Raw genomic sequence first — 72,089 nt, forward strand, 5'->3', positions numbered from 1 at the left:
AGGTGTATATCTTGGACATAATGTAGCATCAACAGATTCTTAAGTGAACTCCTTAGCTTTCATCTTAAATAAAAAAATTTTGTATATATCTTCAGTTTATTAAGGAGAAAATAGTTAAAGAATAATGGGACTATACACACTAAAAATTGTATTCTTATGTGTCATTGTTTCTTTACTGTTAACTTTTTATTTGTGTCGATGCTTGCTGTTTGTTGCCAAGTGTTATTTTCCTTATTTGGATGAGTTTTCTGCTGGTTATCGATATAGTACTCTTCAATCTTTGCATGTACTCTCCAATTTAAAACTAGAGCTAAACAGCTTATTGCTTATTTATCCTAATGTTTCCCCCCTTTTTGATTTCACTTCAAGCAGCACAACGATGGTTGTTCCTTGAATCTGCTAGTGATTCTTGTCTCTTCTTTATTTATCCTAATGTTTCCCCTTTTTTTTTAATGTCTGCAGCGACAAGAGCAACTATCTAAATCCATCCAAAAGCAAGAGGTAGTTTAATGTCTCTAAAAATGCCTTTATTCATTTAGTGTTCATCTTATGGCTTTCATCCATTCATGATGTATTATTCTTATTTTTTATGAAACTATATTATTATATCTAATTATATATTTATGGTTTTATGTCGATTGACATTTAAAATCAAAATAATAATAGATGGTAAAGACACAAAATTTTGTGGAGGGAGATAGTACCTTAGCAACAAAAGCTGTTTGGGATGATGAGCTGACGTTGATATTTTGTGAACTTTGCGTGAATGAAGTCAATGCTGGTAATAGACCGACAACTCATCTAAACTCAAAAGGATGGGAAAATGTCATTACTCTTTTTCAAGCAAAAACACAAAAAAATTATGGAAAACCTCAATTGAAAAATAAATGGGATACATTAAAAAAGGAATGGAGGTTATGGAGGGAGTTGCTTAAGGAATCTACGGGTATTAGATGGTGTCCATCTAAAAAGACGGTCGATGCTACCGAAGAATGGTGGGCTGAAAAATACAGGTCAGTATTAACTTTATCACTATTTTAATGCATAAAGTTTACTGAAATTAATAATTTACAATTATAAAAATCTTAGTATAACATTTAACATTTAACATGTTATATAGAAAAATCCTGATTTTGAAGGATTTAAGAAGAAAGGAATTGAACCACAATTGAATGAGTTAATGTGGCAAATGTTTGGTGGCATTGTAGCCACTGGAGAGAATGCATGGGCACCTTCATCTGGTGTTCTTCCAAGTGGGGTTCCTATGGGAGATGATATACCTAATGAGGGATTTGGTGACTCAGATGAACATAGTAATGAGAATGAAGATATTCCTCCTAATGAGGTACCATCAAACCCTTCTTATGAAACTCCTAATCGAAGAAAACAAACACTTTGGGTTGTACACGGTAAAGGAAAAAAATCAAGTTCAAGTAGAAATTCATCAAGAAATACATTAACTACTCATATTGAGAAATTGTGTGAGAGTATGGCTAGTTCAAGAAAGTCAGTGAATGAAATTATTTTTCCTCACTCTCAATATACTATTTCAAATGCAATGGATGCTTTGCGTGCTTTGGGAGATGAAATTCCAAAAAAAAGATGAACTGTACTATTTTGCCATCAAAATGTTCCAAATACCGGTGAAACAAGAAGTGTTTTTGAACTTAGATCCAGATGATAGGGTTTGGTGGCTTCGACGTGAGTATGCTGAACAAAATCCAATTGCATCATTTTCATCCTTGGTAGCAACATCCTCATTTCCCTTCCAACCATACCATTAACCACCTCCACCATAAGCTCCTTAGAATTATTATTGTAATATAACTATACTACTTTTTTATATGTAAAACTAATGTATGATATTTTTTATGTTTGGTATTTTTATGCTATGCTTTTAATCAAGTTTCTGTGTTGTATAGAATATCACGAAATATTAATTGTATTTATTTTAAAGGATTGTATTGGGGCCATAGATGGAACACACATAAAAGCATACATTTCGCCTTCTTGTCAAATACCTTATATCGGACGAAAAGGTGAACCAACTCAAAATATTATGGCAGTTTGTGACTTCAACATGTGCTTTATTTTTGTATTTCCTGGTTGGGAAGGAACAGCACATGATGGTAGAATTTTTTTGCAAGCACTTAGAAAAAAAGAGTTAAAGTTTCCACACCCTCCACCAGGTTGAACTTTAATTTTTTAATTAATTTTTACATAAAAATATTAAAATTTTTAATTTATTTTTAAACTTGATATTATGTTTTACTTTTTTATAGGAAAATATTATCTTGTGTATTCAGGATATCCACAAATGGCAGGTTTTCTAGGTCCATATAGGGGGAACAATATCATTTACCTGATTTTCGTCGAGGTAATCATCAAGTATCTGAAAAAAAAAGAAATTTTTAATCATGCCCATTCTTCGTTACGCTCTGTGATTGAACGAACATTTGGAGTGTGGAAAAAAATAGCCAATATTAAGAGATATTCCAAGTTATTCATTCAACAAGAAAGTTTTAATAGTTATTGCAACAATGGTTTTGCATAATTACATTCGAAGACATGCTTGGTCAAATGATGATGATTTTCGAGAATTTGAGAATATACCCGACATGTCAGTCTCTTCAAGCCAGTTTGACAGAGGTGAATCGAGTTCTTCTAACAAAGAAAGTGACCTTGAAATCACGATGTTAAGGGAAACCATTGCAACTAGTTTAATGAATCCATATTTGTAAAAATATTTTGTATCATAACCTAATTTCTAGTAATAATGAAACTTGTTATGTCTTATGTTAATATATTTTTTTTATTAAAAATCATCCGTTTAGATACTTCAAAATTTGATCCAAGTATAATGTTACTATTTGTGAAAATAATATTTATCATTGTTATAAAAAATATTTAACTATAAAAATTAAAATAATTATCATTTTATCTAATAAATAATTTAAATTAATTATATAATTCATTAAAATATTGGAAGATATATTTTAATATTTTATTAAATAAATTTATAAATTAACACATTTTAATAATTTTAAAAAAGTAAAATATTTTAAAAAACTTCTATTATATATCAATTCTAATCTGATGTACTTAATAGTCATTTTTTATTCTCGCCTTACCGCTATAGCTGTGTTTGAATCCAAACACAAACTCCACCATTGTTTCTAATCTCACCGTATCCAATCTCACCGCTACAGTATCCAATCTCACCATTACAGTAACTAATTTCACTGCCACCGCTGTTTTTAACCTCACCGGAAGTAAACACACCGTCCATCCAAACTAAGCCTTAGTAACTGTTCGAATACTGTTATTTTTAATGACCCATGGCTGGTTGATGACTTTAACTTCTATGTTAATTCTATGCCAATCCTGAGAATGGAGGAGTTGTGAGTAGCGAAGCTTTTAAATGACGAAGGAAATGCTCGGGATTTGAATTTTCTTGAGGGTGTCTTATCTCCTAGTGATGTTAACCGTGCCATAAATATCCCAATCAACTTGTCTAAACCTGCTGATTGTCGGGTATGACATTTTACCAAGTAAGGTGATTACAATGTCAAGTCCTGTTATGTTACTGACATTAAGATGTATACTAACTTTCACGCTCTTACTTGGGAAGGGATTTGGAATAAATTATGGCACTTGAATTTACCTCCAAAAGTAAAGATTTTGTTTGGAGGTGTTCGAGGAATTTCATTCCTTGTTGCAATCATTTGGTCGAGAAAGGGTGCAATTTAAGTCCCAATTATGCTCGTTGTGGAGATGTTGAGGATTTAAAACACGTTACTATTAATTGCTCGAAAGCAGCCAAAGTATGAATGGCAACGGGTATAAATGGTTCTCATCAATCGATTGTTGAGTGGCTGTGTGAGTTACTAAATTCAACAAACACTTCAGTGATTCTACGGAGATTATAGTATTTTAGGGAATCTCTATTGTTGGCAAGCTAAGGATGCCTCGTCGACTCATGTTGTTTCTTTTGCTAACCATTTCTTACAAGGAAAAGGGACATCCAAAACTGCTTTCACTCGAGTTTAGCAATTTGTCCTTGGGAGAGAAGTTGCTAATGCTGCTTGGTCAAAGCCGAACGAGGGCTATGTAAAGTGTATAACATTGATGTTGCCTTATTTGCAAAGTCTCAGTCTACCAGCTTGGCGGCTATCTTGCAAGATGATCATGGTACTTAAGAACTTTTTCTGGTCATCTCCCATCCTTGCTACTACCTTGGTTGGCTGAAGCCTCTTGTTTAGAGAAGCTCTTTCATGGCTAAAGTTATCACATATTGACAAGGTTGCTGTGGAGAGAGATTGCTTGGTAGGATGTAGTGCTCACAACTCAAGAATTTGTTGTGATTTCTTAGTTTCAAAGTATATAAGATTCGTAAAAGTGTTAATAAGGTTGTTCATCATTTAGTTAGAGTAGTTGTTGGATATTTGAGTGGAGACGATAGAATTGGAGACTTATAACAGTACACTTCAAGACGCGGATGATGTTTTCCAAAGAGAATTATTTGCCCCACACAAAGTTGCTAGAGGGTTAAGACAAAGTCCTCGTACGATACAACGAAGTTTTGAATTTTCCTTGATTTTAATCAAGGAATTTCCTGGCTCTTACTCTAGTTTCTGAAAATAAGATTGACTGTAATTGTATATTTTGTGAGCACCATAATGCCTTTATTTATATGCACTCAATGAATACAATTTTAAAGAGCCACAACCCTTCATATTGGACATAATTCTTGAGAGAAACATGTCCCATGGAAATGTATCTATTAAATGATAAATCATTACTTTTAATTTGAATAGTGCTTATGAATAATTAATTTACAAATTATAATTTCCAACAGTAGCCTTATCTAAACTTGCAATATTTTGATTTTGTTTCATCCTGCTTTACGAATGTTCTTGGTTTTTATGCAAATACCAATGAAAATTATGATACTAAAACGAGTGTATGGAGTAAATTTGTTGGGCTGAGTTTAACTTCATATCTTTTATTTATTTATTTAAATATTTCCATTTTATTTATTAATGAAATAATTTTACCTTCAAAATATTTATATTTAAATTTAAAAAAAAACATAGATTTTGATTATAATATATTTTATAATTATTTAATAATAATATTTAAAGATCTTGGGGTAAAAAAAAAGATTTTATGTAAATATTAAAAGGTTGCAAAAATGGGAAAATGTTGCTAGTATAGAAACGGATTAGAAATACATGTTATAAGTTAATGATTTAGTTTATAGATTAATATTATTACTTTGATTTTTGCTAAAAGAAAGTTAAATAGTGCATTATTTAGCGTTTAGGATAGAGTTACTAGTTTTGTTAACGCAATAAAACGACCATGGCTGCCGCAAGCGTCACCTCACCATGGTTGCTCCGAAAGGCATTTCAAGCTTTGGCTTTCTCTCAACCTCTTCACACCAACAAACACCTTTCTTTCTATGGAAATCTTTGCTCTTTTCCATTTCAATATCCGCTGAGAAGTTCAGGTTTTTTATTTTGTTATGAATTTTTTCTTCTTCTTTATCTATCTATATATATATATTTGTGATAGTTGTATAAATAGAGATACCCATTGAGCTGAAGTAGAAGATTTTCTGTTTGTTTTGAAGTAATCTTGTGTAATTAGAGATACCCTTTATGCTAAAGTTAAAGAATTTGCAAATATGTTTTGTTAGTTTTGAGGTATAGAGATACCCATTTAGCCAGAGAAAAAAATATTTACATTTACCCTTCTTAACATTCTTGGTTAATTCTGAAGTAATATTGTGTAATTATAGACAAACATTGAGCTAAAAGGGAGGAATTTGAGCAATTTTCTTTGTTAGTTTTGTTGTAATCGTGGATTAATTTGAGACACCCATTAAGCTGAATTAGGAGAATCTAGTAAGCGCATCTGAAAAAAAAAAAAAAGTATTGGAGGAAATAAAATGCTTGAGATTATAACAATGTTGTCACTCAAATGAACTTGTAAGTCAGTTGTATTACTCTTATCAGGAAAAAAAAAAGAGATGCTTCTTTTTACTAAAAGGTTTGTTTAGATTTCGGATGGTTTTATGTCATGGATTCCATCTAGGGATGAAGCATGCACTGCAACTCGTATCATTATGTGGACGTTTTACCTCCGAGTGAAATATGCCAATTATTTCAAATGCATTTTGTTAAGGAAGAATGAATGCTTGTTAACCTCAGCTCGATATCAAAATATATTGCCATCCTTAATGAATGCACACCTAGGGCATTGACCACAATTCCAATTCAACTTTTTATTATTCCTAGAACTAGAGTTTATACGCAAGGCAACTTATAGTAGTAGTTGTTTCTTAGAATTATCAATTTATCACAAAGTTATTGCACATTAAACATATGCAATAGCCACCATTACCATGGCTGCTGAACCTGTACTTTAGCATTGTTAGTAAGCTGTAGGATTAACTTCTGCAAAGTCCAGCTTCTTCAACTTTTTCAGTTGTTTTTTTGCCATATGTACATGTTTCAGCAAATGGGACGTATGCATATACGACAGTGCTGATTTTCTAGTCAAGTAACATCCTATTTAAAATTTTGAAATGCACACACAGGGTTATGTCACATTGCCCAAGTTATAAAGGGGGATAACGATGTTTTACTTAAAGGAGTAGGAGATAAGAGTGCTATCGAAGAAGTGAAACATATACTTGATACGGTATTCTCATTGCCCTTTTTCCATATCTTCCTTTAGTAGCCTATTGTTTCTTTGGTTTGGTCCTTGCCTTTTGTACCTAGTCAAATTCATCTGATTCTCTAATTAATTTTGTTTCTTTGCTATAGATAACTGGTAGAAAAGTTCCTAGCTCTGTCTGTTTAACTTCTCTTCTATTTGGAATTTATTTTATGCGCTTTTAGGCTAGACGTGCAGCAACCAGAAGAGAGGTATTCCATACAGATTTTCTAACCCCACCAGTATTAAAGGAATCCATGATTGTTCTGCAAAAACTGGCTGATGTTAAGGCAGTTGCACAGGGGGGGTATCCTCAGGTCGAACCAAATGGATTCAGTTTACTTCTCCTTCATTGATTTCTTTGGTTATACAAGTTGATGAATCTCCGTGATCCTTTAGGCTGAGCGTTGCCGTCTTTCTATTGGACATTCAGAAGTATTGACCAATGATCCTAATGTAGTTGCAGCAATAAAGTAAGTAATATCCTTCATTGTCAAGAGCTGGTAACGATTAGTGCTAGAATCAAATACAATTAAATACAATATGCATATTTGGTTTTTTCTTTGTCAGTATCTCGGGAAACTTCAGCTTTCAACCTTGTTCTCATGGTGACTTCCTTGGTGCAATTCTTGGTAAAGGTATTGCTAGGGAGAAGCTTGGGGATATTATCTTGCAGGTATTCAGATGGTCAATTGCAGATTAGGCAATTTAGAACTTGGGTTTACTTTAAAAGCCCCGGTTTAATTTCTTTCATTAAGATAATTTATACCTGCCTCCTAAACCAGCAAAGAAGTTTTCTCTGCATCTAATATATTACCAGGCTGTAACCTATGTTGACTGTTAACTAGGGAGAAAAGGGAGCTCATGTCGTGATTGTTCCTGAACTCGTTGACTTTCTTATGTCGACACTGGACAAGGTGAACTTTTTTCCCCTTGGATACGCTCAATGACTGCCATAATTTTAAATTTAAATCTTTTTCCACTTTTTCGGGTAACAGTAACAGCATTATTTCTGGCTGTCTATTATCACAGTAACCTTGCAGTGAAATTTTTATTCTTGCACACTGTTAGTATCACATTAAAATCAATATATTGTCTGTCATGTTTGTTTGTTTTTAGTGGTAAATAACACTCATATTCTTGTAATGTCTGTAACGGTTAGGGAGTCTCCAAAGGCATGAGCTAATCTTGCCGTATTGCAGTAAAAAGAATTGTGGGTGAAATCCTCTCCAACTCTTTTTGTTATGTGTTTCCTTTTGCAGGTTGCTAATGTATCAGTATCATGTACACAGATACCTCTGCTTGCACTTGAATATGAGCCACCAAGGTGCAATCACTCATGATGCTCATCAGTTTTTATCTCAATCTTATGGTACCTATTGCTGTGATATCCATCAATGACTTCATGTTGGCTTTGCAGGACGCAGTCATTCAAAACCGTAGAAGCATCACTTCGTGTTGATGCTCTTGCTAGTGCAGGATTTAAGATTTCTAGATCTAAACTAGTTAATTTGATAAGGTATATTCTCGGTTGATGCTCTAGCTTAATCTCTTCTTGACTTTGGGCCTATGTTACTCTGACTCTTGATTTCTTGAGTGCCTGTGCATGACACCCATGTCTGAAGAATATTCTGATATGAGCATGATGATATGACTCTCAAAGAACACTTTCAATAAAGGAAAGAACTTGGAAAAGAGAACTGAACATACCCATGTTCAACATATACCCACATCTCAGAATCACATTTGAGTCCGAGTAACATAGCTTTTAGTTGCAAAATGCATGAAAGATTGAGCTGATGGACGTTTGTTTTTCTATTTTGTTTTGGTCTTATAGCAACGGAGATGTACGCGTAAATTGGACAACTGTCACAAAAAATGGAACAACTCTCAAGACCGGTGACATTGTCTCTGTTAGTGGGAAAGGAAGACTAAAGGTGAGTGAGTGTTCGGTTTGAGAAATCTTTGCCGTCTAGTAATATGTTTAGCATATATTACTTTGACATTTCATTTCCCTCGAGTGCTTGAATCCGACTCCAACGCATAGATGTAGGGTACAATCCTCCAAATACATGAAAAAAACATAATAATAATAAAAAAGCATCTGATATTACTTGGGAGTCCGAGTAAGGTAGGTTTAGCAAACTGATACATTGCAGTTTGGTTTTGTACAGATTGGAGAAATTAACAGTACAAAGAAGGGAAAGTTTTCTGTGGAACTCATTCGGTATTTGTAGGGTTTTAGAAGACAAGCAATTGAGTAAAAGGATGATTTGGAGTTTAGGCAATTGAGGATACACATTGTGATGTTTCTAACTAAACAAGGGATTCTCAAATATCAGAAGCCATAGAAAAGAAAAAAAGGAATTGCATTACAAGGAGTCTGGCTCATGTATCAAAGCTGTGAATTCCAAGACAAATGCCAGCTTCTTGCATGGCATCTGAGGGTCATAGGAAAACTCAACACTTGAGTGCATTAGAGGCATCCAGAATATTCATATAATTTCTTTTAATAATCAATCATTTTGGTTTTATGTATTTAGTATTAATTGTATTGTTAAAATATTGGAATTTGAATAATATATGATGATTCAAAAACAATATTTTATTAATAAATATTGAAAATAATTAAAATTTCAATATCTATTACTAGAAAATAACAAATAGTAAAAATACTTTTCATTGACTTATCTAAATATTAGAAAATATCTTCTTCTTTTTTTTGGGGGATGTTTATAGTTTTAGAAATTATACGAAAAATAATTTGAGATTTATTGTAGTGATCTTTTACTTTGTTTTAGTGATCTGAAAGGAAATGAATTGATTTATGGTAGTGATCTTTTATAATTATTACATTTTCACAAAATAATTTATATAAAAAAGGAAAAAAAAAAGAAAAGAAAAGAAAGGAACTTGGATGAATTTAACCGATCCAAACATGTAAAAAAAGACTTTGTATCCAACATTCACAGGTGACGATCAATACAGGGTTGCTACAAAATCATGATTTATTGCATCCAAAAGTTACTTATTACAAGTGCATGGAAGGCCGATATTATTACAGAAATGCCAAACTTCTATCAGATCTCCAGGAAAGAGTTGATAGTCTTGAATCCATGGTTCTCCGGAAGAGGACCGTTTCCCGATCTGATGGAGATTACAACCTCCAAACCTACCAAATGGATAACATGAAAAACAGTAATTGATAAACAAAGGGTATGCAAGGATGTGCAGAGTAAAATTTAGAATTGTTCTTATACTAATTCGTAACGGTCTAAGCTGTCGGGTTGTGATTCTGAAAGCAAAATAAGTCTAAAACACGAGCCAGAATCAGCAGGATTAGAATACGGACACCGGCAAAGAAAAAAAGATCAGTACACTACCTGCAGCTTTTGCAGCCGTGGCTTCTTGATAGACATCGGTCACAAATAGTATATCGGATGGCTTATCAACTCCCAATGACTCAGTGATTTCGACATAACTTCGTGTTTCTCTTTTATATCTGCAAGCAAGGCAAGGTGAAATGGAGTGTCACTTTGAGTTAAAATTTTGTGATAAGCATAAAGCAAAACAAAGTAAAAAGACTTACCCTACTGCGGTGTCGAAAATCCAGATAAATACTTCCTCAAATCACCGTAGTTTGTATTTCCGAATATAAGCCTCTGAGCCAATCTGCTACCACTAGAATATATGTATACCTGTGATGAAAGAGGAAGCAAAGATAAGCATTGAAAATTGAACTTTCTATAAGTAACCGAGAACTTAGCTGAGTAAGATCCTGTCCATAAACCAATCCCAATGATAATGTTTCGGTTTTACCTCATGGATATACATGACTTCTAGTAAAAAAGAGAAAATGGCAGCTGTATGCCAAGGGATGATACAGCTTCATGACAACACGATAGGACATGAACATACATTAACTTGAGCTTAGATCTAGACTAGGTCCGAGTGGACACCTATGCGGGAGCAAATGCACAGAAACATATTCAAAACGTAGACCAAATACCGTATCCAGAACTACATTCAAAAAATGAAATTGTAAAGGAGTAAAGGAAATTCGTAATAATACCTTTATACCCAGTGCATGCCACTTTTCGAGAGCTTCTGGTACATCATCAAAAACTACTCCTTCAAGCTCGTTATTCTCAAATCCAGTACGCCATATATGACCCTATTTAACTTCATATTAGTCCTTTCCCAAAGTTAAGCTCCAAAAATGTATTATCTTTCAATTCATGTTCGCTTACTTGCAATTGCTTTAAGGCAGTAATTTTTCGATCAGCTTTTATCATTGCTTCGACATTAGCCACCAAAGAAGCAATCACCTCCTCTTTTCCTGCATCTTCCGAGGGGATAGGTACAGCGCCAAGAACACCTTGCTTCAAGTCATCTTCAACCTGTGGAAAACATCTTATAGGCAGATAATTTAGGAGTCAATCAGGACTTCCTTGGTTGCTAATTTGTAAGATACACAACCTCACTGCCTTAAACACAGAAAACGAGCTGAAGAAGTATCCTTAGATTCCTTTGGGTTTTCTAATTCTATACACATGCCTCAAACGCATGTCAAGTAAACAGATACTCCAGCAAAAAGCCCGGCTTTCACATATAAAATATTGATAACAGTAAACGAACATATGATTAATGATGATAATAGACAGTAATTTCATATATTCTACAAAGGTTCCAAATATTGTTGAAATTAAAAAGGTTCTAAATTCACAGATAATGATGGTTCAAGAGTAATGCATTGTATCACACAAACAACTGGTCCATTCTATGTTTGTATTTCAGGTATATCACACGAGTTCGAAGCATATAATTTTGGGGAAAGAAAATGAGTGTTGATTGAATTTTATTTAGGCATCAAGACAAAAGGTTGGCCAATCCTCATATATCCGACCATCAATTTGAATGGCTACTCAATTTTCTTCTTTCGGACAATACTCGGGAAGCAGATAGCATCAGTAGGCAGTTCACTAGTAAGAAGCAATGAATTGTAGTTCACTGCTAGAGCTTAGCCAAGGAAGCAGGCACATGAATGGGCCATACAATCTCAATTCTCCGAGAAGTAAAGTTCATATGGTCATTTGTGCCTAACTCTTAAAATTAATTCTTTAATATATTAAAAGGTAATTGCCTTGAGGAAGAAAAGCAAACAATTTGTATCTGGATTTGCCGCAGAAGATGATAAAAGGTCAAAAGATCCAAAGAAAAATCTTACTTGAGAACGTAACAACTTAATATCATCTTGAGTTTCAGCACTATTGTAAGTTGCGGACAAATGCCTCCCAACATTGTCTCGGGCATAGGGAAAGTGAACATCTGTTAGAAATGAAATAGGAGTTGTAGTTCCTTCGATGTCAAGCACAACGCAGCGCTGCAACAGTAAAAAAGACAATGTACAGTGAGAGAGTATTTGATAAATGAAAGTAACAACTTTCTTGTTAAGCAATAAAACAGTCAAGAGTCTACAACAATGTTATCCCAAAATTAGAGATTTTTGTTAGAAGGGAAACACACATGTCTAGAAAACCCAGAACTTGTCCGGTTTTACAGAAAATATGTGCTTACTGGATATGGCTGGAGTTTAAAATTCGAATCCACCGTCCCAGCCTTCGTAGCCACCCTTTTTATCATGCTATTGATGCTTGAAAATCCTTTAACATTCTGAATGGGGCCATGATCTGGAGTAGACCAGTCTAAGCCTAGATGATGGAGCTTGATAGCAGCATCAAAGAGGTAATGATAACATTCAGCCTGAAATAGTATGTCACCGCTGAAGTAAGAAACACAAACGACCAACGCAACATGTAAGAATCAGTCTTACTGGGAAGGAGGTTCGGAAAAGCCAAAAGAGAGAGAAACCAAGATGCATATTCTGAAATTTCAAGTTTCACATACCTGAGTTTTAGCACTGATCCATGAGTCACCCCATACGTATATGCCATGATGGCGAACAAGCACAGCAGTTGTCTTAGGATACACTTCAATCTGAAAATCAATAAAGTGAACTTCAATATAGTGAAGACAACATTGTCATTGGACAAAGTCAAGCATAACGAATGATTTAGCATATGCAAGATGAATTTCTAGTAAGCTTCAATTCAGAGACTCAAGAAAGGTTGTTGATAACTATGTTGCTCTGACTTGGGGCAAAATATTTCGGTCGGGGAAAAACTTACGCGAAACTCTTTTGAAAGTGAATTTATCATTGTTACAAGACATGATTCCATTCCATGACTGTGGATAACCGATCCACCATCATGCATATCATATGCCTGAGATACGAACACTATAAGCACTCGTTTTCTCGTAAAAACTTATCAAAGATCATGCTGAAAAGGAATATTATGTTTAAAAGTAAAGCAAATCACAAGAGCATACTATCCTAACAAATGCTATAACATCAAAAATAGGATCATTATCACTTCAGTAAATTCTAGATTACAATTTCAAAAAAAAAAAAACTCGGTAAAATAAACTACTGGTTTGATTAAACAATGCCAAATAATAGTTTTCAGAAAAGCAGATATAATAGTTGCCTTCATGAAAAGAGGAGCACAACCGGAGCACTTGGGAGGCTTATGAGGGTATGGCTTTGGCTTTGGCGAAGATATGATAGACCCATCTCCTGATAATACATAGATGTCATCTGGTTGCATTCTCTCCTTTTGAACACCTATCAAAGTACCAAATCACAAGCCTGTAATTAAGCTATGCTCGAAACGATCTTCTAGTAATTGGCAAACATGCAGTTGAAGAAGAACGACAATATATGTAATAAAAGACGAGTTCTATACGCAACAACAGTCAACTGAACCGAGCATTATAATCCATAACCCTTTTAAAAGAGGACCTAAGAAAACACCACCAGACTCGTATATGGCAGAGTAAAACCAACAATAAAATAGCAAGGGCATCTCATACCAATGGAAAAGCAAATTTGGCTTGAAAGGCACATAACATCTAACCAAAAACCATAAAAAAAATTTCTCTTTTTAAGTAGATTTACCATTGCCTTGCATTCCAAACATACAAACATATGATCATAAAGCAGCAACACCTAAGATATCAAACACTTAGATAAATATAAGAAAAGGCAACTTAGAGCTTGAAAGAAATGCACCATAAGCACAATGAACAATCAAAAATAAAAATTCCAACTAGATTAACAATAAACCATGTAGATGACATTCTAGATTATGGATTGAGAGTTTACTTGTAGTAGTTTATCGGCTTCTTTGGATATATAAAATAATTAGTTATCTAAAAAAGTTTCAGATTAATACACAAACATTGAATTGAGCCCAAAAGCAAAATGGTGATATGCCAAAAAGGAACAGTGAAATAAATAGTGAGCAAATACCATTAAAGACACCAAATTAATTACAATATATATATATATATATAACTTCGAGCTTGAATAATAAAACCCAGGAACCAAAAAAAATACTTAAAAATAAAGAATTCAGCTAAAATAACATCAACCCAAGATCAAAAATAGCCCAAAAGAAAAATGGCTTGAGAAATAAGTACCAAAAGGGGACATGGGGATGAGTTGCTGAGGCTTAGGGATACAACTACCATGGACTTTCATGGTGATACTGCCACCTGTTCTTGATACCCATCCAAGGTTATAGAACTATCGGCAAAGCTCTGATATCAAACATCTTGTCTCCTTCACTGCTCTGCTCTCTAAATAAGCTTGTGAAATACTTCTCATCTTCCACATTCCCCCATTTATTGTCATTGTTGTTGGTACAACCATTGCAAAAGACAAAGGCTCCCCTTTATATATCGCTAGAGCCAGCCTTTCTTGCTTTCTTTATTATCTTCAATCTTTGTTTTGATTTGATTTGGTTGGACTTAGGATTGAAGTTATACTTATTCACAATCTTGTGGTGGAAACACTAGAGATGTGGTGGAAACACTTCCTTAAATGGCTTTAATAACGTCTAAGCTGTCAGATTGGATTATTAGCTTGTCATGTCCTCTACATTGGATAAGCTTGAGGCCCTCCAAAATGCCTCAAAGCTCGGCATCAAAGATCGAACACTTCTTAAAGTATTGGTTATACCTAAAGATCCAACCTCAGTTTTCATCGTGAATTATTCCCCTAGAAGCTGCATTTCCTGAATCCAATTGCACGATATTGTCGATGATAATGAAGATCTACTTTCTAGAATGTCGTTCTTCGATGCTCATGATGTTGCAACCAATTATTTCATCACTGAAAGCTAAAAAAAAACTGTTTGGCCCAACTATACGAAGCTTTTACTATCTCACTTGGGCTCCAAGTTTTTCCTTGAAAAATAAAAAGATTATAATAAATGTTAAATTTATTACAAATTTAGAAGTTTTTAATATAGAGGAATTAAATTGATCTATTTAATAATAGAAGGACTAATTTAATTTAGTCTCTATAATATAGGGATCTCTCAGGTTCTTTAACATAAAAAAACATATTAATGAAAAAGAAGAAGAGAACTGGTTTTGGGCTAAACCAATGTAAACCTGAAATTGGTCCATTATAACTGCCATAACCAATGGTGGGTTCTAAGCCTACAACAACAACCCAAAACCAAGAAACATTTGTCTTTCTCAAATTTAAAACCCTAAATCTTTGCCCCCAAATGAAATTAAAAAAACGCTGAAAAACAAACGGGAAAACACTTGGATACTAAAACCATTTTTTTTTGGAAGCCATGAAAAGGGTTTTGTTCAGAGGCATTTCACTCACCACTCGCAATTTCTTCACTCTTATTCCAAACCCAGTTCACTCGTTCACCCCACTCGCCGCTTCAACTCGGTCTCGACTCAGGTTCTACACATACGAATCGGATTCTCCCGTTGAAGAAGCCTGACCCTGTTATAGAATCTGCTTCAGTAGCTGAAGCCCATGTCAAGGATGTAGCTTTGCCCATGGCAATTTGTTTCTTGTGTTTTTGTTTAGATGATGAGAAAGGAAAGTCAAGATGAATGAGCAAGTTTGATTTTATTTGATTGGTTTGTTATGTTCAGGTTAGTCTGGTAAAAAGTCTTAAACTGGGTCTGAGGATTTAATCTGTGCTTCTTCTTTGCTGGAATTTACTTTTTTTTTATTTGGAAATTATTTGATTGGTTGTTGAGAAAGGAAGGGAAACTAAATCATGATATATGTATATATATATATATATATATATATATATATATATATATATTTTTGTTTGGATAATGAGCAAAGCAAGTGATAGTTTGTTTCTTAGTTATGTTGTTTAACTTTGTTAGTTCTTTGGTGCCAGAGCTGAAAACCCGAATCAAGAAAGTTGGCTGGGAAAGGGGATGAAGAGGCACTCCCTTCAGTTCTTGAGGCCATTTTGCGGAGAAAGTTGGCTGGGAAGCATGAGGAGACGGATGATGAATTGATGGATGAACTGAGTGTCCCTAAACCTCCTTTCTGTATTTTTTTTAATATTTCCTGTAAAGCCAACTGCACTCTCTCATTTCATCTCTCAACGATGCGTCTCATAACACAATCCCAAATCTTAAAATGCTTATGCCAGGAAGCCGTCATCCATCGGAAATTCCCATTTGATTTCCCGAAATCCCATTTTCTCTCCACCTCTAATCCTGCTGCCCCTCAATACCATCCCAGCAATCACATATTTCATTTTCTGGGTGCCAGTAAAAACCCTATTTTTCTTCATTCACTTGCTAATTCTGATGAAAGCACTGGCTTTCACCAAAAATCATACGAGGCATATTCGTTGAAACTCCAGAACGTTTTAAAAAACCATAGAAATAGCAAAACAGAAGAGATTGAGCTAGCTCTTGATCAATGCAAGGTTACAATATCTGATGGTTTGGTCTTGGAGTTGGTTAGGCGAAACCGTTTTGATTGGAAACTGGCTTATGTTTTCTTCCAATGGGTGTCTAAAACAAGTGGAAAGTCACTTGGTTTTGATGTTTGCAATGAAATTCTTGACATTCTTGGAAGAATGCATCGGTTTGAAGAGTTAACTAAGGTGTTTGATAAAATGTCTGAAAGAGGACTTATTGATGAAAGGACTTTTAGGATTTTGGTTAATAGGTATGCTGCTGCACATATGGTGGATGATGCGATTGGGGTTTTTCATAGGAGGAAAGAATTCCAATTCAAGGATGATTTGGTTGCATTTCAAGTTCTTTTAATGTGTTTATGTCGGTATAAGCACGTGGAAACTGCAGAAACTTTATATCAATTGAAGAGGAGAGAGTTTGGCTATGATTTAAAGACAATGAATATTGTTCTCAATGGATGGTGCGTGCTGGGGAATGTACATGAGGCTAAAAGGTTTTGGAAGGACATAATTGAGTCAAAATACAAACCAGATCTGTTTACTTACGGAACATTTATAAATGCATTGACGAAGAAGGGAAAGTTAGGTACTGCGATGAAGTTGTTTCGAGGAATGTGGGAGAAGGGGTGTAATCCTGATGTGGTAATTTGTAATTGTGTCATCGATGCGCTGTGCTTCAAGAAGAGGATTCCCGAGGCTTTGGAAGTGTTAAGGGAGATGAAGGAACGTGGTTGTGCCCCAAATGTTGCAACATACAACTCGCTTATCAAGCACCTAGGAAAGATTGGGAGGATGGAGAAGGTTTATGAGATCTTGGATGAGATGGAGGAGAAGGAAGGGTGTTCACCGAATAATGTAACTTTCAACTACTTGCTCAAGTTTTCCGAGAAACCGGAGGAAGTTCCTGGTGTTTTGGAAAGGATGGAGAGAAATGGTTGCAATATGTGTTGTGATACATACAATTTGATCTTGAGGTTGTATATGAAGTGGGATCATGAAGAGAAAGTTAGACAAATGTGGGATGAGATCGGAAAAAGCGGATTGGGACCAGACCGGCGATCTTACACAATAATGATTCACTGGCTGTATGATAAGGGAAGGGTTGAAGATGCTTTGAGCTATTTTAATGAGATGACATCTAAAGGAATAGTGCCAGAACCTAGGACCGAGATTTTGGTGAATTCCATGAGGAACAAGTTGAAAGGGCAAGAAGGAGAAAAACAAAAGAAAGATCTAGGGATAAATGGCAAATCACCGAGGCTTAGGTCTAAAAGGTTTAAAAAGACCAAAGCTAGGTAATGCTTCCTCTAAAATTATACCATAGTTTTAGTTCTGTGCCAATCACCGAGTCTGGTTATCATTCATTAATTTTGGTTGTAGTTAGTCGGATGTGTTCCTTATAATTCTAATTTTGATTTCACTTAGTAACTTCAAAAAAAAAAAAAAAAACAAAGCTTACATATATTGATTGAAAAATAAATTATGTTTAACATATGACAATATTAGATTACATATATTAATTGAAAAATAAATTATGTTTAACTTATGACAATATTGTAATTTATAATTTAATTTAATAGTAATTAAATTATTTTTATAATTAATTAGATTTTATTATTTTTAAGGATAAATTATAAAATATTCACTTTTGTTTGTCTCATATGACATTTTAGTCATTTATGTTTGAAATGTTACATTTTACTCACGTTATCATTTTGTTACGAAGTTATCATTCTATCGTTAAATTCCGTTACCTCTCTAATAGTAGTCCTATGTGGTAGTCCAAATGAGTTTTAAATGTTAACTTAGATATCGAGTTGTTAGGATGAAAATAAGTTTTTAATTAAATAAATTTAATTTGGACTGCCACGTAGGATATTCAATTTGACATTTAAAATCTATTTGAATTGTCACGTAGGACTGCTGTTAGAGAAGTAATAGAGCTTAACAGTTCATAACAAAACAATAATGTAAATGATTAAAATGTCATTTGAGGTAAATAAAAGTGACTATTTTTATAGTTTGTGGGAAGAGTATTGGCACATGTGAATGGCCTGCAATGGAACTGATTTTACGAGGCAGTGTTGGGTTAAAGCAAAGTGGTGCAATTGCTATAAATCCATCCAAAAATGACTTCCGAAAATGTTTCAGCAATCACGTGTTCAATTCCAGCCTTAACATGTTGGACTGTCTTTCATCATAACCATAATATTTTGTTCTTCTCAAACAAACTGCTTTAATCTACTGTTTGCATAGACATGTACTTCTACGAGGTTGAAGAGTTTGAGGCAATGCTGCTCTTTAAGCATTAGAGGTAACTTGGGAATAAGCAATGTAATATTGCCTTTCTTTTATGAATCTCATGATGATTGTAATAGGCCCAATTTTATAAATAATAACAAAATTATCAAAACTAAACTGTCCAATAAATGGTCCAAATTACAAAATTCACCAGACCCAATTACAGTGGCCCGATATCTCGCCCAAATCATTTTTAGCCTAATCCAGCCCAACCTAGCCCAAAACTTTTCCCAAATGCCGAAACCCTAGTTTTGTTGGAATGGTCCAGTGGCCATTTTTCCTTAGCCACCGCAACAGTTTCAGCCACCATTGCTTCTGTCCGCCTCTTGCACGCGCTGCGTCTTCCACGTGCGTCTCCAGCTGGCGTGTACCTGCAGCAAACAAACAAGCCAACGCAGCACCAAACAAAAAGGACATATAGCAGTTGTAAAAAAGGAAAAATGGGGGAGATTTTTTTTTATTTTTTCTTCATTTCGGCTATATAGGCCATTAAAAACTGAATCTGTAAAGAGGGGGAACCCTCACGCATACTGTATGAGAGACACACATATATTGAATACAAAAAAAAAAATTCAGAAAGAAAACCCGAAAGGTGATTTAATTTTCGCCCTTTTTTTGTTCTTGCTTCTTTTCCTTTTTTTCTGGTGTTTTGAATGCAAATCATTCAACGAAAGATAAAAAAGGGAGATTAGAGTGTTTAGACGTACCTAGAGGCTGGATTTTCGCCTTCTCTCCGCGGCCATCAGATTTGAAACGGAGATGGAGGGCCTTAGAAAGTGACGAACGCAGAGCGGTGCAGAGTGTTTAGGTTTTTTAGTTAGTTTTCTTTTGTTTTCAAATAGCAGATTAGTTTTAGATTAGGTTTTTTTTTTACTATTTTTTACGTTATTTATTGATACGGCGCCGTTTTAGCCTCAGCGACCCGCGCGGTGACCCGATCCAGGGAAGGATCCTCGCACTTTGGGCGTTTGGTCTATTTTCGCAATTGGTCCCTCTGTTTTCAAAAGAGTGCTTAAATCAACTTTTTTTATTCCCTTTAAATTTAGCCACACGCTTTGTTTTTGTTTCAAATAAGTCCCCATTGCTGCGCAACATTTTAGGGAGGCGGATTATTTCCATTTTGGCCCCCTCATTTAATACACGCGTTGCGAATTAGTCCTCTGTTTGGTTAATTTCATTTATTGGTTTTTTTCTTTTTGTATTTTGTTTTTTTTGTGTTTTTTAAATTTTATTATTATTATTATTACTATTATTATTATAGATGTTATTATCGTATTAGTTAGTATATTTATTTACTTTTATTTTATTTTATTATGTATTTTATTCCTTTATTATGTATATATTTATTCAATTACATAATATATTATTTTAAATATTCTTTACGATTAATTTGTACATATTTTTATAATTTTATTTCTACAATGTATTCATAAATTCTATTTTTATATATTTGTAATTTTATTTATACAATAACATTTTCATAATTCCATTTCATGCATATATACAATTTATATTTAATTATTTTTATTATACACATGTATATACATAATATGCTATTAATTTCATTTTTTTACCTATATATATATATATATATATATATATATATATATATATTTCATTTCTTTAAAAGTCTCAATTTTATTTTACTCATTCCAACTTTTTACATACTATTGTATATTATTATGAAGTTTTTCATTCCTATGTATTACTTACTTTAAATTAATGTATGTATATGATTTAATGCATTTTGATTTATTTTTTATAGTGTTTATTTTGAATGTTGATGTTGAAATCGGCATAATTGAGGCTATTGTTACTATGTTTGTTTGTATTTATCTATGGATTGTTTGTATTCATTGGTGTACATTTCAATTTACGAATTATCAATTCGCATTGTACATTATTATTATATTACATTTTATTCGCTTAAAAGGTTATGTTTCATATCATTTAGGTATTAAAACCAATTTATTCAAAAAATCTTCAAAATACTCGAAGTTTGGAATCCTCGAGAGAATTGAGCCCTAACGTATTGGGTTCCAACTTTCCACGTCGAATCTAAATAATTGAAATTTTTTTAAACATACAAATTTCAAATAAAAACCCATTCTCGGGAATTCGACACGTTGTGTCCTAACGCATTGGATATGACATGTTATTTTCTCGAGACGAGGATTTTAAAAATAAAGGCAATGTTCGATATTTAGGAATTTTGTGAAATCGAACCCTAACTTACTGGGTTTTGATTTTCTCATTTGACCCAAATAATCGGATATCCTTCTCAAAATGCATAGGTTTTAAAAGACGAGAAATAAATTTAATTTTGAGGATTTAAAATGTTACACTCTAACTTACTAAGTGTAACGATCTATTTCTTTGAAATAAGTGAATCTCATCGTCCAATTCATTTTACTCAAATTTTCTTTTCAAAGGATCGTATTTTAAAATCTTTTTAAAGTTTCGACATTAAGACATTAAACAATCAATTCGGTACCAATTTTGGGCGTTACGAGGGTGCTAACCCTTCCTCGTACGTAACCGACTCCCGGACCTATTTTCTCAAATCTCACAGACCTAAAATTTATTTTTAATGGTGAACCGATCACACTTTAATAAAAGATCGGTGGCGACTCCCAATTTTCATTTTCAAAATCGATACCCATTTTTCAAATTTCAAAAAAATGGTTTCGACAATGATAGAGTAAAAAAAAAAAAAGAAATTATGAGAATCAGTTGAAAATTAATGATGAGTGCAATAGGGAAGAGATGTTCAATGGCGCATAGACATGAAACTGGTCAAGAAATCAGATAAATTAAATTTTGTATTTTTCTCCTTTTTCATTTGTTAAATTTTCATATTAGATTTGGCTACACTTCATGTGTTAAATATGATCAATCAATTCAAATAATTTGAAGATCAAACTCTCATGCATGGGATGTCCTAGATTCTTGCAATTTCATTGTCTTTGCACGCAATCTCTCCATGAATGCTGGATTGGCTCGAAGCCTGTTCTTGACATATTTAGTACGGGCCTCCTCCACCATTTTGTTAGCTTTTCCGGCTTCCTCGATGAGAGAAAAGAGTGTTCTGAGGCAATCTTTTCTGTTCTCTTCACGGTGTTCAAACCTTTAAAAATGAAGAATAAACAAATAAATTTACCCACAAGTTCATGAACCCGAGCTTAGCACGAGTCACATGGAAAGCAAAAAAGAAATATCTTTACCTCTCACTAGTAATTGTAAGTTCATCTTTGCCTGGATGGTATCTCTTTCCAACAAGCTCTCGTAACCGGCGGAATTGATGCTTTGAAAGCCCAAGCTCCTTCACTGTAACAGACATCTTTACTTTTCTGTTTTTGGGATGCCACGCATCACCACCAGGAGCAAACACCACCCGAGTTTGCCACCTAAGGATTGGTCCCTCACCAGGTGGATCATCCAAGTTCTTTTTTAAGTCCGGTACAGCCGTCTCATCAAATTTTGGTGGGCCCTCAGCTTCCATCAACTTTCCGTATTCCATCACCATCTGATCCTCGAATTCCTTGAATTGCTCATAAGCTTCTTCAACTTCAAGCTCGCCTCGTTCACACATATCGCCTAGCTCATTAAACCTTTCTTCCACCTTTTTCTTCATCTCATCTGATCATGCCAGCATAATGCTATACGATTATCATTCACATAAAATTATGAATTATAACAAGCCTAAGTTTAATGAGTTGGAATAGCATGAAGCTGCAACACCACCCTAGTAATCCCTTGATCCAAGCCACTTCAAATGGTCACCCAATTATTCCCCCCCCCCTAACACAGTCCATGTTGAGTGAAACTGCACCTATTGTCATATTGTACAAGCTCCATGCAGTTCTTAGTTAAGAGAATACGTAAAGTTCAAATGAAGGTCTAGAGTCTAGAGGCCGAAAAGATAAATGGAATATTATCAGAAGTGTCAAATATTATACTAGAGCTATGAATTTGCTTCCCTTTAATCATACAAGCTGTGTTTTCGAAAGCAAATCATATAGGCATAAAGCAACCATGGTAAACTATAAAAAAAAAAAGATCCATCTGTTATCAAGCAGCAAATCTGTGTTTGTAACTACTAATATGTAAGTTCTGCATGCATATTCAAGAGAAACAACTAGTATACAAATCACTTACCATACAAAAGTTAAACTAGAAAGCAGTAAACAGAGTGACATTAAAGTGAACTTGAAACAACCAACACTGACTCATAAAACAGATTCTTAAGCCTTAGCAACAGCCTTCTAGTGACATTTACACCCAATCGCAAGCAATTGGCTCTGAGAAATGAAGTAGACTAGGGTCATTTCTCATTTACAAACATTATGGACAAACATTGCAAGTATTGACAGGTTTTCTATCCACACTTTGTTTCATCAAAAACTAAATGGGGGCTAATAGCTATATTACTCAGACTAGGGTGTGAGTGCAGGATGCGGGTGTGTTGAATCTTCTCTAACTTCTTTCATATATTTCAAGGATCATTTTCAGGTCATATCCCCATAGCGATGTCTATTATACGTTGGACACAGGTACTTCAAGAAAAATGAAAAGTCGGAGCATCACAGGCTAATAGTTCAGATTCTTCAGAAAGTGCATACATAAAGCCAAATAGATTAGGAAACTACTTTGAAGGAAGATTGGAAGTAGGTTGCTCAAGTCAAGACTGGGAAGCGGATCTCTAGATTCAATTTTGTAACACATACAAGTTTACCAAGTCTACCATTCATTTCACTACAAAAAGAAGCCCTGAAAATAATGCAATTGATCATTTCAAAAGAAAATGGATTGATAATCTAAACATCTATCAGTATTGCAGACGATAAGCTAGAATTGGCGGAGATTTGCAGGTCCACAATAGAAAGTAAAGCGACCCAGTACAATAGAACCAGAGAGCCTCACATGGAAAAGAACATATATGATATTAAAATCAAGAAAAACCTGGGAGGAGCTTGTCCCAGCTAAGCATGTCCTCTAGAATTTCCTCGCACTCCTTTGTGTCTTTAAGATATCCATGCTGAACAGCTTCCTTAATCATTTCATCCCACTTCTGATCATCCATGTTAAAGTACTCATCCTTGACCATTCTCTTCACGACTATATCCCTGGCACTATACAAATTTTCAATCTCTTCATCAGTCGAGTACAAATTATCAAAATCTGACTCGAACTCTTCATCATCCACATCGTCTCGTGGTTGCACCTCCAATTCATCCATCAATTCATCATCCGTCTCCTCATGCTTCCCAACCAACTTTCTCCGCAAAATGGCCTCAAGAACTGAAGGGAGTGCCTCTTCATCCCCTTCAAAGTACTTCTTGATTCGGGTTTTCAGCTCTGGCACCAAAGAACTAACAAAGTTAAACAACATAAATAAGAAACAAACTATCACTTGCTTTGCTCATTATCCAAACAAAAACATATATATATATATATCATGATTTAGTTTCCATTCCTTTCTCAACAACCAATCAAATAATTTCCAAATAAAAAAAAAAGTAAATTCCAGCAAAGAAGAAGCACAGATTAAATCCTCAGACCCAGTTTAAGACTTTTTACCAGACTAACATGAACATAACAAACCAACCAAGTAAAAATCAAACTTGTTCATTCATCTTGACTTTCCTTTCTCATCATCTAAACAAAAACACAAGAAACAATTTGCCAAAAAGAAACCCAAATCCAATATTTTTTTAACCCATTTTTTACCTTTATTACTCACATCCTCAACAGGCAAAGCTACATCCTTGACATGGGCTTCAGCTACTGAAGCAGATTCTAAAACAGGGTCAGGCTTCTTTTCAACGGAAGAATCCGATTCGGATGAGAAGAACCTGAGTCGAGACCGAGTTGATGCGGCGAGTGGGGTGAACGAGGGAACTGGGTTTTGGTTGGTTTTGGTATAAGAGTGAAGAAAATTGCGAGTAGTGAGTGAAATGCCTCTGAACAAAACCCTTTTCATGGCTTCCAAAAAAAAAAAATGGTTTCAGTATCCAAGTGTTTTTCCGTTCTTTGTTTTTCAGTGTTTCTTTGATGTCATTTGGGGGCAAAGATTCAGGGTTTTAGATATGAGAAGGACAAATGTTTCCTGGTTTTGGGTTGTTATTGATTGTAGGCTTAGAACCCACCATTGGTAATGGCTGTTATAATGGACCAATTTCAGGCTTACATTGGTTTAGCCCCACACCAGTTTTCTTCTTCTTTTTCATTAATATGTTTTTTTTGTTAAGTACCTGATACGTCCCTGTTATTAAATATATCAATTTAATTCCTATATATTAAAAACTCTTAAATTTGTAATAAATTTAACATTTATTATATAAAAATATCATGAAATTTATTTTTATAATTACTTTTCAATTCCAACAAAACTATAAACTACGAACTATAATTGGCAATTTTAATATGATTTATTTACTTTTCACAGCAGAATAACTATAAACTACCATTTACAATTTTAATATGATTTATTTACCTTAATATAATAACTTCATTTAAATAGCTATTCATGAGAGTTACTCTCACAATCAAAGACTAATGTAATGTGATTTCTTGAAATGTAAATGGTTGGGAATATGATTGTCGAGAAAATTACTTTACAACGTTTAGTATACATTGGAAGGTATTTGATTAAAATCTTAAGAAAGTTTCATTATCTCGTTTGGTTCATCGAGTACTTTCCTCTTAAGGTAATTTATGAATTTATGAATTTAATTTTTATAATAAACTTTACTCTTAATAAATATTTGGATTAATGTTTTAAAATTCTTTAATCTATAATGTTAATTGAAGGTGATCTGTTTTAAATTTATCTTACATATATTTTTAAAAATAATAATGCACATATAAAATCATGTATATATAAAACTTGCAAATAATCCATTGAAATAATAGAGAAAATTTAGTGGGATGGGAGGAAGGCAATAGCTTTTTTTTATGTTTTATTAGCAGATTAATATCTTAAATCATTATAAAATAGTGTTAATCTTGTCTTAATATTATTTTTAATTTTCCCCACATTTTATTAAAGAAACCATATTAGCATGACAAAATTAAGAAAGTGATTCCAACTGATTAAATTCTTAGGAAAGTGATGCTTCCTATCCTACCGAACGCTGCGTTTGCTTATTTACCACTGATCAAGTATTGCTTTATAGATATTGGATATTGTGAAATTTAAGCTAAAAAAAAAACACATTTTCTGGATTTTGTGATTCTTATGTTGACCAAGTATGTCGGCTTGTTAGTCTTTAAGTAGGCAAACAGCTGCCATATTATGATTTGCAGTTCACCTGCCGTTCAGATTCAGAGACTTCCGGTTTTGTTTCAAGTATTGATTGAAACAAAATGGGAATGCTTAATGAGAAAGATCCTGGGAGTGCTACACAGGGACTTGTTTGGTAATATCCAGAAAAATTACAAACTCAACAGAACAAGATCCTCAGATGTGTTGAAAGAGAGACCATTTAGACGACTGAACTGAAAATGGGTAACAAATAACAGTTTGGGTTCACTGCCTAGGAAAAATAGAAGTTTTCGCAACATGCTTCCTCTTCTAGGCTGCATTTGCAGCTGGATCAACCGTGGTGGATTTCAACAGCCTTCTTTCTCCTTGCAAGACAGACTTTGCGCGTGCTCCAGTGTTCCCACTTTTACTGCTTTATCCATCACTGAATAGGCCTCGGCAATCAGTTTCTCAATTGGTAAATCTCTTTAGCTTGTGCTTCGGGTTTCTTCCGCAGCACATCCAGTGCCTCCAAAACCTTGAACGAGAAGAACACACAATTCATTCGCATTTCACGTAACATTATGAATCTTCCAAGAACAGGCAATAGAACAGATTCACTTAGCACTTTATCGGAGTTGCTTATGCTGTTTTATTGCATATTACATCATCGGGTTGAAGTATAATTGAAGCCATGCCTGATAGTGCTAAGCATTCATTCACATGAAAGAGGGTATGCAAAGAAGCACCCTAGGACACATAAAAGTCTGCCTTCCAAATATCCTATGCACAGTTGAACCAATAACCGTTAATAGGCAATCGGATAAGTGAACTGTAAAAAATTATTACCTTCTTCATTCGGGTTTTGACTTGGAATTTCTTTGCTTTGTTGTAAATTTGCCTTTTTTTGGCTTGACGATCCCTCTTAGCGGCTGAATCGGCCTTCTTCTTTGGTGCAGCCTCACAAACAACAGAATAACGATTTGGTTTTCGAGTAATTGTGCTAAAAGGACTCACTGAAACAAAAAACAGCAAACATTCGAACTCATAATCTTAATCTCCAAACGGAAGGCTTATTCTAAGGAAGCAGTTAATATCTAAAATTAAAACGACACACAACCAGTAGAAAAAGAAGAAGAATTACTGAATTTGCAACAAGATCAGTAGAATTGTCAAGAAAATCTAGCAAGAAACAAGGACAACAGTCGGGGACTGGAATTACAAATGAACCCAGAAATATATACTGAAATTTTAATCTTTCCCAGGATTTTCCTGCCATCCAGATTAAATGTTTATGAGATTTTATCTTCTTAATAAATCTACAGAAGAATAAGAAGAATTCATTATTGGGGTGGTAGAAATATAAAAGAAAAAAAAGAATGTGTTTCATCTCTTAATGCTAAATGTTTGGACGTTTTTTCTAATGATCTCATTGTGAATAGGGGTGAGCAAAACTCGATTCGGCTCAAAAAAATTGAAAAAAAATTCGAATTTCGAGTTAAATGAATCGAGTTATTCGAATCAACTCGAATTTTTTTTTTCAAATTTCGAGTTCGAATCGAGTTGAGTTTTCGAATTTGAATAATTCGAATATCAAACTATAATATTTTACATTTTTACCCAAACTCCCAAACTTTTTTATTTTTCCCTCAAAACTTTTACTCCTTCCTATTTTCCCCCCAAAACTTTTACTCCCCTCCCCTCCCCTCCCAACCCCTCAATCTACCCAAAATTCATTTCCCACCAAAATTTTACTCTCCCATTTACTTTTTCTCAAAATTTTACTCACAAAAACCCTCAAAACCTTTTATTTTCCCTCAAAATTTTTACTTCCTCCTACTTTTTCCCTAAAACTTTTATTCCCTTCCCATCCCACCTCTCATCTACCCCAAACCCTCCCCCCTCCAATTTTTTTTAAATATTTTCCCTCCAAAATTTTACTCCCCCCTATTTACTTTCCCTCAAACTTTTATTCTCCAAAACTTTTTATTTTCCCCCTAAACTTTTACTTCTCACTGCTGACTCTCAAATAAAAATCAAAATTATCCAAAAAAATCACTAAACATAAATAGTAATAATTTTATTTATATCTACTATTTTATTATTAAATTAAATTTCACATTTTATATTATTTATATTATTGAATTGTTTAGTCATATTGAATATTTATATTAAAATTGAATTATTAATTATGCCATAAAATATTCGTGTTAAAATTTTATATTGGTATCAATTTCACATTTTATTTTTAAAATAACTTTTATTAAAAATCATATTTTTACATTTAATATATTTTTAATTCCAAAATACATAGTGACAAGAATCAAGATAATTGAAACAACTAAGCAAGCAAAAAACTAACCAATATATAAAAATTAATAAATAAATTATGAGGTGATGAAAGTTAATAAAAAAATTGATTAAGGTGGACAAATTTTATTACGATGAGTGACAGTGATTACAAGGACCCAAAATTATTTTTTAAAATTTAACTCGAACAAATATATTCGATTCGATTCGAATTCCATCTCACTCGACTCGATTCGAGAAAACTTCAAATAAAGTTAGGATGATAAAATGAGATTCGAAAACTCGATTAACTCGAAAATTTTCGATTCGATCGAATGCTCACCCCTAATTGTGAGCAATACTTTTTTCAAATTAATAGCAGTGGATCTTCAAAAGCGGTTTAATGTTAAAGTTTATTGACATGCAAGTATTTTAAAATAAGCTTATAACAAAGCATAAGTTTAGTTAGTAAAGTAAATGTTTAAGCAATAGAATGATTTTTAATCATAATTGAATATTAAAACTAATATCATTTTTAATTCATACCATTTTTTTTATCAAATTTACAACTTCAATTTATTAGATGAAAATATCATAAAAATTTTGATTTGTACCATGTGTGCATTCTCAAATAAAAATTAAATGAAAAAATAGAGACTGTCGCTTGTAGCCTATATAGCTTATGTAACTTGTTATATTATATTTTATATATATATATAAATATATATATATATATATATAATTTTATTAGATAAATACATTGTCATTGTTTTTAAAATAAGAAAAAATACAAATAAAAAATTAATCCAATCGATTTAAATTTAAGGGGAAATTACACCTAAGGTCACTAAATTACTAGTAATTTTACGTTTTGATCACATAATTTTAAAAAGTTACAAAATAATCATTGGATTAATTTAAAGTTTTCATTTAAGTCACTAAACTATTTGAAAGTTTTTATTTAAGTCTCTGGGTTGTTAAGTGTTTTCTTTTTAAGTCCAGCTAGCAAGCTCCAAGCGACGATGCAATGATTGATACGGTGAATTAGTACCATTGACGAATAGAACATACCTTAGATCCAAGTTAATTTGATGGTCAATGTCGAAGATTAAAGAAGAAAGCTATTGGATTTTGGTTCGAATTTTTGTAATGTTTCAAAGTTATTTTATGGAAAAAAAAAACTAAACTGTAGAAGAGAATGAGAATGAGACCTTTCGATTGGTACAGGCGGAGTGGACAGAGAATGTCATACAACAATAATTTTAACAGCCTAGTGACTTAAATGGAAACTTTCAAACTCGTTTAACTTGGACTCAAAATTAGGGTGAAGCCAGAAAATTTTTTGGGGCGCCGAAATTAAATTGTATTTTTTTACAGTAGTAAAAAAATTAAATTTCACCATTTTAATAGCTTACATCTTTATTATTTTTAAAGGATTAAATTAAAATTTTATCATTTTTGGGAAGATCAAAGTATAATTTTACTTTTATTAATTTAAAATTTTATAAATTTTCCATTTTAGGAGGTTCGGGACCCTTTCTCAAAATAATTCAAATTTGAAAATATTAAAATTCATAATAATTTAATAAAAACTTGAAATAATCTAGAATGAAAATAACTCAAATTTGAAATTGATAAATAAAAAAAATTAAAAACCTTAATACAATTTTTTTTTATGTAAGTGAATAATGAGAGAGGACTTCAAATCTGGTATGATTTTTATGTTAATATGCATGGCAATGGCATGCATATGTGCTTCACATCATTATTCTTTTAATACACTGCAAATAATTTAATGATTAAAACTGTCTTAAATAACTTCCTCGGACAAGGAATTCCCCCACATTTACGGCAATGAAGCGCCGAAACTTCACTATATAGCTCCCACGCCTTTCTTCTCCCTTTTCCTTAACCCAGTTGCTCGCTCTTTTCTTCCTTTTCAGTTTAAAGGAAAAGTCATGGCTCCTAGATCAAAACCCATTGACCCCAACTCCATGGAGATTCGTTATCGCGGCGTTAGAAAGCGTCCATGGGGACGCTACGCGGCCGAGATCCGGGACCCGAGAAGAAAGACCCGAGTTTGGCTCGGCACCTTCGACAAAGCTGAGGATGCAGCGCGTGCTTACGACGCTGCCGCACGAGAGTTCCGTGGCGCTAAGGCCAAAACGAATTTCGCCGATAGCGACTTCACGCGTAGCCCCAGCCATAGCAGCACCGTGGAGTCCTCGTCTCCTCCGCCTCCGTTGGACCTAACTCTCGCCGTGACGGCGAATCGTCCGCAGTTTTTCTTTGACGCTTTTGCTTCAGCCGGGTCGGGTTGCCCCCTATCATGTGGTTCTCAAAGCGATACCGATTCGTCGTCTTGGGTTGTTGATTTTGAAGAAGGCGGCGTGCAAGTGAGAGAGTTTGATGTTGATCTTAATAAGTTGCCAGCCGAAATGAATTAAATTTTCCCGGCTTTTTTCTTTTAATAATTAAAAGCTGAGACATAATGTAAATAAAAAAATTATATATATATTGAAATAAATGGCTGGAACAAGTTTGAGCAACAACAAACCAAAAACAAAAATGACTAACCAAATCAAAGCAATCGCCCCAGCCGAAGTAATTACTTTTCTTTTCCTATTTTATATCAATTAAAATTTAATAACACAAATAAATAATTTTGTTATTATTTTTTATTGATATAAAGTAAACTTATTCATCTAGTACATCCGAAATTTGAGAGGATTTAGATAAAAAAAATTATGCTTGATTAAAATATGGGTCAAGCTTAGACTTGAACATTTAAGATATGAGCTCGGCTCAATCTGCTTTTTATTTTTATATATTATATAATTTATAATCCATTAAAATTAAATCTATAGTAATAAAATTAAGATGACTATATATAAAATTATGATAAGTAAAATGATAAATTTATTAAATATTAAAATAAAATAAATATTTTTAAAATAAAAATAATAATATAGGACCTAAAATATGCTTAGGTTAGCCATTTATAAATATAGATGTGTTTGGATAAAAATTTTAAACTCATATTTTAAGTTGGATTTAACTTGAGCAAACATAAAATGTGTTAATCTCACGTTTGATCTAGACCTGTCCATGGGCCGGGCGGCCCGGCCCTGCCCAATGGCCCGTCCAAAATATGGGAGGGTTCGGGTAAAAATATAGGCCCGAAATATGGGCTTGGGCAAAAAAACAAGGCCTGTTTAAAAAATGGGCCGGGCCTCGAGCACCACTTTTTTGGCCCGGGCCCGGCCCGTCCCGACTCGAATATAATAAATATATATTTTTATTTTTATTTTTAAATTTTAAAATACTTTTAAAATATTTATTTATTTTTTTTAAAATAAAATTTTAATGTTTATTTTAAAAATGGGCCGGGCCAGGCCGGGGCCTGGGCCTAGGAGGCGGGCCAAAAAAATTTTCTGGGCCCGGCCCGAACTCGGCCCGGCCCATGGACAGGTCTAGTTTGATCCCGGCTTGACCCCACCACGAACACATCTAATATGAATTGAATTTAAAATATTATATTTTAATATATTGTTTTATAAAAATATCTATTATTCTTATGGTTTAATTTTCGTTAATAAGTTGATTACAATTATTATGATATGTAATCTCATATTATATTTAATGTAGTATATATTATTATAATAATTGTTTGATTGTATTATTGAGTGTATATATATATATATATATATATTTTTTTTAAAAAGTAAAATATTTTAGTAATTAAAACAACATATTTAAATTAAATTTTAAAGATAATTTATATTAATTATTTAAAATGTATATTTTATATATCACAATATTACCAATAAATTACCATAAATTATTTTATTATATTTGTACTATAATCTAAGGTGAATATGTTCTAATACCAAAATGATAATAACTTGGCATTGTGGTAATAATAACACGTGAAAATATGAATACTTTACATTTGAGCCAATTGTAATTTTTATTATAATTTAAGTTTATATATTTTATCGGTGTCAATATTAACAACAAATTTCATCAAGATCAAAATTTATATATTTCATATATCATAATATTAACCAATTTGAGTTTATATATTTCATATATCATAATATTAATAAATTTAAATATCATTGAAGTACATATTTTATGGTTTACAACTTCATATCTAAAATAGACATTTTATCTACAAATTCTTATTACGTTACTAATAAACACTATCAAAATATTCAAAAATATTTTGAAAGAATGTTGTTTCTTTTGTAACAAGTCTAGACACATGAAGAAAGAATGTGGCAAGTATCGCGCCTGGCATGCAAAGAAATGTATAATTCTTACTTTGTTATGTTTTGAGGTTAATTTAGCTTCAATACCTAGAAATATTTGGTAGATAGATTATGATGCTACTACTCACATAAGTGTTTATATGCAAGGTTGCCTGAGCTACCGAAACCCAAGTGATGGTGAAAGACACATTTTCGTGGGCGATGAAAAATCGGTGGAAGTGAAAGCAATTAGACATTTTAAGTTGTTATTAGGATTTGGTTTTTACTTGCAATTAAAAGACATTTTTGTTATACTGTCTTTTAAATAGAATTTAGTCTATGTTTCTTTGTTGGACAAATTCGGATATTGTTGTTCATTTAGAAACAATCAGTTTAGTTTGTCTTTAAAATCGAATGTTGTTGGAACTAGTTATTTAAGTGATTATGGCAACCTTTATTTGCTAGAAACAATTACATCCTATAATAGAATCTTGCATGTGGAATCACGTGGTATAAACACAAATTAAATAAGGAAAATTCAATATCATTATGGCATAAGCGCTTAGGTCATATCACAAAAGGTAAAGTTGAGCACCTTATGTCTGATGGTGTTTTAAAGTCCCTTGACTTCAGAAAATTTGATGTCTGTGTCGATTGCATCAAGGGAAAATAGACCAAAACCAAAAGACTGGGTGCCAACAAATCTTCAGATGTCTTAAAATTTATTCATACTTATGTTTATGGGTCATTCCTTACGGCATCTTAGAATGGTCAACAATATGTCATAACATTCATAGATGACTACTCACGTTATGGGCGCCTATATCTCATTTATAAGAAATCTTAGTCTCTAGACGTGTTCAAAGTTGATAAAGCTGAAGTTGAAAATCAACTCAACAAAAGGATTAAGAACGTCAGATTTGATCGTGGTGGTAAATACTACGGTAGATATGATAGATCAAGTGAGCAACATCCAGGACCATTTACGAAATTCCTAGAGGAATGCGGTATTATCCCATAGTACACCATGCCAGGATCACCTAGTATGAATGGTGCAGCCCAAAGACGAAATAAGACTCTTAAGGATATGGTAAAGAGCATGATTGCTCATTCTACCTTACCTGAGTCTCTTTAGGGAGAAGCATTAAAGACAACAACTTACATTCTGAATAGAGTACCCACTAAAGCAGTTGCAAAAAATCCTTATGAGCTTTAGACAGGTCAAAAGTCTAGTCTAAAGTGCTTTCACATTTAGGGATGTGCAACTGAGGCAAGGTCTTATAGGCCACATGAAAAGAATTTGGACTCCAAAATAATGAGAAATGACTTTATTGGTTATTTTGAGCGATCTAAGGGCTATAAGTTTTATGATCCCACAATTAGGAATATTTTTGAGATAGAAACTACAATATTTTTTTTAGGATGTTGAGTTTGGAGGTAGAAATAAGGTTAGAAACATAACTTTTGAAGAGGAATTGAATTCTAACTTGGTTTCTACTATCACTTTTGACGATGTTTAGGTTCCCATACCTATCATTGATCAAGAAATAAATCCAAAACTTTAACAAAACAATGTTCATCATTCAATATGAGGTATTTGTTTCAGAAGAACAAACTCAACAACCTCAAGAACAAGTGTCATTAAGGAGGTCCATGATAGAGATGTGAAATACTATTTCAGATGATTATGTTGTATTTCTCCAAGAACATGGGGATGACAATGGGATAATGGAAGATGATCCAATTGAATTTTGTCAGGCCATGAAAAGTTTTAATTCTCAAAAGTGGATTAATGTCATGCAATAAGAGTATAAGTTTATGCAAGACAATAAAGTTTGGGAGCTTGTCCCATTACCTGAAGGTGCAAAACCAATTGGTTGTAAGTGTATATTTAAAACCAAAAAGGATGCAAATGGTAATGTGGAGAGGTATAAGGCACATCTTGCAGCTAAAAGATATACTCAAAAAGAAGACATTGATTTTATAGAGACTTTCTCTTCAATTTCATTGAAAGACTCTTTCAAGACAATCATGGCGCTTGTTGCTCATTTTGATCTTGAGTTACATTAGATGGACGTTAAGACTGTGTTTCTCAATGGAAATATTGAAGAAACAATTTATATGGTGAAACCGAAAAACTTTGAGCGAGAGACCCAAAGAATATGGTTTACAAATTAACAACATCCATCTATGGACTCAAACAAGCTTCCCGTTAATGGTACCACAAGTTTCATCAAGTAATTGTCTTATTCAGTTTTGAGATGAATATTGTTGATGATTGTGTATATCATAAATTCAGTGGGAGTAAGTATATATTCCTAGTTTTATATGTCGATAACATTTCGCTCACCACTAATGATATAGGTTTATTGCACGAAACCAAAAAGTTTTTATCTAAGCATTTTGAGATGAAAAGAATTTGAGGATGCCTTTTTTGTTTTAGGAATTCAAATACATCGAGACTGATCTTGGGGTATTCTTGGATTGTCACAAAAGAGCTATATCAATTAAGTATTCAAAAGGTCTGGCTTGCAAGGTTGTAGACCAGGTGACACCCATGTTGCTAAAGGAGACAAACTGAATCTTACTCAATGCCCAAAAATAACCTTGAAATTCGTGAAATGCAAAAGATTCCCTATGCATTAACTGTTGGGAGTCTAATGTATGCTCAAGTATGTATGCGTTTGGATATTGCGTATATTGTTGGGATGTTAGGCAGATATTTAAACAACTCCAGTATGGACCATTGGATAACAACCAAGAGGGTTATGATGTATCTTCAGAGAACAAACTATTACATGCTCACTTATAAGAGATCAAGTCATTTGGCGGTCATAGGGTATTCAAAATTTGATTTCGCTGGGTGCCAAGATAGTAGGAAATCTACACCAAGCTATATTTACTTGTTAGTTGGAGGAGTTATATCTTGGAAGAGTGTCAAATAGACACTAGTAGCTTCTTCCACTATGGCAACAGAGTTTGTAGCACACTATGAGGAATCAAACCATGAATGTCACATCCCAAAAATCGGGTTAGAAGAATTGGGTTAGTAAATAGTGGGTTAGTGAATCGAAAATCGTAATTAGGTTAGATAATTAAATAATTAGGAATAAATTAAATAAAATATTAAAAAATTAGAATTAAATTTTTTTTATCTCATGGTAACCATTATATCTTTCTTCATAAAAAGTCAATTACCATCAAATAGTAATCAAGTTATTCATCACAAAGACAAATGACTTGTGACCATGTTTACATTTCATCAACCATGTAATGCCAATAGGAGGATATCATTTACCCATGTCGCAAGCTATGTGTAACACCCCTAACCTGTATCCGTCGTCGGATTAGGGTCACTAGGCATTACTGGACAAAACACAATTACACACAGTCATTTAACACATTTCATCGCCAAACAAAACGATACATTTATAACCTTACTAAACTCTAATATCCACAATTCACTTATACTAAATTTGAATACAATAATCATAAAACCAATCCAAAATTTAAAATCCATTTAACATACATCATAACCAAAATAAACATGTTTCATATTTACCAAATTCGAACCATAAGGTCTTCAACTTAAAACATTCGCACATGTGAAATACTAAAACAAATAAAAACCTAACATGCTTTACCATTATGAAATATATATACATGTTTTAAGAAATTTACCATCTAGTATTATTAATTTAAACACTTGACCGAACTCATTATAATAAAACAAATCAACCACTAATACTTTATAGCTCAAATAATCCGAGTGTCATACATATCATTTCTAAACTTTTGCACAAGCGTATATTAAACCTAAATGAATCCTTTTACACAAAATAATATGAACCATTTTTTAACACAAAATACAATTCATAATATATCCAATTTTCTTGCTCATTGACCAAACCAACTAAATATACCTATCTATTCATCTCATTAACTACTCGAATTAACATATTAACTTATAAGAAAATTTATGCCCATAACCACAAAATAAAAATTGACCATTCAAACATATACCTATTCGGTCATTCCAAAATACTCTCTAATAATTCATATCAATTCCATCACTTAATCATAAGCTTTACTTGCTATTTCGATATCTAATATTAAAACGACTTTGTCACTTATGTTATCCAAATGACCACCAAACTTACTCGAATTACAATCAAGTACATAACAAAACATATCATATGTCGAGCCACAATTAAACATTTTTAAACATAACTACCAATTTAAGATACCCCCATTTCACATACTAATTATCAAGCTCAAAAATACATATATACGACCAATTTCAATGCTAACATATAACTAAATAATTAACTACATGATTTACTCACCATTGCCGAACCACACAAAAAACATAAATAGATTAAAACCATCACCTATGTTTACATCAAATAAACCGAAATAACCATTACTTCATCTTTAATATACTTAGCAGTTTACCTATTTAATCAAGCCAAATCTTAAAACCATTCCACACATAAATTATACTATAAATCATACTTACAAGTTTAGCTAATACATGACCAAAAATCACTATCATAGCATCATTAACAAAACACAGCCAAAACAAATCCATCATCCTTATATCAAGCTTACCAAAATGAACTAATCATAAACCATATATACATATATATCTTTTCATCATACCGAATTCATATACCAAGCATACCAAGCATTAAGATCAAGTCATTTTCGCATGGTTAAATATCTACAAATTTCAAGACCAACCAAAACAAATGCTAGCCTATACATGCCATGCGTTAAAAGTTTCGAGCTTTCAAAAATACTGAGATAGAGTTCGATAGTGTGACAGACTTCCTTTACGATCTCCGAGCTCGTAACCAGCTTTCAAAATCTATAAAACAATGAATGAACAAACACACCAAAAGCTTCATAGATTAGTAAGTCATAAGCAAATAATTTTCAAAGAATACAGATAAGTTATAATAATAGGCCGAATTCAACTAATCTTGAACACATATCTATATATACATACTCATATTTAAGTGATTAATTCATCTTTTCATGTTATGCAAAGTACTTACCTTTATTTCCAAACTTCGTATAACTTAAACATACCTGAATTGTTTAATTCAAACTCACATTTGATTTTGCCATATAATTTCCTGTTTTACCATTTGGAATCAAAAAGGATATTCGGATTGCTCTAAATAGCTCATACAATGCCAACATCCCAGATGTGGTCTTACATGTATTCAAATAACGATGCCACTGTCCCGGACAGGGTCTTACACGAAAACATATACGATGTCTATGTCCCAGACATAGTCTTACATGTAAATCTCAATTCGATGCCAACGTCCCAAACGTGGTCTTACACGTTATCACATATCATAATTCACGTAGTTTGTACTGTTTTCGAATGTCGTAGTTCAATTGAATTAAACTCGAGATTAATCATGTTAAGCTAAATTCAATTCGACATTGAAGATATATATATATATATATATATATATATATATATATAAACAATTCAATTTGGTTATGTATAAAATAAATACATTCAACTTAGCATTAAATTTTTACTTATGAACTTACCTCGGACGAAGACAAGCGAATGAAATCAACTACTAGACCACTTTCGACTTCCCCCGTTCTAATTTCGTTTTCTCTTGATCTAGATAAACTCAAATTTAGCTATTTAATAACACATTTCATTCAATTTAAACCACAAACACATAATTTGGGCAATTTTCACTTTAGCCCCTAAAATTCACATTTTTCACAATTTAGTCCCTATTTCATAAAATCACAAATACACAAAATTCATCAAAACCATGCCTTAGCCGAATCTTCCTATGGCCCCTAGCAGCCCATATATTCCATTTATTTCACATTTAAGCCCCTAAATTTTTTAATTTCACAAATAAATCCCAAAATGCTCAAATTCATCAAAAATCCAAATACAAAACATATTTAACTATCACATATCCTTCCTATTTCATCAACTATCATCACAAAGCTTACAAAATCATCAATTACTCATTTCAAAATCATAATCAAATTTTAAAATTGAGGCATGGGCTTGATAGATTATTAAGCAACAACCACAAAAACATAAAAATCATAAAAAATGAATCAAAACACATACCTTAATCAAGAAAAATTCTAGCTGAAACCTAGCTAGCTTTTTCTTTTCTTTTCTTTCATTGTATATTTGGCAAGATGAACACAAAATGGACACTAATGCATGTTTGTTTTAATTTAATAAACATTAAAACATCAATTACCATTTTATCCTTAATGAATTAACATGAAAACCATTTAATACAAGCCCATTTATGTCCATGCATACTTACAATGGTCAAATATCAACATAAGGACCCCACATTATAAAAGTCATAGCAAAATAACACTTTAACAAATAGCTAGCCCCTTTTGCATTTTTCGCGGTTAAGTCCTTTTTATAAAATTGAGCACACAAACGATAAAAATTTTCACACGAAATTTTCACACATATAAATTAACATGTTATAGACACCAAAAATAATATTAAAATATTTTTTGACTCGGATTTGTAGTCCCGAAACCACTGTCTAACTAGGGTCTAAACCGGGCTGTTACACTATGAATTCTACTGTTGTGAATGACGCTACATACTATAGAAGTCGTACACCCAACACACCAGCTTTTGGTTCCTTATCTATTTGAACTCAAGCTTTTACTTACCTCAAAATGTACGAGTCATGCATACATAGTTCGTTATTTACTCAGGTTTTAGGTATGTCACACTATTAGTGTCACAAGTGAATAAATCCATAAATGAATTTAGAATCTATTCTACTTGGGTCCAATCTGATGTATTGCCAGTCCATTTAGTCACATCTATGTCTCTATCTTCTGAGAGTCATCTGCACCGATGCCCAAGACAAATCATCTCCCCAATTGGACTTGATAAACGACGTATTAGTCTTTCAATCGGTTTGCTCATTTTTTTATTAGACTAAGGACATGTTTAGATTCGTCTACTAATACAAGTTATCTTTCTATATTATAATCTGAACACGTAATACCACTTAATATCAGTTTAAATATTAGACAATCAATGAGCAACATTTGCTTCCATTTTGCTTTGCGTGTGCAAAAACCATATGAGGACAATATACAAAGTATTAATATAATTCGTAAGTCTGTTTTATTAATCAATTTTTTTGAAAAAATTACACGTGTTCTTAGACGAAAATACTACACTTAGAACACCAAATCCAACATACATTTATCAAGAAACATATGTTGCCAAGTGGGAGATTGTTGGATTAAAATCCTCAATTATGGGCACATATGTATAATGTATAATGCTATTATAAAGTATGATATAAAATTAAGTGATCAATTGTGTTATAAGTGTCATAAGTATTAAAGTATCATGGAAATAATGTGTAGTTACCATAATTTGTATTTATAATTTGACATAATTTGATGAGGGCCAACTTATAAATACGTAAAACTGATTTAATAATAGTTACTTAAAAAGAGGTAGTGGTCCCCAAGAAATAGATAATATATTTTGTATTTCTTTTCCATCCTCATTAGAGAGTTATACAAAGAGAAAAATTATTTTCTTGGACGATAAAAAAATCCTTCTGGGCAATCTTCAACAATGAATTCAAATACACTTCCGCATATATTTTTGTTCTTAATTATCTGACATGATAGTTTCTGATTTATATCTGATTTTTTTGACAACTAACTATAACCTTTTAATTTCATCTTAACCTTCAACAAAAAATTCATAACTTCACTTAGACCATAGTTCTAACTTTCTCCTTGATTGTTAGCAACCACATGCTCAAAACTTACATTAGAATCTTATCATTACCAAATGCCCCTTATGAATTGATATATAGTTATAGAATTTAATTCTTTTTTTTTGTCGAAAGTGAAAAATCAAATATCTCATATGTCTCTATTTGTTTCATAACATAACTAATCTACACCCTTTTAATATTTCTTTAAGATTAGGGGTGAGCGTTCGACCGAATCGAGTAAAAAAATTTCGAGTTAATCGAGTTGATGAATAATATTTTATCATCCTAAGTTGATTTTAGTTTTTTTCGAACCGAGTTGAGTGAAATGAATTCACGTTAGATTAAAAAAACTAACATGTCACATTAAAATCTTATTACAGTATAACTAATTTCATATTAGAGCCCATAAATTTGAAACCATATATATTTGAAAACTTTTTAAAGTAAAATAATAATAATAAATAAGATACTTGAGCATGATAAACTTGAATCATTAATTAACTTATTTAGATCCCAAAATTATTATTTTAGAATATTTTAAAATTTTAACTTTCTTTATATATATTTTTAGATTTTTTTAAAATTATTTTAATTTTTTTAAAATATAAATTTCAGAAATTTTATAAATACTTTGAATTTTAAAATTATTTTGAATTTTTATAATTTTGTTGAGAGAAAAAATCAATTTATTCTATTAATATAATAAGTTTGGTATTCTTCTTTATTTATTTAAATAAGGTTTAAATATACCAAAAAATTTATACTCTTTCAAAATCTATACTTTAATTTTGAGATATTGAGTTCCTATATTTTTTTTATTTAAAAATTTTGATCTTTTCATTTAATTTTGTCGTTAAAATTAATAATGTGAAAGGTAAATGATACGCACTCGCTTCGATGAAGAATTGAGTCGTAATTGTTTGCCCGGTCGTGAATGGAGTAATTTTTTAAAGCTTGCCGAAAATAGGTTTAGAAAGAAGAGATGAAGGCTCAAATTGGTTCAAGAGAATTTATGGGATGTTTTGAGGTTGATAGATGAACGTAAACCAAGTATTCAAGTTGAACTAACACAATATAAGTGTGTTAACCCGAGACTTATATGAATGCTTAGGTTGGAATAATAACGGCTGGAAGATAGGTTAAAGAAATGTAACCTCGACCCACTATCAATATTGATAGGAACCTCGGTATAATTTGAACGCCACACTTTATGGACAAAGTGATAAGTTCGAAAGACAAAAACGGGTTGACGCCACAAGGGTTACTTGATAAGTCAGACCAGTCTTTGGAGAACGATGAAAGTTGTAAACAAACTCACAAAGCACATAAAATTCATAAAAGATTCAAAAGTCCTTACAAAGTGCAAATGAACACATATTTATAGTCTAAGCCTAAGGTAGCCAAATGGACTAATAAGATGCTAAATGGTCAGCCAAAATTAAAACAAAAGAGGCTGGAAATTTCCAGGAAGCTTCCTAGAACGTCCTTGGGAGGTTTCATGCATGAAGAATTCAATTGGACAATTTCTAGATGTAGTCCATTCAGCTGGACGTTAATGGAAGTGTTGATGAGCTGAATGGAGTGTCTTGGTTCGGCCTAGAAGCTTGGAAGAGCTTTTATGAAGACTCCTTGGTGAGCTGAACAACTTGCATGCTTTTAAGAGAGTTTTGGGGATCTCCAACAGCCCCATGGTGTGAACCAAAGAATAGGAGTAGCCATGTGTGTGAACACATGAAACCGAATGGCCAAAAGTTAGAAAATTTGGTTCAGCTACTGGTGGCGTCTTCCAAGGGGATTGATGAGCTGAATTGAACTGGTCAAAAGATAACATTTTTTTAAAAATATAAACAAATATTACGAATTTCAATGTTATCTAAATCGAATTGAACTGGTCAATCAGACTAGGAATTAAATGGGTATTGGTCCGATGAGAGGTAAAAATTGGTTGACCTGTGAACCGGTACAGACTGGTTGAATTGGACTAAAAAATCAATTGAATCGATAATTGAATTGATTTTGTACATATCTTACCAATTGGTTTCCACAACGATTGGTCCAACCAATTCAAAGCAATAAATTATTAGAAAATAAAAATTGTAAAAATCCATTCAATTTCCAGTTCAATTGATTTTCTAGCCCAGTTCAACCAGTTCGTACCAATTTGCAGGTCTATCGATTTTTAAAAATTTTAACTCTTTATAGTTTTTTGTCAAATTGGTTCATACCCTTTACAAGTACATAGATTTTTATAAATAAAAAAAAACTATATATTTTTTCTTATTTTAAACAAAAACATAATAATTTTAAAAAATGAGAAAAAAACCTCTTTAAAATTCAAAAATAAAAAGATTTTTTCAAAAATATTTTAAAAATATAAAAATTCAATGTAATCTAAAACTAGATTGGACCAATTAGATTAAGAACCAGTAGGGGTATCGGTTTGTAAAAAATTAGTTGACCCGCGAATCAGTACGAATTGATTGAATCAAGCTAAAAAATAGTTGAACTAGTACTTGAACCAATTTTTATATTTTTTAAATATATATATTTTCATTTTTAATAATTTATTTGCTTTGAACCTATCAAACCAATTGTTTAGGGAATCAATTGGTCAAACTAGTTCAAAATTGCTTCAACTAATTTTTTAGCTCGATTCAACCAGCCCATACCAGTTTAAGGGTGAATATATTGTTTTACCTATTTTTAGATTGATGCCCTAATTGATTTTTGGTTCGACTGTCTAGTCTAGTCCAGTTTAGGTATAATTGAATTTGGGAAATTTATATTTTTAAAATTATTTATATTATTTATTTTTTGAATTTTGAGAGGTTTTCTTTTCATTTTTCTGTTTTTATTTAAAATATGAAAAAAATATTTTTAAAAAAAATTTAAGTACTTTAGGTAAGGATCAAATGGAAAAAAATATAAATGTTGAAGGTTAAAAAATTATTTTACCTTTGACACCATTAAATTTAACAGGAGGGACCAAGAATTTTAAATAATAAAAAGTACAGGAACTCAATTTTTTAAAATTAAAAGTTAAAATTAAATTTTAAATTTCAAAAAACTACAGGAGCTTTAAATAAAATAAATCGACACGTGAACCATTCTTGAAAGAGGTGGCCGCGGCGGCTACCACTTTTGGAGTGGGGCCACGCCAGTCTTCGTGTCGTCTTGATTCCGCCAAACTAAACTCTCTTTAATGTCACGCAACATATCTCCATCCAATCATTGTTGGCCACCTGCTCGACATCACGTGAAACTTTTGGAAGCTTATGCCGGCGGCTATGGAACGAGAAAAAGACATGCGATCTTGTCCGAAGGTGAGTAACAGTTCAGCTGACGTGTCGGCTTGGATTTTGGAGAATGGCGGCAACTCACTGCTTTGTTTGTTCACTCTTAAATTTATTTAATTAGCTTTGGAAAACTTAAATAACTTATTGAAATTTTACTTTAATAGTAAAACTGGTTTTTATAGTTTAAATTATTATTTTTAAGTCTTATGTATGAAATTTTTATTTATCTTCATAAATTATTAACCTACTTATTTTATATTTATATATTTCATACACAAAAATTATATTTATCTAATATAAAAATAAATTGTTATATATTTTTAAATGTGTACAAGGGACAAGCAGAGCATTTTTCAAAAATTGAAAAATTACAACTTTAGTCTCTTATAAATAATCAAATTATAAATTAATATAAAAAATATTCCATTTAATCCCTTAAAAAAGGATATATCATAAGTTAATACATGAAAATAAATTATATTCGACATCTCAAAAATTTGTAATTCAAATTGTATAACTGCACCAAATAAAAATTTAGCAGAGGTCATGATTAATATTTAATTTCTTTCATTTTCTTCCTCCCCTCCCCCTGAACGAAAGAGAGAGGCCCCAATGAAAGACACTACCAATTAGGTTATGCTCAGTTCCATTAGTTTCTTAGACGGGTTTGGCAACACGTGAGACCTTGCATTCTGCTTCTAACGCTCAATCTTCACTTGCAACTTGAATATTCAATCTTTTTTTCCACCCACCAAAAAGAAAAGAGTCTTCGAAACTACATGGCTGAAATGCAATGGAAGCCATAACCTTATCTTCGTAAGAAACCTGGAAGGATGCGTTTCACTATTGGCTCAGATTAGGTGATATCCGTATCTAAACGTTGCAATCATATGAACTCTCTTCATTCATGAAACATGGAAGGTTGACCGAGGCCTCCAACCCGTTTGTTAATGAAAATGATCAGATATACCGCGAAAGATATTATGTTTTAATGAATATGATTAATGTTGCCGAGATTACATTTTATCATGTGATAATTGCAAACCCTAATTATACATCAATGATGTCAAAAATGCGACAATTGTACATCAAAATCAGAACAAATGGAACATAGATGTATAATCGATCTCACAGTTTTCATTTTAACACGGTTGAGATCCAGAGATGTTTGGCTTTGCCATCTGCATTTTATGAGAAAGCTTTTACAACGGTTTGGTGCCATTAAATGGCAAATTGTAAACAAGACTTCACCTTGTGAAATAATGAAATCATTTGTTAGGTAAGGGAGTAATTTTCCGTCAAACCTGGAAAGAAGAAACCTTGCCAGTGGGCTCAAGTTGGAATTTGAATGAAGTTCTTTATGCTGCAGCCTTTTCTTACCGTCAGTTTCTGGGCTTGAATTTTGCACATCTTCAGGAGTCACCTTGCCTTTATTGAACATCCGAGCTGCTACGTCCTGCAAACCTTTCATTGACGGTTCCTTCGAGCTGCAAAAGTTTACTTCTGCTCGAGTTTCTTCAAGTTAAAAGAACAAAAATAATTATTCATTCCTGAACCTGGCTAGTCGATCGAGCAATTTGCAAACAAGAGCTTCGCATGATCCAGGCTTTGTACGCTCCATATGTACGAGGGAATTTGTAACTACACGCATAACTCGCCCTTCTGAATCATCAGCAATGACCTACATTTCGTGCGTTGACAAAATATTAAGAAGTGAACAAATATAATGCAAAGTTACCTAAATGTCAAGTGGTGCACACCTCTTTAAGGGAAGGGATAAGCAACATGGATAGTGGTATACATGATGATGTGATCTTTGCATTTTCTTCATCATCACTTGGTTGACGTGTTCTTGGGAATGCTTTTTGCGCATCAAAATATTCATGAGAACTTCTGGAATGGAGATATTAACACAAGCAAATCATAACCAAAGCTATATAAAACCCTGCAGTGAAGATACGGCGAGTTCTTCATCAGGTTTACCTGGAAGAATTAGAACTGTTACTCATTTGATCTCTTCTTCTGTTTTCGTTTCCGGTACCATTGTTCTCGCTCAGTGCAGACCTGTCCCTTGCATTTCCTTTCCTCAGCCCAGCTTGAATTGCAGCCTTCGCCTGAAGCAAATGTTAAAAGATGAGCATTTCAACAGAAATCATCATACACGCTGTATTTAGAAGCTAAATGTAAATTTGAGTTCCATGCTGAACTCAGATTTCTATAGGAGGAATCTAGGAGGTATCATAGCTGATCAAGAAAGATGAAAAAGAAATATAATGCAAGATTTGATGTACCATCTTCAACCGATGCAGCCGAAGGTCTCCCTTGAATACCTAGCCTAGATCTTGGAGTTGGAGGAGAATCCGAGTCATCATGTTGGCCACGGAAAACAATAGTTCAGCTGGTAGAAGCATCTTCAAAAGAAGCATGTTCACTGCTAGACTACACAGCACATTGAAATTGAATAAAATCAACAGATGAGACACAAAAGGCAAAAGACTTTAGGTCTAATTATGGTTTTCGTCCCTGTACTATCTTCAACTTGGGAATTTAGTCTCTGTAATTTAATTTGGCATAATTTGGTCGACCTGTACTTATTGATACTATGCCTTAAGTACAAATCACTATCACCATTCAAAAATTCAATTAGTCAGCTGATGGGGAACTTCTTTTCAAAACAATAGTTCAAATCATGAGGCTGAGTTATAACTTTCTTTTTTTTTTTGTAAATGATAAATTAGTGGAAACAACTAATTTGATAACCATAATTTCACCTTTTAAATGATAGGGAAATTTAGTCCTTTTAATGTAAAATCTGCACCAGCTGGCTAATGGAATTTTTAACGGTGTAAATGATTTGGATTAAGGCATAATATTAATGATAGTAGGAGGACCAAATTATGTCAAATTAAAGTACATGGGCTACATCCCCAAGTTGAGTATAGTAACGGGATAAAAGCCCTAATTTGACCAAGACTTGTCTGCATAATGTTTTTTTGTGAACACTATCGTGAGAGAAGTGAAGGAGGCTTACAAGAGAACTTGGATCACGAATCAATCCGGATGATTGAGATCCTCTAGGAGATCTTCTGACTACTGTTCCTGAGCCACCGATAGATGTTTCATCCTGGGAATTAAGCAACAAAAACAATGAGATAAGATCTGAGCATAAAATGTCCATATACTTAAGTGTGAGAGACAAACAGATTATACCAGAAATGGCTGGTGAAACACCTAAGCAAATTTTCTAGTCCAATTAGCGGCAGACAGGAAAAAATTTCTCAAAATTTTTTAATCATATTACAACAAAATATATCAACTTAATCATATGTCCAGTTCCAATCTGTCAATTCAGAAAAATGTAGTCTTTGAAATGCCAAGATCATCCCCTGCAACAGATATTCTTAGTAAGCACATAGGACAAGAAAATAACTTATGATGCCAAAAGCCACAATGCACAACGAGAGAGAATCTTACATCATGGTAATTATCTTGATTTTCATTAGAATGCAACTCTCTAGTGCCTTTTCCAGAGGAAACTTCAGGGAATTCATTAAGTGTGTTGCCACTCTCTCAAGGTCTTTGTATAGCTTGATTATATGTGACGTCTAGTTTCCTTTCTCTAACTTGAGGAGGTTTTGGAGCACTTTGAATGGTACCTGTATTCTGTTGTCCACCAATACTGAAGTCCCATCCAGCACTTCTAAATGTTTTCCCCTGATTACTGCTGATCAGAAGAAGTCAGTAAGAATCCCATCAAAAAAAAAAAAAAAAAAAAGAAGTAAAGCTAATTAATATGATCAGCCCACCTAGCTCTCACAGTTTCTTCACCTCTTACATCTCTTGTCACCTTCACAATGTCAGTTGACTCTCCTACAGGCTTGGGGCCATTTCTGGGGGTTTCAGCATCTTCCTTTAATTGGTACTTTGGGCGCTCTCTGTTAAGAACAAAAAATGCAAGCATCTTAACTACAATAACCAAGGTAAAAATTATATTTCGAACTTAGCATCCCCCAGTCATGACATTATAGAAACATAGGCATAAGCATAATGTAGCATGTTCCAGATGCTTTGACACCTGAAAATTCCGTAAGATAAAGATTCCCATAATATATAGATTAGAAGAACCAAGTACAGGATGGCACCTAATTCTCTCCAGAAGCTTCTGACTCTTCCTAGCATTCTTGATAAAACGATGCTTGAGAAGTTCTTTAGCAGTAGCCCTCTGAATATACAAATTAAAGAAAAACATAAGACATTTTATAGCATTAAGAAACAACTTAGCCAATAAACCCAGGATTACTTGACTAATACATATCGGGATAGTTTTAAAAAACAACAATTAAAGACTAATGTTGTGGTTTATTGGCAGCTTATAGGGCTCTAGAAAAACTACTTACACTAAACAAATACAAAAATATGTGAAAGCTTAATTGCTTACCTCAGCAGGTACCTTTTTTAAACATAAGGAAGCAAATTCTTTCATGGGGCGGGAAAAATGCCCATCCAACTGCAAGATAGAAAATTTAGGATTACATGTACACTGTAAAGCATGATGATTCCACCAAGAGAATGAGAAACATAGGCATAAATCATTTGATGTAAATTTCAGCATGATAACAAAACTATTGAGATTACCTGAGGTGGATTGTCTCGAGGTATTATAAAAAGAACTCACATTGGGTGAAGGTCTGCCAGTGGAGGTTCCCCTTTGGCCATTTCAATCACAGTTATGCCCAAAGACCATATATCTGCCTATATCATCAAAGAATCAAATGATGGAATGCTCATTACTCAACAAGGCTTAGCAGACAAAGATATGGCAGGCTGCGTATATGTGCCTAAGAGGGGAAGAGAATGCATGGATGGATGGCAGGTGGAAGCAACAAAACATGTCAGAAAACTTGAGAAAGAACTCCAAAGCACAGCTTTAGAAGTACCTTTTCGTTGTATCCATCTGAATTCTGAATAACTTCTGGTGCCATCCAGAATGGTGTTCCTACAAAAGTCTGACATCGTCAGCCATATTAGTTCATTGATGATCATAAGACAAGCAAACCACTGGGGGAGAGAGGGGGAGGGAGGGAGGGAGGGAGGGAGAGCAGTGCCACCCTAGGCATAGACAGCAGCCAAAGCCTGAGAAGATTGGAAAAACGATGTGAACAAAATTAAATGTACTGTACCGTACCTTTCTCTGCGATATCGTCCTTGTTAATTGTGCTGAAACACCAAAATCTGCAACCTGTTTCAAGGCCACAAAATTAATTCCAAAGGGCAAATTGTATATACTTATACCACTTTATACTATATGCGAAGGAACTCTACAGATATAATTCAAGCAAAATGTGGGCCCACTTGAGAGGAAGAGAAGTACCTTAACATCACCATTCTCAGTCAATAAAATGCTTGCCGCTGCCAAAAGTGATAGCAAAAATGTTTCCAGTAATGAACAAAGTAAATTGCTAGGTACAAACAACATTAGAAAATCAAATGGCTGAAAACAAAAATGAGAAGAATTACTTGAAGCAGGGTATAACTATACAAGTCTGTAGAACAAATGCTCTAAAATTATTCGTATCTATGTGCACCTATATCTTATAACTTATAAGTGGGTAACACGAGTGAAGAAAAACACCCTTTGATATCTCTGTGAATCTTTCCTTGAAATACTGGCAATTGACATTTCATCTAGTGGAGGGCCTGATTGGAGCTGTACATAAAGAGTAACCATTAACTTTACAGAAAAGGAAGTGTTATTTGGAAATTATAGTGCACTGGGTCAGATGATAAACAAGAGAAAATACACTAATATAAGCAGCCAATACTAGTTCACATACAACCAGAGAGATATATGAGGGAATTGTCCAAAAATATCAGAAAAAGAAACCTTGTGTTGACAGTACAACAGGTAAAGAAAAGAAGAAAAGAAAAAGGGTCATGTCTGCTAAAAAAGACGCCTTGAAATTGGAGATAAAAGCACTACTACAGGAAAGATGGCAGAAATATCACGGGGTTCATATTTTACAAAAAGAAAAGAGGGAAAAAGGAAGAAAACAAAAGAAATGGAGTTCAAGATCAATGGAATTCAAACTACATGGAAAATATTGTTAGAAAAGTGAAAAAGAAAGAGCTAGGAACCAAGTTCTTCATCTAGTAATACAGAGAGAAGTATTTAAACCCACTCCTTATTTGATTAAGGCATAGTCTAAATCAAGACTTCCTAATCTGTTTCTTCCTAATAATGGTATATGTGCAATGATCATTGTTATGGTCATTTTCAAAATTTCAAATATCTTGATCAGAAACAGTGTGAAACCAAGAAAACACAAAAGAGTTCATGTTAATAGGGAAGCAAAATTTGTTAATCTTCAGCCAAGCATCATGCAACAAACATGCAGAAGCAAGTTGAAGTGACCTACTAGGTCAGCGACTGAACCACCAGCCACGTATTCCATTATCAACCACAGTTTAGTTTGGTGAAGATAGGAACCATAATACTCTGTGATGTATTTGACAGCGGCATTGTGACAAAACAGAAATTTCCTGGAACAAAAACAAAACATATGAAAAACCTAGTAACCTACTCGTTGAAAACTTAGGATACTAGCTCCCAGGAAAGTAAGGCAATACATTCTGGATGTCCTCAATGTCATCCTCACTGCAGAATACAAAACAAAGGCAACCATAAGAAACAGCTAAAAAACCAAAACCAAAACCAAAACCAAACTAAAAATAAACACCGAGTGAAAGAAGGAAGTTGTTATATGCCCCATCTACTTGCTAATAAGTAAAGGCTTCTGTAACTTCCATGCAAGTTGATGAATTATGATGCTCTTAAGGATGATACTGATAAAGGAAGATAAATTTACTTTGCTGAGCATGCACAAACAAGTGATGCAATTAATTTATTTGTCATGCAAAAAGAGATTGCCACCAGAAGACCCAACATGTAGACATAGACTGAAAGGAAGATGGGAGGAGGAAGAAAAAAGAGTGGGTTTAATACTTAATAGCGAGCTGGCAATTCATGTATTCTTGTCGTGCAGCTGTAATTTTACGTGTCACATGCATGTTTAAGATATTATATATTTATATAAAATTGGATACTTTAGTAATTCATGTTGTATGTAGTTTGACACATTTGTGTATTCGTGTTGGATAATGTTTTTTTTTTTGGTGTCATGTCATTTTTTTTTATCATGAATTAGTTATTTTCATGTGTCATGCTAGTGCTGTGTACTGTCTCGTATTCAGAATCGCTAGGTCTAACATAAAAAAATAAACACTAAACAAGAGACAAGACTTTCTTGCTCAGAGCAAGCACCAGCCTTTTGACTGTTGAAATAGGAACAAACCAAATACAATTTAACAAAGTTACCAACTTAAGATTCCTCTAAATCAATAACTTTGATAGCAACTTCTTTTTTCAATTCCTTATCAAACCTGCAAATCAAGAAAAGCATCAGTTATCCATCTCATTTTCATTAACCATGGCTCATGATTTAAACAACCACATCTTTTTGCAACAGTCATTTTTTAAGCCAATTCTATTATTAGCACATACCAAATAATGTGCCTATCCCAAGATAATCCTAATGGTCAAAACTTAGCAAAATCAAAGAAGCTAACAACAAACATAACAAAACAAAGTAATTATAATGCTAATAAGGTTATTAGGTGTTGCCAATTTATTGCTTAGTCAATCGACACCCAACAGCCCTTTAAGCTCCTTTTTCCCCATCCGTTAGGAAGATATTTTTCTCCATATATATATACACACTAGTTCAAGTTTTAGGTAAATGGTATATTTTCTACTCAAGACACGATAAGATTTCAATTCAATAAAGCATTATTATCAATAATCTAATCCCACAAACATGAAGCAACTCTAAATTAAACACCGGAAAAAGATTTCTACAATGTGAAACGTAAATATTCAATCACAAGTAACACTCACATTATATTTAAGTTCTTTTCTTATAACAAAATGTAAATAAACAATGCAAATAAACTCAAGCAATGTGATTGGGAAATAAATCAAAATAACAGGCTTACACTTTATAGACGTCACCAAAGGCTCCCCTGCCAATCAACTCCACCTGACTAAATCTAGACCCCGCTGCTGGTTGTAAACCTTCTATATCAGCCATTTCTACGTACAAGCTCCTTGGACACCAAAGATCAAAGCCACCCCAAAATCAACCCCTCAAAACATTCACATTCCACCCATTCTTCAATTACAATTCAACACCTACTTCTAAATAGCCAAAACCATCATCAAAAACCCAATCCCTGAAACAGAAATATAAAACCAAAACCATTAATATTCTCAAATAAAAACTAACACCTACAAATAACAAAATGCAAAAAACATATCCTAAAATATTCCCACATTTCAAGATCTAAAAACCTAAATAAAAGCAGATGTATAAGCTCTCACACTGAAAGCAAAGAACATATAAAGAGACACCAAAAGAAAAAAAAAAAGAAAAAAAGAATTCCACTTCTGTTACGCGAAAGAATGGATAAGCTAAAATTGATATGCTAAAAAAAAACAAACAAGAATTCTTAAAACCAAATTTAACAGCGACCAATTACAAATTTCAATATCCTTTAATACTGAAACTACAATATCCCAACAAAAACATGTTTCTTTTTTTTTTCAATTTCATAAGATTCTTTCTTTTTGTTCGAAAAATGTTTTCCTTTTATTTTACCTGTTGGGTTTTTGCAGATCCTTCTCTTTCGTTGTTTCGATAGCGTGGATTTTTCAGAGCTTTGAAAGAAAATCGAGGAATAAGAAAAGTAAAAGTTTTGTTTGTTAATATGGAGTTTTTCTCGAGGTTTTTTTATTTGATTTTTTTCCGGGAAAATTTTAATTTCGCGAGGACTTAAAACGCGCCGTTTGGAAGGAGTTTTATAAGATAAACGTTAAACGGGCAACCTATTAAGGGCAAAACAAGGCTCAGCAAGGCCATGATCCAAATGGGCCTTTGTTAACTATATATATACTATTGAAATTTTCACAAACCAAATCAAAATATTTATGAAATATTGAATATTTTTATAAAAATATGAAAAATTAAATCGAACACATATTTGTATTGAAAATTCAATAATATAATAATACCAAAATCATGGAAATGATATAAATATCTTGAATGTTCTTTTTTTTCTGATTTTATATTTTCAGTTTACAAGAAATTTTGTGCCAAAATTCCAAACAAATGACGTTGAAAGGACAAAATCAACACAAACTCAAACAAGAATATATTCAGGGAAAAAAAGGTTGAATAATCTACATGGATTAATTAATCATGAATTATCGAACAACACCAGTCAAATTTCCTTGCCCCACTTCTTTGTTTCCTGGAAGGTTCCAAGGCATGACATTCTCTACAGGCCAACAAAAATAACCTGAAAAATCTCAGGCAACCCCTTTATCTTCCTCTAGAAACACAATTTTGTTGATGATCACCTTGTTTCTTAGCTTCAGCATGTTTCCTCCTGGAAACCTCACGTTTCAGAACAGGCACTGCTGTTATATACTGCCATCTGTGGGGATCCCCATACAACTGACCACTTACAAGCTTGCCTGCTTTGTTTTCACATCCTCGGATTCTGCTATGGTACAATAATCTCCTCTCCGAACTGTCACTCGAGCTTGTTCTTGCACTGCTGCAAGTACTGCTTCTGCTGCTGCTACTGTTGCTTCTCGAAGACATCAATGAATGCTTGCTGTTGATGCTGCTTGTTCGGCTTGTAGGTCGAGAACCATTATCGGCTGAACCCATTGTTGGTGTTGTTGGAGAAAGCTGTAAAGGAAAGGCGTGTGGCAAGAGTCGGCCATTGAAGAAAAGATGATCGGCTGGTGAGGTTTTATATGGATCTAAAGAGGGTGAATCCGGGCGGGTATAGCACCCGAATTCGAAATCGGAATCTTGATCACCAGAGCTTGACCTTTTCCTCCGATTTTCCATGGGAGATTTTGATTACACTGTATCTTTTGTGTGGGAGTTTGGAATGTTGATATAAGTAAGCTTGTGTACTAGTATTTATATTAAGGAAGGAAGTTGAGATAATTATAATCAGTATTATATAGATTTTTACATGTTTATATGATTATTTCGTGTTTAAAATGATCGGATGTGCGAGAACCATGTGTTTGAGGTTATAGGGGACAGCTTGGAAAGATATGGTCCCCTTGTTGGGTGATTGGGATGAGTTTTTGGTGGTGTAAATCATCAAGTTATTTTGCCAACTCAAGCTTAACCATGCACATGGAGACCTTGGTGTTGTAATAATCTTGGGTAGTGTGTGCGATATTCCCAAATTTCATGACTTAAATCATTCCAAAGTAGGTAGGTGTATTCATCTCTCACCATCAATAATTTGAATTCCCTATTTTAATTATAAATTGTACTTGGTTAATTTTAATGTGTCATTTGGTTATTAGTGTAATGGCACGAGAAAAGTGTTTATTTATTACATACATATTACATTAATTAGGCATAAAATAAATAATAATTAGTATAAATTTAAACTTGAAATTAAAAATACGAGTAAAATATTTTTATAAAAAATAAGACCTCTTCAAATTAAGTGAAATTTCTTTTCTTTATTAAATATAAGTCATAAAAATAACTAAATAATCATCAATTGAAATAATATATATATATATATATAATATTCCGAGGAAACATAACATTCTAGCCCCAAAACCTTACAATATTTAGTTTGATAAAATTTAACGTCATTGTTCCAATAAGTTGTCACAATCTCCCAAAAATACTCTTTCATGTAAAGCAAAAAGAGAGAGCTTTTTGGAGCATAGATAGGAGAGACATTTGACTACTTAAATGCCTTAAAATAAATGCTAATATAAGTACCAAGTACCAACCTATTGTTTTGTTTAGGCTCCTCTCTAAGACCTTGGGTATGATAGTAGATCAACAAAGCAAACCTTGGTATAAGCAAACTTTAGGGGTCGACTTTCAAATTTATTTTGGAAGCAAAGGGTCATCAAACACTTTGGACAAAGGAGCTAGTTTGGATGAAGTTTTGGGCCCATTTGAGTTCATAATGTCTTTGGGACCACAGGCAGTGAGCCCCCACCCCACAAGCAAGTCATTAATTTCTCAAATCTTTTTCAATATTTTATCCTTCTGTTGAATCCCTTACAATGGTAGGTCCATTATTTTACAAGAGTGTGGGCTACTGAGTTTTTTTTATTTAATGGGCTATTTCTGAGGTAGAAAAGCCCAAGTTTAAACAATATAAAAGACATAATAGCAGCATCAAGAGCCAAAACTCCGTCAATTTCGATTAAAGGAGTCGGTTTAAATAAGTTCAGTGGATTTAGATAATATTAAATTGGAAATTTGATTTGAAAAAAAATAAATCAATTGGATTAGAAATAGGTCTACAAGCATAACATAAATGTGGTGTATATATATATAATTACCAATCTAATACACACATACTTAACTTGTATAATTTTGACAAAAAAGAACCAAGATTGATGGCCCAAAAAAATTCAAAAATACAATTAAGACCATTTTGACAAAATATGCAAACATTAGTGACAAATCCATGTATATACCAAAAGATAAGTAAAATCCAAAATCACTCAACCAATCACCAAGGCTTGCATCATTAACATATTATGCTTAGAATGACCTTTCATAAACAGAATCAACATAATATTCGACTATCAAATTCAAAATGACATTTTTATCAATGAATCAGAATATAACATCATTTCTAGAATCAGAATTACATATTTAAAATTTTCTTTTAGCCCCTATTAATTGGATGCAAACACAAGTATAGGTACGCAAACTTAACCCCTAACACCCCACAATAAGAACCGAAGTGCTAATCAGACATAAAGGCACTAATCCCCCTAACACTCCACAAAATGTAACGCATTAAAGTGTTAGAATGAATTGCACCGTAGTGTCAAAATGCTCTCACCAGTTACATATACAAATCCTATGGCATGTCAACTATACCCTAAGTATGTCTAGCATCATTTAATAGCGCAATCTCTTACTTTGCAATATCGATATATATATTATATCATGTACTTCTCAATATAATAATAACTGAGTAACTAATTATATTAATACCATAATGAATTCCATAAGCCTAAACATAGCTGTCAGCTTACCAATTAAGCCATTATTTAACACAGTTTGTAATAGTATGTTACTAGTATTTTAACAAGATTAGTTACTTAATTGAATTCAAGAAAGAAAAACAAATTATATTAGTACAAACTGAAATAGTTAGTCATTGACGGTTTTCGCCTTCCCTTTGTCTCTCGACGATTTGACTTTATTTTTAGCTATGTTCGATAAATTAAAATATGAATACAAAGTGAAAACATGTTAAGAATTTATTCAATTTAGCCGCTATAAAACCTTATTATCCGAAATGCTCGTATCTTTCAATATTCATTATTGAATTGAAATCCAACTTTGAATTTAACCACTAAGGACCTTGTACTTTCATTTTATAGCAAAATTTACTAATAGCTTTCAACCTATTCATGCTTAATGGCACAAAATTAATTATAAAACTTATATTAATTTCTAACTTAATCCAACTAGTTCTGTTACTTTCTAATATAGTCCTAACATGTACTGAACATCATTCATGAATCCATTACTTTCAAGCTTCAAATTTCATCCAACCCATTTAATGACAACTTGATATACACTTAATAATTTTAAAATCTAACACTTGGATCTATCAAATCATGCTTAAAACAACATGAATTCATAAAAGCTTAAGAAGAAAAACATAATTACCTTGTTGATTTTGGAACCGAAATTGGAAAATGAAAACAATTTTTTCTCCTTTCTTCCTTAACTTGGACGACAACAATAAAGGGAAAAAGATTGTAGTTTTATCTCTCCTTCCACTCACTTACACACATATATATATATTAGTATTTAATTAAACTAAAACTAATGGTCATTATCTATTATAAAATTTAGTGGAGATGAATGGAAATGATCAAATTCCTCTGCTAACTAAACTTTAACCATGGGATATTTATTTATAAGGACATGGTAAATTGTTAATCAAGGATATGTACAATGCGTCAATAAAAAAATTCATTATACTTAACTTATAATTTAGTCCTTATACTTTTTATTAAACAACCAATTTAATTAAGCTATACAATGATTCTACTTTCTAACTTCATATTCATTTCACTAATTCATCGATTTAAAAATTTAACCTTAATTCGGATTTTTTGACACCAACCAAATATTGGGTTGTTACAATCCTCACCATTTATAGCCAAGCTAAATGCTTTAGCTTCTTGAGTGAGAGAGAGAGGCTTTACGAGGAAAGCAAAACATCATCTGCTTATATTAATTTACAGCAGGAAAAAAAAGTACATAAAATGTGGTCAAGTTATTACCAAAATTGAATCTTGAAATGGGAAAATTAAGATATCCAAGAAAATAACACATCGCTATCATTTAGTAAAGGGGAAAGCAAATCATTCCCATGGAAGAAAGACTGTTGTTGCAAGCAAGTTGATAACGATGAGCTCGGTTTATTTGCTATATTTGATAGTCATTTGGGCCATATTATTCCTGACAATTTGAAGTAAAATTTGTTTTGATAATATATTAAATCATGTCATATGCTATCTCTATATCTTATAAGTAATTAGTTTTAATTTCGATTTCCAATGAAATTATAACAAATCATATTACATTGTTGTTTCATAGTCATCACTACTCTTTTCTCTGTCACATATGTGCCTTACATTTCAGCTTCTAGAATGAATTTCCTACAAGAAGCTATAAAAAAAAGTAGTTAATTTCTATGCCATTTGCACTCCATGTGTGTTGAATATAGGTATTTGAGGAGGAATCCTATACTAGTATCTGAACATGTGTGTAACCAAGATTGGTTTCAGATTCAAGCTTAAGGCTTTAGCATTTTAACTTGATATGGGTTGAATTTAAGACATATTACATCACTTAAACTTTGATCATTGTAGAGGTTCTTTGATGAAGAGAGGAAGCATTGTAAACAAGTGAATAAGATGTACTAAAAGAAGGCGGAGAGGATGACTAGAAGAAGGTGGTAGGTGGTGGCCTCTAAGGTGAAGAAAGAGAAATATTGCTAACAATCAGGCTTAACAAAGAAGTAAGTTGAGATAATTTTAGAGAGAATCCTTTGAGAGTTCAAATTGCTAAAAATGCCAAAAGTCTTAAAAGTTTTTAAATCAGTTGTGGAAGATTCCTATTTATAGTGTTTCAAGAATAAGAGTTGCAAAGTTGGTAATTAATGAGAGAAATGAAATTAATTTTTAGTTACAATGGGTTAATAGAGAATGGAGAAAGGTTTCGTTGCTAATGATGATGAAGAAGAGTGAAAATTAGTTCACCATGTTTCTGAAAGAAGGGAAAAACACTCAGTGTTATAGGAAAATGTTAAGAGAAGAACCTCTTAACTACCTCTATATCTGATCCATCAAGCCAGTCTTTCTAGAACATTTTAAAAGTGAAGATAACCCAAGAACCCTGCCATATTCTAGGGTTACTTCCACTTCTTCTACTTTGGTGAAATGGTACCATATGAAATATCTTCCGCAGAACATCTCTTGAAATGACAGACGATGGTTGTTCTTGGATAAGAGTTGTTCCTTAATAATGATTATTTTGACTTATTCTAAACGTGAATTGTTCTCAATGTAGAGGTTGTTTCAAATAAGTTGTTTTGTGGTGATGCTTTTCTTGGTAAAGCTTGTTTTGAATAATGACTCTTTTGGAAAAACACAATTGTTCCAAACAATGGTCGTTCTAAACATATCTATTCCTGAAACGCCATTATTCTAAACAAGAATTGTTATGAACTTTAGTTGTTCTCAACTGGAATTGTTCTCAAATAACAACTATATTGGATGACAATTGTTCTAATTAAAGCATTGTTCTGCACATAACTATTTTGGATATAATTATCCTCAAACAAAAGTTGTTCGAATAACAACTATTCTAAATAGAAGATGTTGCTTGGAAGAGATACATTTGATAGTATAATTTCGAAATATAATATTTTTATTAAAATATTAGTAGTGTGTAGAATCACTTTAAAAAATGTTTGCTTTTAATCCTGTTAAATGGCCAAAATATGAATATAATAGCAATTAATCAACTAGCTCATTGGGGATTATGGATATAAATAACCATTGATGCAAATACAATTGAAGACTCCATAGATAAAGGGTTATTATCATCATTATACAGCAAGGCAAGTTCGCATGAAAACAAACTTTGTGAAATCTCGATAATCGAGTTGATGCCTGACATTGTTATTAAAATCCTCCATTAAAATCTAGTAAGTAGTACATAGTGCAAGACATGAACCATCGGATGACAGAAGAGAGGGAGCGTATTGTTTTGGTCGCTTAAGCTTCCTTATCTGATTTGGGAACGCTTAAAAGATGAACTGCCATGGATTGCCATTGGATTGACTCTGGCTCTTTGATCATCAGCTAGGTAATGAGACTCTTTCAGTTGAGCACTGATCATCATCCCTCTGCGACTTGAACTTTCTGCTGCTGATGATGATTCAGCTGAGCTCTTCCGACGCCTTTCGTTATGCCCGGCCAACCGCCTTCGACAGCTCCGTTTTGCTTCATCGAACTCCGGTAGCTCATGGAATCTGTGAATGTATATATCATGAAACATAGAATGTTTTTCATGTTTAAAAATATAGATGAAATGGTAAATTTTGATTGACTTGTTGGTCAAGTAATTAAGAAGAAAAAGTAAATCAAGATGATAAAAAGAAGTAAAAGCAAAACCTGCTGCATTGTTGACAGAAGCGTTGCCTCAGACCAGCAACAACCACAAATGGCGCCTTGGCATGAATCTCACACACCTTATGGCGCCTGTGGTATCGCTTGGCATCAGATAAGTCAAGCCCACATTTTTCCACTTGACAAGCAGGCGGCGACACCCCACCACCGCCACCAGCTGCTCCTCTCCTTCCATAACCTTTCTTCTTCTTTTCATCATCAGGGAAACCATGATCACCCCCAACACCTTCTTCTTCTTCTTCTTGCATGTCATTGTCAAGTCCTTCAGCTATGAAATCCTTATTCATATTTGCTTTGCAATTTACTCCCTCTTCTGAAACCTGCAGTTACGATTTGCAGTAGTCGAGGAGATATAAATAATGGAGGGGTGTGATGAAATGTTGAGATCAAAATTTGGAAAAAAAAAAAAGGGTGAAAAAAATGTTGAGGACCACAAATGAAACAACATTTTTTTTCTTGTTTTTATGTTTGCTTTTGTGTCTGTTTAGTGAATGATTGGATGTTCAAAAAGAAGCAGCTGGGAATATTGTTGGTTTTCATAAGTAATCTCATCAACTTTATTATTATTATTATTATTATTTATTTTTCCAAATCTTACTTGAAAAGCATCAAAATTTTACCATTTCATTTGATCTAATAGTGATTTTAGGGTTTCATCGTCCTTCGATAGAATGATGCCTCATGGCAAATGTTTCACACAAATGAGGAAAGCTTCAGTACCCTCGTATAAATGGATTCATTATCTCTATTAGCCCTCCGCCAAAACCTCGAAGTAGACTAATTGTTTCAAATAGTTAACCTATTATCTGAGTTATCTTATATAAGAGGGGTAAAATTCGATTCAATTTGAAAAAATCGAAAAATATTTAAATTTTGAGTTTGAATCGAGTTAAATTTTACAATTCGAATATTTTAAGTAACAAATTGGAGTAAATACACTTTTGGTCTTTATCAATTTTAAAAATGAGAAAATTAGTCTTTCTTAACAAACATTACAAAAGAAAATTTAAAATATTTATAATTCCAAAATTTATATATTTTAAAAATTACAAAATTTTCTTTTAAAAATTAAAGAATATATTAAGATAGTTAAAATTTAAAAATTTTCTAAAATAATAATTTTGGAATCTAAATAAGTCAATCAGTGATTCAAGTTTATCATGCTAAAAGTATCTTTTTCCTTCTTATTTTGCATTGAAAAGTTTTGAAATATATATAGTTTCAAATTTATGTGCTCTAATATGCAATTAGTTATCTTGTAACAAGATTTTAATTTGATATGTTTAATTTTTAATTTAAATCGAATAAAGATAATTAATTCAAAAATTTTCTACTAAATTCGATTTGATTGATATAATTTTTGATACAAATTTGAGGAAAGAAAGAACCTTTTGCAAGAGTTTTTGAGGTTACAATGGTTGAGAACAAATTCTACAGGTTGTAAAATTATAACACCTGTTACTAAGACACCTTTGAGAGAGACATATCAAAAGTGCAATTCAAATGAGTCCTGTAATGCACTGTACAGCACCAAAACTAGATCCATTGACATCAGGACACATTTTTAGGTGTGACTTGTGTTATAAATTATAATAAATAAAAATAAAAATTTAAATACATCAATAAATAAATACTTGTCATATTTATTAGAGTTTAAAACCTCACAAGCTATGCATTAAATGAAACACTTAATATTATATGCGGCACACAAGCTATGTATTAATAAATGAAACACCTAATATTATATGCGGCACACATTTATATTATATGACATGAAAAAATATTATACGACTATCAAAATTTTAAATTAATTTATTAATTTTATTTTAATTAAATAAATTATTAAAAGCTCATAAAATAAATATTGGCTCCAATTAGACTAACCAATATGATTCCAATAACCATGATGAATATATATATCTTATAATTGAAGGTAGGAAATGATATTACTTGGAATTGAACCTAAACTCTCGTGTTTATAGCATAATACTCTTGCTACTAAGGGTATCTAAAATTTATAGTTTATATAAATTTAAAATATTTTAAACATCATTATGATATAACAAAATACATAATGTAACAAAGGGTATACACCAATGTCACTAAACTATTAGTAAATTTATGTTTTGGTCACTCCATTTCAAAAAGTTACAAAATGATAATTGAACCATTTGAAAGTTTTCATTTAAGCCACTGGGTTGTTACAATCGCTACTATATGGCCTTCTCCATTTGCATCGCCTACACTAATATAAACCCTCATTCTCCTTTTCTATAGTTTAGTTTTTTTTTCATGAAATAACTTTGAATGTCACAGATCAACGAACCAATATCCAAACAATTTTCTTCTCCAATCTTCAACATTGACTATCAGATTGACTTGGATTTAAGGTATGTTCTTCTACTTGTCAATAGGTATTGATCCATCGTGCCAATCATCGAATCATCACTTAGAGCTCACTAGCTGGACTTAAAAAAACACTTAACAATCCAATGAATTAAATAGAAGTTTTTGAATAGTTTAGTGACTTAAATGAAAACTTTCAAGTAGTTCAGTGACTATTTTGTAAAATTTTAAAGTTGAGTGATCAAAACGTAAACTTACTAATAATTTAATGACATTGAGTTGGACAAGCATTTATTGAATCAGAGTAGTCTATGCTATTTTTTCTCCATTTTCAGATGGACTAATAAATCTCCAGTTTTTTCTTTGCACTTTATTCCTTTATCTTACTTTATCTACTTCTTTTTTTACTAGATGTGAAAGCAATATTTCCTTTTATTTTAGTAAAAGAATTTATCAATTGGTTTTTCATCCATGTACTAAAAACTCATTAATTTAACAGTTAGGTTTTGTTTTTCAACTTGGGATATAGGTAGAAAAAATTACACATTAAAAAACTTGTATTGGTGACATTGACACAACACAAAGGTTTCACATGGCAATTGTACTAGGGTACTTGATAAAAATGTTCACCTAACATTGTGTAAGTGTGCATGTGTGTAGCTGTATTATTGATTCAAATTCAACATTTAAATAAGATTTTCAAAATAATTGTAGGAACATTAATAAAATGAAATTTCTAGTTATTTGAAGGGTTATTTGTGATATTATTTATAATGTTTAACATAAGAATGCACATGATTTGATTATGTAACATAGTGAATAAGATTACACTTTTTATGTTTTTTAGAGAAATAGTTTACTAGAAAATTAACAATACAAGAGAAGAAATAATCCATAAATAATATTAGTAACTAGCATCCAATATTAGTATTATCTCTATCTTTTTCTTTTTTTTTTTTGTTAAAAATGATTGAAGCTCCATTTTAATGGGTTGTCCTTAGTGGATCTACAAGTAAATCAAGAATTTGTCTTTAAGATTGGGCAAGCTTCGGCATCTCTAAATTAATAATTTTTTAGTAGATCTTGTGGATAATCAATCCTTTCAGCTTTATGGGCTACAACTACATTTGGAGTTGTACTTTGTGGTGTAGCATCAAATTCAACACCCTTTGATGAAAGCATAAAGGAGCCTTGAGCCATAGTCTCTTCCTTCATGACAACTTCTGGGACATCGTCAACATGCCTTACCTGTTTTAATTTTCTAGAAACTCTTATAGCAAGTGGCATTGTTTCCAAGGGATCAAATTCCCTCTTAACCTTGTGTTACTTCATTAGAATCCCATAAATAATGGACGAAAATTAAAGAGTGTTGAAAGAGGTTTGGAGCTTAGTTTGTGTCACAACTTGGTTAAAGATTATTGACCTAAGATTAAAAGTAATTATCTTACCTACCTTGTACGGTAAGCTTGCTAGGCTTTTCTTTTTTAAACCTTAAGTTCATGTAGAGGGCATCCAATTCCTTAAGGCTACCTTATGCAAAGTTGAATGCCTCTTAGTTAACTCAACTGTTAGGAAAGACTTTCCACTTGGCCACCGTGATCTTGATCTAGTAGTGAGTTCCTTAATGATCACATATTATAGTCCACTTCAAAGTCTTTCTCAGCTCTAGTGGTTTTTAATAAGGCATTTATCACGACAATAGAAATAGAGAATGTAATAAATTGCCCTTGTACATAAACTTTCATATACCATTCAAAAACTTGATATGTAATACTCTTTCTAAGATTTTTCTATAACTCATTTACAATGGCTTGCGCATACGATTTCACATGCATAAAAGATATGAAAAGATTATAATATTGTAGTCGAGTCACAAGGTCTAGTTCATTGAAGCCATCAAAATGAATATGCCTCTATTCATGAAGTTTGTTTTTTTTACCACATATTTTCACACAATTCTACTCTACTTAGAATGAAACTTGGAAGCTTTCATGTTTTTCTTTATAAAAGGATGTTGGAAAAAAAATCGGTTTAAAAATGATTTTCTGTAATAATGGAAAATTTATAATTTGAAAATCATGCCTATTTTTTATATTTATAGTAATACAATTTTCCCGAAAAGTACATGTACTTTGTGCGAGATGGATCCTTGACGTTCTCAGCTTTCAACTGAACAACCTTCTCCACTGTCCTCGTGTAACACCCCTAACCCGTCTCCTCACCAGATTAGGGTTACGGAGCATTACCGTACAAAACAAAACTTTTAACTTTAAAACTGAACAATAATACAATTTAATATTAATTTCCAATAACTCATTACAATCACAACAAACATACACACTTGAGCCTTAAATCGAGCCTTCGGGGCCCTAAAAAATTTGAAAATAATCTGGGGTCAATTCAAATCAATTCAAAAAATTTTGGAAAAAAATGAAAAATTAAAAAATAGGGGTAGGCCATGTGACATAGCCTAGACCGTGTGGCATTTGAAGGGACACACGGCCGTGTCCTAGCCCGCCTGTCCATGTGTGTATTCAAAATAGGGTCAGACGGCCGTGTGACAAACTATTTTGAAAGACACAACTGTGTCATCGGTCGTGTCTTAAACCGTGTAAAACTTGCACCTAAACTGTAAATGACACACGTCCGTGTGAGGTGACCGTATATGGCACACGGCCATGTGACAGCCTGTGTCCCAAGCTATGTGCCCAAAATTTAGCCCCTAAAACAAGCCATTTCAATTCCTAACCTTACCTAACAAGCTACACCATTTGCACATACATTCAATTGATCAAAACACTTTTCAAACATCCTAAAATACACAAAATCAATCAACCTAACAAAATTCAAACCAATATACCATTCAAAGGCACCTTAATTCATACCAAATCATAATCATTCTAGAACAAAAAACTATAATGCCATATCTCAACCACATAACATAGATATAAAAGAGCTAATTATTGACAACCATTACCATCACAAACCATTTTAGATAGGCATACCAAAATGACCATAGCCATAAGAGTTTTGACATATACAAGCCAAACTAAACCATATATACATATAATCATTTATAGAGAAACCAAAACATATCAAAGGCTTCATTGACATCAAACTCTATACATGCCATTTATAACCATAATTCAAAATAACCAAAACTACCAAAGTGATTGCAGGATAGTGTGATAAGACTCCAACAAGGTTCCAATCGATCGAGCTTCCGATAGTCTACAAGACAAAAGAAACACAACTACGTAAGCATTAAATGCTTAGTAAGCTCGCATAAGATTAACATCAATTGATAAACCATTCAACCAAGTTCATTTCAGAATTTAAATATTACACTTTCCTATTCAGCACAATCCACATGATTAGTAAGCAACATGTAAACATAACATCTATGTGACATAGCATATCATAGGAAATGAATTCTCAACCTTTAAATTTCATAAGATCATGAACAATAATCAATTGTATACATGCCTTTCCATTAGCTTTTACTTACTCGTTGAACTTGATAGAATAACATCAAATACTTGTATTAATATTTTCAATACAAATTACTTGATACAATACGCCGGCATAAAGCTTGCTAGGCTCAAGGCCTAATTCAATACACCGGCTCAAAGCCTACTAGGCACAAAGCCTAAATTAATACACTGGCATGACGCCTGCTTAGCATAAAGCTTGAATCACTATCTCCAATTCAATTCAATCTCATTATTAATTTTCCATAAAAAAATTTCAAATAACAAACACCACAATTATTTGAATAACACAATTATTAAGAAATTTAACTTAATAATTAAGGTTGCGAAAGCAGAGTTGAATGCTAGTCCAAAGTTTTAGTTTTATCCGATTTAAGTCTGGTCGTTGCGTATCTTGATCTAAATAATATTGACATTCAATTAAGTATTTCAAATAACTTCAAATATCCAATCCAAACCTATAATCTATATTAATGTGAAATTATAACATTATCCCTAATATTTTAACTTTTATACAATTTAGTCCCTAATCTTGAAACTAGAAATTCAACCATTTTAATTGAAACCCATATTAGCGAATTTTCCTTATATCTATATCAACCCATGTTTTTCCTCATTTCACAAAATATACATGGAATTTACCATTCTAACAAATAAATCCCTAAACCTTAAATTCACTAAAAATCTCATAACAAAACATGTTCATTTAATAACTAACTTTAATTATCCATCTACTAACTTCAAAAACATATCAAATTAATTCATGGCATATCCCCAAACCTTTAACAGTTTTGCAATTTAACCCCCGGGCTAGATAGACTAAGTTAAAACGAGCTCAAAAACATAAAAATTACTAAAAACGGAACTTGAAAACCTACCATGCACAAGATACAAGCATGACTGAATACTCCAAGCTTCCTCTAATGGTGGTTTCGGTTTTCCAATTGAAAGAAATTCATTATAACTAAATTACTAATTTAGCCTTAAGAAAATCATTATAACTACCACAAAACCTATCCATAAACATCCACTAAATTATAGTATGACATAATTACCATTCAAGTCCATTGGTTTACCTTTTTAAAGCTATTAGTCCATTTAACTAATAGAAACCAACTTTTGTACCTTTTACAAATTAGTCTTTTTTACTTAATTAACTATTTAAACATTAAAATTTCTTAATAAAAATTTAATATGACCCTAATATAACCATATAAACATTAAATAAACATTAAAATATTGAGTCACTCGTTGAAATTGTGGTCCCGAGACCACTATTTTTGACACCACTGAATACGAGCTATTACACATTATACCACAAGTTGCTTCGAGTATGGGCTCGAACAATTATGAATCAAACACAGAATCAGAAACAATTTCTTACTTTTAGTAAGAAAGTAGTTATCTCTTAATAGGAACTGATAGAATTATTATTTCCAGAAAAGAGAATTTATACTTAAAAAATAAATTCTCACTATTTTCAGGCAGAATAACAATATTTCAAAGTTGTGTATTTTTAGCTTTACCAATGTCATCTATTTATAGGGAGAGATAGATGAATCCTATTGAATTAGTAGAATACAAATAATACTTATTTGATAAAAAAAACTGGTCTCCTAGTTCAACTAGGAGAGAGGGGCAACAACCCTAGTTAAATATACTAAGGTTGCCACCCCTTATATTTATTATGAAGGGTTTTAAGCCTCTCTTGTATTGGATCCAGTTATATGTGCTTCCTGAATTTTTAACCCAACACTTTATAATTCAATCCAACTCGGTACATGTTTTTCTATTTCTCAAAATAAATATTATTTATTAAATCAATTTAAATAAATTAATTTCCCAATTAAAATGTTTTCTCAACCTAATTCTAATTCGTTAAAGTCATAACAATTTTATTGTAAAAGAATATATGAAAAATATATTTAGTTTCCATATTCAATGGATTTATAATGATCAATTAATTTAATTTAATTTTTGAACTCTAATTATTTGATTAAATAATAATTAGAAAAACTTAAATTAATTCTTAGGTAATTTCCATACTTAGTGAGAAACCACATTCATTTTTGAATGCAACTCATTTCTTTAACTTTATCATTTCTATCCATTTATGTTTATTTGATTCTATATGCAATTCATTTCTGGTTTCAACGAGTTAGAGGATGGGCCGATTGGACATATGTATTTAGTGCTCATATGATTTATAATTAAGTTACAACTTTTACACTATTAATTATAATTTCATTTAGTCACAGATTCATTCCACTACAGTATTGTGAGTGGGCTCTCCCTAATTACATATCATTACGAAAGCTACTCAAATAATGCTCATCCAATGACCTTTAGGATATCCTTAATCTCTTTGGGATAAATCTATTCTCCAAATATGATCATATTTTATCTCATGGTAACCATTACATCTTCCTTTATGAAAAATCAATCACTATCAAAATAGTAGTAAATTTATTTATCACAAAGACAAACGACCTGTGACCACGTTTACATTTTTATCTATCATGTAATGCTAAAGAGAGGATATCATTTACCCATTTCTTGGGCTATGGATTCCACTATTTTGAATGATGCTACAAACTATAGAAGTTGTATACCCAACACATCAACTTTTGGTTCCTTGTCTATTTGAACTTAGGATTTTACTTACATCAAAGTATACGAGTCACATATACATAGCTCATCCTCCACATAAGATTAAGGTATGCTACACTATGAACATCACAAGTGAATAAATCCATAAACAGATTCAAGATTTATTCTACTTGGGTCTTGTTCTAGTCAGTCACATCTATGTATCTATCTTCTGGGAGTCATCCGCTCTGATTCTCAAGACAAAACATCTCTCCAATTGGACTTGATAAATGTCATATTAGTCTTTCAATCGTTTGCTCATTTTTTATTAAACCAATGACATGTTTAGGTTCATCTACTAATATAAGTTATCTTTTCGTCTTGCAATCCAACCACATAATATCGCTTAGTATTAGTTAAACATTAGATAATCAATGTGCCAATATTTGCTTCCATTTTACTTTACGTGCTAAAACCATTTTGGACAATATACAAAAGATATTAATGCAACTTAAGGATAATTTTATTAAACCAACTTGTTTGAAAATATGCTAGTATACAAACGAATATATTACACTTAGGACATCAAATCCAATAAAGGAAACTTAACATTTAATCTATCCAACCTAGTCTTCTTTAATATTTTTTAAGTAGATCTTATCAATGGAGCTTGTGATTGATTTTATGTGTTTGTACTTGTTATTTAGTTTGCTTCTGTTTTAGAAACTCAACTAAAGTCTCTATGTCTTCCTCATTTACCTCATTAGCAATAGGGAAAAATGTCTCAACAAGTGTTGTAGTAGGTGGTGCAACAAGTAATCCATCACCCTTTACTTTTTGGAGTATCTATAGTTATCGTGGTTTGTTCCTTATGTGTAACAACACCAAAAACAAGATCAGTTTTGGTTTTCTTAACTTGTTCTTCTTCAAGATCAGATTCAACTAGTTCATTAGCAATTCCATTCATGACTGTAGTTTATGGACCCTCTCCAATAATATTAACAAGAGATCTTAACACTTTAAAAACAATCTTTTCATAGTTTATACCTTCATTTATTTTTTCAATTTCCTTAGAGATAGTCTTATAATTCGAATCAGATTTTTCTTTAAGAGTCTTTAGTGACTCAATAGCAACTTTGCTAGGTTTAGACTTACGGTCAGTGTTCTAGGGAGAAAAATCTTGTTTACCAAAGAATAGTAATGGCCTAGATTAGAGTTTTCTTTTCTAGGTTTGATAGAAGGTTCTTCATCATAAGCTTTATCCACCAAGTGTATATCAACCTTAGGTTCAATAACCATTAATAGAAGGAGTTATTGACCTTTCATCATTAAAATTATTACTATCAATTGGCTTATTTCATGGAGTCTTGGATTTAAATCATGAAGATAATTGAGCAATCTTTGGACAAGTTCTTTATGTTTGACTGTGCCCTGGGTGCGTGCACCGAGGCTTAGAAATATGCAATTAAATATAGAATTAAGTGCAATGTCTGCAAATGTATAGGTCAAATTGTAATATAATAAATTTACAATGAAACACTTTAGAAGTATTTAGAGTATTGTACCCAAGAGAGGTTTGTTTAAACTAAATTGACAGTAAACTAGGTCTAAATCCAAAATTAAGAGTTTGAATGAATAGAAACTAAATTTCATATATAATAAACTTCCAAATTAACAATCAAATTAAACAAGTAGAATAGTTATTAACTTCCATGGTTGTGACTAACCTAGAGTCGGGAAATTTACCTATTAATTAAAAGCTAACCTAGTTAATACTTTTCAGCCTATTACTAAGTTAATTAATCGACTTAGTTCACTTATCTTTTGACTTGATGGAACTAAACCGTACTAGGTTGAACTGGTTCTAAGTAGAATACCCTTTTGGTCTCATCTATCGAAATTACTTTCTAGAGTCATCAATTCTAGGGTTTAAGCATATTTGACCTAATCCAACTAATCAGGTTATAAACCCTAACTCTAAGCTAACCATGCCCACTTCGATTAATCAACCTTCCTAAGGTTTAGTTACCAGTTATTCTAAATGTAGATGATCCTACCCAATTATCAAACATTTAAACAATGAAAAATAAAAGACAAAGGATAAGAAATTCTCAAAAATTTGGGAATCCAAGAGTTACGATTGATGAACGACCATGTGGACCCACTAATGATGTTTAATTATTGATTTGAATTGAAGTGAAAACATAAATAAAATAAACAAGAATGATAAATAAAACTGAAATTTTTTTTGATTAAAAAATAAAGGGTAATTGAACAAGAATTGAAAGAAATCTAAAATCTAACAAAACTACTAAGTAAAACCCTAAACGATCTCCCTAAATTGATGTTTTGAGCTAATATTTATAGTTTCCATGTATTATGACCTAATTAGGTCGATTATAAACTGGGTTACAAGTTAATTAAGGTTGTGCGAACAAAAACACCCTTGTAGTATTTTTGGGCTTGTTGAGTCAATGTCGCGACATCCTATAGAAAATATTGTGACTTTGGGGGCAAACTACTTGATCTCTGGGATTGGGTGGAATGTTGTGACTTTGTGTAATCCGATGTCACGACTTTGTGTCCAGTAGCTCGCCTCGTAGATTTTGGTTGGAAATTTGGCTAAGTGTTGAGGTTGCTTCCAATTTTGCAACTTCCCACTTGAATGTTGCGACATTCAGGTCAGACCACTGGCTCCTTGGTTTAGGTTGTTGTCCTGCACACTCGACTAACTTGTTAGTTTCACCTTAGGCCCGAATCGACCTAAAAGGTCATAAAACATCATAAAAGCTCAATTTATTCAATTTAAACTAAAAACTAAATATTTCTCAAAATAAATGTAAATAACATCAAAAGTACCTGAATACTAGCTCCTTAAGTATTAAAAAGAGCTAAATTTACCATAATAAATTATGGCAGATCAATGCCCTAGGTGTTGTAGAAATGCTTAGAACATAAGCTTTCCCTCATTTGGTGCAAGCCATTTTGAACAAAAATGATATTTGAAAAAAAAATAATAGTTGTAACAGAAGCAATGGTTTGAAGAGATTCAACACTATGATTTAGGTCTTTGTAGTAAATAGAGTGTATGGTCCATAAGACTTGGAAAATATAGGTTAAAAAACTTGGGATTGAAAAAAAAAGTAATTAAGATCCCTCCAAAGAAAAATAATAATAAAATAATGGAATAAATATAATAAAGAACAACACTATTTGGACTAAATTCTTCCTATTCAAAAAAATGCCTAGAACCCCTATCAAGCCTTCAAACCTATTAGCATCCAAACTTTATGTATATATGTCAGCCAATTGATTTTTTATAACAATGTACTCCAAAAGAATTACATTAGACTACTAGATCCTTGATAAAATGGTGTCTAATATTAATTTACTTAGTGAAAGAATGTTGCTTTAGATTCTTTGAACTATTAATGGCACTAGCGTTGTTACAAAATACCGTTACAACACCCCATTTGATATCGTTGTCTTCCAGGATTTGCTTTATCTAGAGTAATTGTGCAAAACTAATTCCAACTACATGTACTCAACCTCAACAATGGATAGGGAGATCAAACTTTACTTCTTACTATACCAAAAACCAAATTTGTTCCTCAAATGAAAGCATGCCCTAAATGTGATTTTTCATTCATTAAAATTTCCTGTCAAATCAACATTAATATACTTAGAAAATTTCAAGTTACTTTCTTTAGAAAACCAAACTCCATGATTTATTGTTCCATTGACATATCTAATTATTCATTTAACGACCTTTAAATGAGACTATTTAGGATTAGGTTATTACTTAGCACACGCCCCTAACACTTTGGAAAATGTCAGGTTTGCTACCAATAAGATATAGTAGACTCTTAATCATGCTTCAACATATACTTGAGCCTATTACAACAACATGAACATCTTTGTCAAATCTTCATTGGCATCATAGAACTCATTGTTTTGACACTTTTAAGGCCAAGCATCTTAACTAGGTTTTTGACATATTTCCCTTGTAAGACATATATGCCATGTTTATGTTGTTTCACTTGAAAACCAAGGAAATATGTCAAATCACCAACCATACTAATCTCAAACTCAAACTC

The 72,089-nt window shown here is 32.5% G+C and overlaps 7 protein-coding genes and 2 pseudogenes across 7 annotated transcripts; 3 read left to right on the forward strand and 6 right to left on the reverse strand.

Moving 5' to 3' along the window:
• The first annotated feature begins 5,309 nt into the window (after positions 1–5,309).
• Positions 5,310–9,277, forward strand: LOC105781629 (uncharacterized). Its single transcript, XM_052625967.1, has 10 exons — positions 5,310–5,512; positions 6,605–6,708; positions 6,909–7,040; positions 7,123–7,196; positions 7,294–7,399; positions 7,572–7,640; positions 7,986–8,050; positions 8,144–8,242; positions 8,561–8,660; positions 8,898–9,277. Exons 1-10 carry the CDS (start codon positions 5,365–5,367, stop codon positions 8,958–8,960), a joined length of 960 nt encoding a protein of 319 aa, XP_052481927.1. The 5' UTR covers positions 5,310–5,364; the 3' UTR covers positions 8,961–9,277.
• Positions 9,278–9,641: 364 nt separating this feature from the next.
• On the reverse strand, positions 9,642–14,624 carry LOC105783916 (probable bifunctional methylthioribulose-1-phosphate dehydratase/enolase-phosphatase E1). The gene is given in 11 exon segments (XM_052626815.1): positions 9,642–9,895; positions 10,107–10,225; positions 10,313–10,331; positions 10,334–10,421; positions 10,796–10,897; positions 10,974–11,123; positions 11,951–12,106; positions 12,301–12,486; positions 12,631–12,720; positions 13,272–13,408; positions 14,266–14,624. Coding segments are annotated over 11 exon segments (1,371 nt in total). The 5' UTR covers positions 14,498–14,624; the 3' UTR covers positions 9,642–9,803.
• A 724-nt stretch (positions 14,625–15,348) lies between these two features.
• Positions 15,349–17,971, forward strand: LOC105781630 (putative pentatricopeptide repeat-containing protein At3g15200). The gene is made up of 2 exons (XM_052625976.1): positions 15,349–15,750; positions 16,011–17,971. Exon 2 carries the CDS (start codon positions 16,134–16,136, stop codon positions 17,844–17,846), a length of 1,713 nt encoding a protein of 570 aa, XP_052481936.1. The 5' UTR covers positions 15,349–15,750; positions 16,011–16,133; the 3' UTR covers positions 17,847–17,971.
• Positions 17,972–21,657: 3,686 nt separating this feature from the next.
• On the reverse strand, positions 21,658–25,002 carry LOC105783908 (uncharacterized). The gene is made up of 4 exons (XM_052627202.1): positions 24,579–25,002; positions 23,811–24,206; positions 22,073–22,487; positions 21,658–21,975 (listed from the first exon to the last, which is right to left on the reverse strand). Exons 1-4 carry the CDS (start codon positions 24,829–24,831, stop codon positions 21,774–21,776), a joined length of 1,266 nt encoding a protein of 421 aa, XP_052483162.1. The 5' UTR covers positions 24,832–25,002; the 3' UTR covers positions 21,658–21,773.
• A 1,240-nt stretch (positions 25,003–26,242) lies between these two features.
• LOC105781944 (30S ribosomal protein S20, chloroplastic-like) lies at positions 26,243–27,440 on the reverse strand (annotated as a pseudogene).
• A 2,727-nt stretch (positions 27,441–30,167) lies between these two features.
• Positions 30,168–30,990, forward strand: LOC105784613 (ethylene-responsive transcription factor 4). The gene has a single exon (XM_012610514.2). The coding sequence runs from the start codon at positions 30,342–30,344 to the stop codon at positions 30,828–30,830; it is 489 nt and encodes a 162-aa protein (XP_012465968.2). The 5' UTR covers positions 30,168–30,341; the 3' UTR covers positions 30,831–30,990.
• Positions 30,991–44,683: 13,693 nt separating this feature from the next.
• LOC105782854 (serine/threonine-protein kinase sid1-like) lies at positions 44,684–52,598 on the reverse strand (annotated as a pseudogene).
• Positions 52,599–52,857: 259 nt separating this feature from the next.
• Positions 52,858–53,938, reverse strand: LOC105782856 (probable membrane-associated kinase regulator 1). Its single transcript, XM_012607906.2, has one exon. The coding sequence runs from the start codon at positions 53,691–53,693 to the stop codon at positions 53,154–53,156; it is 540 nt and encodes a 179-aa protein (XP_012463360.1). The 5' UTR covers positions 53,694–53,938; the 3' UTR covers positions 52,858–53,153.
• Positions 53,939–58,937: 4,999 nt separating this feature from the next.
• Positions 58,938–59,912, reverse strand: LOC105782855 (squamosa promoter-binding-like protein 3). The gene is made up of 2 exons (XM_012607904.2): positions 59,552–59,912; positions 58,938–59,409 (listed from the first exon to the last, which is right to left on the reverse strand). The coding sequence occupies exons 1-2, from the start codon at positions 59,851–59,853 to the stop codon at positions 59,163–59,165; spliced, it is 549 nt and encodes a 182-aa protein (XP_012463358.1). The 5' UTR covers positions 59,854–59,912; the 3' UTR covers positions 58,938–59,162.
• Between the last annotated feature and the right edge of the window lie 12,177 nt (positions 59,913–72,089).

This window comes from Gossypium raimondii, chromosome 13 (genome assembly GCF_025698545.1).
Source record: "Gossypium raimondii isolate GPD5lz chromosome 13, ASM2569854v1, whole genome shotgun sequence".
Taxonomy (NCBI): Eukaryota; Viridiplantae; Streptophyta; class Magnoliopsida; order Malvales; family Malvaceae; genus Gossypium; species Gossypium raimondii.

Coding starts and splice junctions, on each gene's coding strand:
- LOC105781629 (XM_052625967.1), top strand. CDS start 5,365: ATGGCTGCCGCAAGCGTCACCTCACCATGGTTGCTCCGAAAGGCATTT. Junction 7,041..7,122: donor CACAGGGGGGGTATCCTCAG/GTCGAACCAAAT, acceptor GTGATCCTTTAG/GCTGAGCGTTGCCGTCTTTC. Junction 8,243..8,560: donor AAACTAGTTAATTTGATAAG/GTATATTCTCGG, acceptor TTGGTCTTATAG/CAACGGAGATGTACGCGTAA.
- LOC105781630 (XM_052625976.1), top strand. CDS start 16,134: ATGGATGAACTGAGTGTCCCTAAACCTCCTTTCTGTATTTTTTTTAAT.
- LOC105783908 (XM_052627202.1), bottom strand. CDS start 24,831: ATGAAAAGGGTTTTGTTCAGAGGCATTTCACTCACTACTCGCAATTTT. Junction 24,207..24,578: donor TGAGGATGTGAGTAATAAAG/GTAAAAAATGGG, acceptor CTTTGGTGCCAG/AGCTGAAAACCCGAATCAAG. Junction 21,976..22,072: donor CTTACAATTACTAGTGAGAG/GTAAAGATATTT, acceptor TCATTTTTAAAG/GTTTGAACACCGTGAAGAGA.
- LOC105784613 (XM_012610514.2), top strand. CDS start 30,342: ATGGCTCCTAGATCAAAACCCATTGACCCCAACTCCATGGAGATTCGT.
- LOC105782856 (XM_012607906.2), bottom strand. CDS start 53,693: ATGGAAAATCGGAGGAAAAGGTCAAGCTCTGGTGATCAAGATTCCGAT.
- LOC105782855 (XM_012607904.2), bottom strand. CDS start 59,853: ATGAATAAGGATTTCATAGCTGAAGGACTTGACAATGACATGCAAGAA. Junction 59,410..59,551: donor TTCTGTCAACAATGCAGCAG/GTTTTGCTTTTA, acceptor ATACATTCACAG/ATTCCATGAGCTACCGGAGT.